The following is a 72,089-nucleotide window of genomic DNA, read 5'->3' as shown; positions in this document are numbered from 1 at the left end:
TCACACCTAATTCACTTAAAACACACACAAACACACACACACAGTGACAGAGGGACAGAGTGACATCAGATGTATGTTTTTTAATTTTCTGTCATCCATATAATGTTGTATAGTCATGAAACTATGCATATTTCCTCAGAATGACTTGTCTTCTATGTGTACATTTTTTTGAAGTGTTTAGAAGCTGCACTTTTTTTTACTGGTTCCTTTTTTACTATTATTTCAAAAAATCACCACGACAAAACCATTCAAGCTATCCAAGATTCATTCACACCTGTTCTGTAAGATTAATTCTTTAAACAGTGGTAAAAGAGGATGTGGTGCTGAACCTTCAAGAGTCACTTAAAACGTGTCTGTCCATAAAGCCTATAAAGAATTATTCTTAATATACAGTTCACAATATTTCAGCTTGTTATTCTAATTAAGTGAGGGTCATTTTATCAGTAAAATACATAAAATTCATATTATTTTTCTTTGAAAGATTTCTATAAATGATTTAAATCATACTTGTTTCTACAATAATTATTTAAAAGTAATCCTATAGCTCCATTTGGTGGCCATTATTGGTACTAAGAATTGCAAGCTTGATTTATAAGTTATGATAGTTTTAATTTTATGCTGGCTCTTGAAAATGATAAAGCTATGAAACTTACTGTGCTTCCTTCAAATGATGACTTCTACGTATATAAAAAATTATGAAGAGTTTGGAATGAAAAAATTTAAAGATATAGTAAAATAACTATTGTATTTTTTTATGTTACTTTAATAAATCGCTATGGCCACACCATTTAAGCTATCCTAAACCCATTCACAATTTAACATCTCAGTATATTGGCTTCATGTTAAAAAAAGTTTGGTGTGAACTACTTGTGTCTTCTTGGAGGAGTATGAAATCATGTACAGGCTGATTTTATCATAAATCCACAATAGAATTTCTGAGTTCTGTATCAATCTGTGTTGTTATTTGTTTATTTTTATTTTTCATAGGAAGATAACTGATCCTTTACTCTCCTTTTTAATAAATGTGCTTATAAACCAAAAACAAGCTATTTATAGCTGTATTTATAAACTGCTTACTACTGACTATTAATATTGGGACAAGGCTTTATAAAGCATGAACTGACTATTTACTTTTTGAGTTTGAAATTATTATTTGCAGCACAAATAAGGTTTTTTAGGATTTTTAAAAATCCCTAAAACTGTCAGAAAAGGATAAAGCCTATTTCTATGTGAGTGGCTACATTTATTTGCTTTCATAACTATAATGCATAAACTATGAAATTATACAAAATGTATAAAAAAGTACAACAGTTATTGTTTTCCAATGTTTTTTATTATTTTTATTTTTTTTGGATTTACATTAAAAAAAATTAGCCTACTGCAATCATTCTAAACAGCTTGAATAAAACCTGTTAATATTTATTATAGACCACTGTAACTGTGTATAATCTAACAAACAAGTTTATTATGAAAATAAAAGTGTGTACACCAGATAAATTGGACGATAAAGGAATTGCTAACAATAGTATAATAGAGCATGTTTTAGGTTTTTAGGCGTTTAGATGCAGAAATGGACAAATCAAATGTAAAATAAAATGTAATTGATTTAATTAAATATAGATTAATTCTTGTTAGAGCAAAATAATAAATAAATACGTACACACATTAAAAAAGCAGCCAAGATGAATGAATTTATTTTTTATATAGATTAAAATTGAAGACAGAAGCAGCTGGTATATGCGGTCACTTAATATTCAAATCCAGTAGATCCACTTCAGATATATTTCTCAACCGTTTATGTTCACGTGGCTGTTTTCGTTTATATTCGCTTAGCTATTTTGTGTTTTGAAATAATCTTGTCCGTGATGTGTTCGTTCTTACGACGAAAGGCAGAAACCTGCAGCTCGAGATATATGTTATTCTGCCAGTCGCTTTCAAATAGTCTTGCACACTTAAACGAGTCACAAACACCTGCATTTAGCTCTTGTAGTGTTACAATGGGTTTATTGTGTGCATTTGTGGTAATATTTTATTTAAAAAAGCTCTTAAACAAGAATAAATTCGTTTGTTTTGAGCTCGACACTGTACGCGCTGATCGGAGGCGTGATTTCAGATAGGCAGCCACAAATATTTCATTTTCACACAAACAGTTCAAAAACATCTGAATTTAGCTCTTGGTGTGTTCTAATTGGTTGATTGTGTGATATCGCTGTAATAATTTATTTTTAAAAGCTTTAAAACAGGAATAAATTCGTTTTCTCTGAGCTCTTTACTCCAGACGCTCGTGATCACAGCGGTGATTCATCTCTCCTATTTCTCACGTATCTCTGGCCAGAAATAATTTATCCATGAGCCCTGAACCGGTAATAATCAGATATGTTGGTTTAGCTTGTCAGTGTGAATTAAATCTAAGTATTTGTTTGTATTTTTAACCGATTTAAAAGTAAAAGTCCGGGAATTGAACCTGTAGGGGCGCAATTTCTCTCAGACAATGGAAGTCTGAAGCACATATACTCAAACAGAGGGACAGAGTGAGATGAGATGTCTGACAGTTTTTTAGTTTTCTGTTATCCATACAGTGTTGTAAAGTCGTGAAACTATGCATATTTCCTCAGAATGACTTTTTCATCTGTATGAAAAAATTCTTTGACGTGTTTGGAAGCTGCAATTTAAAAATACAATAATGATTCCCTTTGTAAGGTCATTTAAAAAAATCACCACGGCAAAACCATTCAAGCTATCCAAAATCCATTCACAATTTAAGTTCCTATCAGAAATACTGATGTGTGTTCAGAGTTTTGTGAAATTCTAAGTATGTTATTTGCCTCAAAATCACCTGAGAAGTATTCCAGTTTGACATGTTGCCACGCCAACAATTTTTTAGATATCAATATCCCCCTTGCAGATTTATATCAGCTGTGTTTTAACATTATTCTGATTAAGTTTGAAGCAAATCGAGTAATAATAAGATGCTGAATTCAAATCATTTTGAAAATGACACACTTCCTTCTGCCAGTTGGTGGCGCTATAACTTTGACTCCTAATAGTCACATATATGCGATCGACATCATACAACGAATAATCTGATGAAGTTTGATTAAAATCAGGAAATGTATGTGGACGGTATTAGACACTTCCTGTTTCTCATTTCTCGCCATAATTTCAACGCCTCGCCACGAGCAAACCGTTCGAGATATCAAAAATCCCCTGGCAATTTTTCATCCCCAATGTCTTGAGATCATGTTGACCAAGTTTGGCGGCAATCGAGAAAAAAACCTATGACAAGTATTTCAAATTCCAGAGCATGCGCTTTTTACATAACTCTAAATAGCTGACTTCCTGTTGGGTGGAGCCTATGACATGCAATACGAAAGTTGTTCGGCACGATGAGATCTATATGTGTACTGAGTTTCATATGAATATGTGCAAGTATGTGTGAGCTATACATCAACATTTATGACTGTGTTCCAGGGGGCGCCATAGAGCCCCTGTGCCACGCCCGGGTCCCAGCCTCTGCAGGCTCCTAAAGGCCACAGATTCCAAAGTGTGCGCAAATTTTCAAGAGTTTTTGAGTATGTTAAGGACCCCAAAAGCCCCCACAACTTTGACGAAAAATTTGAATACTAAACCCTAAATAGCCAACTTCCTGTTGGGCGGAGCCTATGATATGCAATACAAAAGTTGTTTGGATTGATGAGATTTATATGTGTACCGAGTTTCATTCGTCTACGAGCAAGAATGTATGATATATGGCCCTCCATATTCCAGGGGGCGCTGTAGAGCCCCTGTGCCACGCCCGTGTATCAGTCTCTGCCCGGCCCTAATGGCCGCAGGTTCCAATCTGTGTGCCAATTTTCAAGACTTTTTAAGCACGTTAAGGGCCCCAAAAGCCCCCGAGACGTTGGAAAAAAATAATAATAATAATAAATATAGCTGCAAGCAGCGATGGCGGGCTCAAGCCACCAATGCCATCGCCACCCCGGTGGCATCAGGTAAACTGTGCCCAGCGGGCACATGCATTCACAATATCCCTCTGGCAGTGAGGTTTTAAAGGATACGCCAGATAAAGGGTTAATCCGAATCATCTAGACTTTAAAATCACATTCACAGAACAATATATATTTAACTTTAGTAACACTTTACAATAAGATTTCATTTCTAAACATTATGTTAATATGAACAATATTTATATAACATTCATTCATGTCAGTTCATTTTCCAAAATTAAACATTAAAACATTGTTTTATTGTGATTTTTTTTTTCCAAGCACATTTGACCAATTCCAAACCATATCAATCTTAATAACTACCATTATTTTTCATTTAATCATTTATGAGTGCTATACAATAGTCAAGGAAAGCTGGAAGAGAAAAACTCCTTATATTCATGTGTGCAGAATTATTAGGCTGAGAATTATTAGTTTTCTTTTACAGATGAAATGCGCTAAAAAAGAGTTTTAACTCAAACTGTAAAGTCGAAAATTATGAAATACCCATGATAAATATCAAACACAAATGCAATACAGAAATGGATAAGTTAAGACTTGACCATTGTACAAAAAATGCTGACTGGGTCATGAGGTCAGAAAAGAAGAAGAAAAAAACAGGTCAAGAAGAACTGACAAAAAGAATTGCAAAATAATAAGGAATTAATGTGAAGATTAATTTTTAGTCAATTCTGCAAGACAGACTTTCAGGAAAGGAGGTGGAATAAAAATGAGCTCCTAAATCTTAATCCCGGATTCTGGAAGATATATTCCTCAAACCATCGGACAAGAGTAGGTGGTGCTGGTCCTTCACGAGTCACTCTAATCTGTTCATAAAGCCTATATATAAAGTCTTAATATATAGTATTTCACAATACTTCATGGTATTCTAATTCAATCATTTTTTGGAATCTTAGATCTCTCAGAACCTGACACATTGTAATTCTGAGACTCCAGGAAAGTGTCAGTTCTGTAAAATGTTGGCGCTGGAGACTAAATGCTCCCTGATAGTTTCACACCTAATTCATTTAACACACACACACACACACACACATTACCCACAGTGACAGAGGGACAGAGTGACATCAGATGTATGATAGTTTTTTTAATTTTCTATCATCCATATAGTGTTGTATAGTCATGAAACTATGCATATTTCCTCAGAATGCCTTGTCTTCTATGTGTACATTTTTTTGAAGTGTTTATAAGCAGCACTTTAAAAAAATAAAATACATTTACTGGTTACTTTTTTACTGTTATTTAAAAAAAAAATCACCATGACAAAACCAGTCAAGCTATTCAAAATTCATTTGCACCTCTTCTGTAAGATAAATTCTTTAAACAGTGGTAAAAGAGGATGTGGTGCTGATCCTTCAAGAGTCTCTGAAAACGTATCTGTCCATAGAGCCTATAAAGAATTATTCTTAATATACAGTTCACAATACTTCAGCTTTTTTTTCTAATTAAGTGAGGGTCATTTTATCAGTAAAATACATAAAATTCATATTATTTTTCTTTGAAAGATTTCTATAAATGATTTAAATCATACTTGTTTCTACAATAATTATTTAAAAGTAATCTTATAGCTCCCTCTGGTGGCCATTATTGGTACTAAGAATTGCCAGCTTGATTTATAAGTTATGATAGTTTTAATTTTATGCTGGCTCTTGAAAATGATAAAGCTATGAAACTTACTGTGCTTCCTTCAAATGATGACTTCTACGTATATAAAAAATTATGAATAGTTGGAATTAAACATTTTAAAGATATAGTAAAATAACTATTGTATTTTTTTATGTTACTTTAATGAATCGCTATGGCCACACCATTTAAGGTATCCTAAACCCATTCGAATTTTAAAATCTTCAGTATATGGCTTCATGTTAAAACAGTTTGGTGTGAACTACTTGTGTCTTCTTGGAGGAGAATTAATTCATTTACAGGCTGAGTTTATCATAAATCCACAATAACATTTCTGAGTTCTGTATCAATCTGTGTTGTTGTTTGTTTATTTTTATTTTATTTATTTTTCATAGGAAGATAACTGACCCTTTACTGTCCTTTTTAATAAATGTGCTTATAAACCAAGAACAAGCTATTTATAGCTGTATTTATAAACTGCTTACTACTGACTATTAATATTGGGACAAGGCTTTATAAAGCATGAACTGACTATTTACTAATGAGTGCAGTTATTATAAAGTGTTATCAATGCATTTGCTAATGTTAACAAATTAGACATTATTTTACAGTGTTATCAAATCCCTTAAATGATTTTTAAATGTTTTGTAATGATTTTATTGACCTACAAGCATTTGTGAAAGTTCTGCTTGCATTACAGCTTAGTCTTGATCTGTGAGCTGAACAGATTTACTGTTACATCCATGAGATTATGTAAATTCAAATAAATATCATGTCACAGGATGTCAGAGGTCAGTATCAAATTAATTTGAAATTATTATTTGCAGCACAAATAAGGTTTTTTAGGATTTTTAAAAATCCCTAAAACTGTCAAAAAAGGATAAGGCCTAAGATTTCTATGTGAGTGGCTAAATTTATTTGTTTTTATAACTATAATGCATAAACTATAAAATTATACAAAATGTATAAAAAAGTACAACAGTTATTCTTTTCCAATGTTTTTTATTTATTTAAACTTTTTTTTTTTTTTTTGGATTTACATTTAAAAAAATTAGCCTACTGCATTCATTCTAAACAGCTTGAATAAAACCTGTTAATATTAATTATAGACCACTGTAACTGTGTATAATCTAACAGACAAGTTTATTATGAAAATAAAAGTGTACACCAGATAAATTGGACGATAAAGAAATTGCTAACAATAGTATAATAGAGCATGTTTTAGGTTTTTAGGCGTTTAGATGCAAAAATGGACAAATCAAATGTAAAATAAAATGTAATTGATTTAATTAAATATAGATTAAGTCTTATTAGAGCAAAATAATAAATAAATACGTACACATATTAAAAAAGCAGCCAAGATGAATGAGTTTAATTTTTTATATAGATTAAAATTGAAGACAGAAGCAGCTGGTATATGCGGTCACTTAATATTCAAATCCAGTAGATCCACTTCAGATTTATTTCTCAACAGTCTATGTTCACGTGGCTGTTTTCGTTTATATTCGCCAAGCTATTATGTATTTTGAAATAATCTTGTCCTTGATGTGTTCGATCTTACGACGAAAGGCAGAATCCTGCAGCTCGAGAGATATTCTGCCAGTCGCGTTTTCAAGTAGTCTTGCACACTTAAACGGGTCACAAACACCTGCATTTAGCTCTTGTGTTATAATGGGTGTATTGTGTGCATTTATGGCAATATTTTATTTTAAAAAGCTCTTAAACAAGAATAAATTCGTTTGTTTTGAACTTGTGACACTGTACGCGCTGATCGGAGGCAGTGATTTCAGATAGGCAGCCGCGAATATTTCATTTTCACACAAACAGTTCAAAAACATCTGAATTTAGCTCTTTGTGTGTTCTAATTGGTGAATTGTGTGATATCGCTTTAATATTTTATTTGTTAAAGCTATAAAACAAAAATAAACTCGTTTTTCTGAGCTCGTCATTCCACACGCTCCTGCTCAGAGCTGTGATTCATCTCTCGTATTTCTCACGTATCACTGACCACACATCAATTATTAATGAGCCCTGACCTGATAATAATCATATATGTTGGTTTAGCTTGTCAGTGTGAATTAAATCTAAGTATTTATTTGTATTTTAACCGATTTAAAAATGAAACTAAAAGAGAGTCTCCTCCCTTTCAGTCGAATTTCCCTTTAAGGAATTGAACCTGTAGGGGCGCATTTTCTCTCAGACAATGTAAGTCTCAGCACATAATACTCAAACAGAGGGACAGAGTGAGATGAGATGTCTGACAGTTTTTTAATTTTCTGTTATCCATACAGTGTTGTAAAGTCGTGAAACTATCCATATTTACTCAGAATGACTTTTTTTTGTATGAAAAAAGGTTTTGAAGTGTTTGGAATTTAAAAATGCAGGACAATTAATAATTCCATTTTTACTGTCATTTAAAAAAATCACCACGACAAAACTGTTCAAGCTATCCAAAATCCTTTGGCAATTTAAGTTGTTTAAAATGTTTTGGCATCATGTAGACAAAGTTTGGTGTGTATAGTGTTACTCTCCTCTGAGCAGTATGCATTAATTCACAGCTAAATGTAAAAAACAATCCACATTCAAATCAAAATAGCTGACTTCCTGTTGATCGTAGCTGATGACTGTGAATTAGAAAGTTGTCCGTCTTGATAAGAACAATTTTTGTACCGAGTTTGGTGTCTGTAGCTAAAACTAACCCCCCCACTTTTGACAAAAGGTGGCGCTATAGAGTGCCTCTTCCACGCCCTCTTATGAACTTTTGCCAGTGTCTAGTTATCATAAATACTGATATGTGTTCTGAATTTCATGAAATTCTAAGTATGTTATATGCCTTAAAATCACCTGAGAAGTATTCAAGTTTGACATGTTGCCACGGCAACAATATTTTTAGATATCAATATCCCCCTAGCAGATTAATATAGGCTGTGTTTTAACATTATTCTGAGGAAGTTTGAAGCAAATCGAGTAAAAATAAGATGCTGAATACAAAGCATTTTGAAAATGACACACTTCCTGCTGCCAGTTGGTGGCGCTATAACTTTGACTCCTAATAGTCACATATATGCGATCGACATCATACAAAGAATAATCTGATGAAGTTTGATTGAAATCAGGAAATGTATGTGGATGGTATTAGACACTTCCTGTTTCTCATTTCTCGCCATAATTTCAACGCCTCGCCACGAGCAAACCGTTTGAGATATCAAAAATCCCCTGGCAATTTTTCATCCCCAGTGCCTTGAGATCATGTTGACCGAGTTTGGCGGCAATCGAGTAAAAAACCTATGACAAGTATTTCAAATTCCAGAGCATACGCTTTTTACATAACTCTAAATAGCTGACTTCCTGTTGGGCGGAGCCTATAACATGTAATACGCAAGTTGTTCGGCACGATGAGATCTATATGTGTACTGAGTTTCATATTAATACGTGCAAGTATGTGTGAGCTATACATCAACATTTATGACTGTGTTCCAGGGGGCGCTGTAGAGCCCCTGTGCCACGCCTGGGTCCCAGCCTCTGCAGGCTCCTTAAGGCCACAGATTCCAAAGTGTGCGCAAACTTTCAAGAGTTTTTGAGTATGTTAAGGACCCCAAAAGCCCCCACAACTTTGACGACAAATATGAATAATAAACCCCAAATAGCCAACTTCCTGTTGGGCGGAGCCTATGATATGCAATTCGAAAGTTGTTTGTATTGATGAGTTCTATATGTGTACCGAGTTTCGTGCGTCTACGTGCAAGTATGTATGATATATGGCCCTCAGCATTCCAGGGGGCGCTGTAGAGCCCCTGTGCCACGCCCGTGTATCAGTCTCTGCCCGGCCCTAATGGCCGCAGGTTCCAATGTGTGTGCCAATTTTCAAGACTTTTTAAGCATGTTAAGGGCCCCAAAAGCCCCCGAGACGTTGGAAAAAAATAATAATAATAATAATAATAATAATAAATATAGCTGCAAGCAGCGATGTCGGGCTCAAGCCATCAGTGCAACGCCACCCCGGTGGCATCGGGAAAACTGTGCCCAGCGGGCATAAGCATTTACAGTAACCCTCTGACAATCAAGTTTTAAGGAATGCGGCAGTTAAAGGGTTAATCCGACCAATCTAGACTTTGAAATCACATACACAGAACAATTTATATAACTTTAGTAACACATTATTTTTATATTTAAAAAAAATTTATAAGGTGTGCATTATAGCTGACACCTATATGAACACATTACAATTGTTTTGTGACTGCAAGTCTTTCTTCTCAAATGCTATTGAGCTTCAAATTTGCATTTGAGCCCATGTGAAAAAGTAGCAAATTTACATATGACTTACAGTTTGTTGTAATAAATATCAAACATTCAAATTAATTGTGCATTATAGCTGTCACCTAGATGAACAATTACAGTTGTTTTTGTAAGTAATTCTCTTCAAATGCTACTGACGTTAGAAAAGTGTATAACAATATCACATGTAACTTTAGAGACCGTCCCTAAATTTGAGACTCTTGAATGTCCACTGTCAAGACAGCTTTATGCCTTTTTTTTTTTTTTTTTTTTAGTTTTCTTTTCTCTGTGTCGGATTGCTGATGTCCTATACCCAGGCATAGATGTCCATCCATCAATTACGAACATTCAGCCGCAAACATGAGGTGTGAGCGGTCGCGAGCGCGGATGGGAGAATGGCGCATGTTTTTTTTTTTTTTTTTTAAAGCAACTGGGATGGTGCTCCCTCTGGGAGTTGGTGCCCTACGAAGACTGCATACTCTGCATATAGGGAGTGGTGGTACTATCTGGAAGATATATTCCTCAAACCATCGTACAAGAGGAGGTGATGCTAATCCTTCAAGAATCGCTCAAAAGCTATTTAAGTGTACAGTTTCATTTTATTGCATCTTGAAATAAATATTTCTGAATTCTGAATCAAACTGGGTTGGGTTTATTTATTTATTTTATGAGACAACTGAGACTTTAATCTCCTTTGTAATATATGTGCTTTTAATTAAACCAAGAACAATTTATTTATAGATGTATTACTGCTTAATAATGACTATTATTAAGGGAAAAGGCTTTATAATCATGAACTATTTACTAATGCTTAGCTAATGAGTGCAGTTATTATAAAGTGTTACCAATGCATTTACTAATGTTAACAAATTAGACATTATTTTACAGTGTTACCAAATCCTTAAATAATTTATTAGTGTTTTGTAATGATTTTAATGACCTATAAGCATTTGTGAAATAGTTTCGCTTGCATTGCAGCTTTATCTGTCAGTTGAAGAGTTTTACTGTTATATCCATGAGATTAATAAATGTCATGTCACAGAATGTCATAGGTCAGTATCAAATGAGTTTGAAATTATTATTTGCAGCACAAATAAGGATTATTAGGATGTTTTTAAATCCCTAAAACTGTCAGAAAAGGATAAGGCCTAAGAGATTTCTTAACCTGTAATGAAAGGAAAAAAACGCCACCATTAGCAACAACAAAAACAATAACAATTTAAAATACAGATTTTTTTTCCTGATTATTAAAGGGATGATTAGGTCTCTCTCTCTCTCTCTCTCTCTCTCTCTCTCTCTCTCTGCCAGACAGCCCCTCCCTACAGTCCACATACACTGTCATTCACCAAAAATTCACAGTCACCAACCCCCTCACACTCCCCCTCCCTCTCCCCCTCCCTTTCCTCACACAGACAGAGTGGCCAGAGTGAGATCATGTCAGTTGAGAAGTCTGACAGTTTTCACATTTTCTTTTATCCATACAGTGTTGTAAAGTCGTGAAACTATGCATATTTCCTCAGAATGATTGGTCTCTGTATGAACAAATGCTTTGAAGTGTTTGGAAGCTGCAATTTAAACATACAAGACAATTAATGTCACAGTGTCTGGGTTGTTGTTCCCCGGGGTTCCACTAGATGTCCTCCTTCTCACGGTGTCTGTCCCAGATCACTTCCTGTTCCCTTATATGGTCACCTTCCTCCTTGTTACGTGTTTGATTGTTCACCCCACCTGTCTCCTGTTTCCCAATTATCCTTCTGTGTATAAATACCCAGTCTGTCTTAGTCTTTGTTACGGAGTCCTTGTTTGATGTCATTGCGTTTCAGGTCCATCAGTCTTGCTTTGCCTTACCCTATGTGTCTCATTCTCTCGTTCCACCAGACTTCCTCTACCTTCCCGTTCTTCCGAGTTCCCCGTTTCATCCGGTTCCCTTTTTGTTTGATTTGTCTCTCATGACTGTTTATTTTGTATTTACCCCTCTGTTTAAATAAAACCCTTACCTGCATTTGGATCTACCCTCTCTTTGTGTTTTCCCAATACCAATCGTGACAGAAGGACTCCGTCATGCCTAGATCCAGCGGTGTGGGATTTCGAATCGGTTCCCCAGCAACCATGGAGGAACGGAGGGGGAGATTCCGGAACTTAATCACCCTTCATCAAGAGGGAAGTGAGGTGGGTGGCCTGGCGCAATTGTTTTGGACTATGGCAGTCGGGCTAGGTTACAATGATGCAGCACTAAAGGATTTATTTAATAATTGCCTGGATGATCCTTTACCTCAATGGGAGATGAAGGGGTTAGAGATACTGGACTTTTGGGGGTTTACCAATTACCTGCACCATCGTGCCCAGTGGGATGCAACAACCACACCAGAGTGTCCAGACAAGGCTGCCAGCTCAGCCCCACAGCACAAGATGGCCGCCACCCCAACCCCACAGCACAGGATGGCCGCCAACTCAGCGTCACAGCCCAAGATGGCCGCCAGCCCAGCACCACAGCACAAGATGGCCGACTCAACGCCACCGACTCCCCATCGTAGAGGGCGGAGGAGGAGACAGGCAGCTACTGTTCCTCAGGACCCGGAGAACGTTCCCGAGCGGGCCGCTGCCGTCCATGAGGCCATGGCCGAGGCCGTTCCCGATGCGGTGCCCGCTAATGTTCCGGAGGCCGAGGCGGTGCCCGATGCAGTCTCCGAGGCGGTGCCCGATGCAGTTCCCGAGGCGGTGCCCGATGCAGTCTCCGAGGCGGTGCCCGATGCAGTTCCCGAGGCGGTGCCCGATGCAGTTCCCGAGGCGGTGCCCGATGCAGTTCCCGAGGCGGTGCCCGATGCAGTTCCCGAGGCGGTGCCCGATGCTGTCTCCGAGGCGGTGCCCGATGCTGTTCCCGAGGCCGAGGCGGTGCCCGATGCTGTTCCCGAGGCCGAGGTCGTTCCCGAGGCGGTGCCCGATGCAGTTCCCGAGGCGGAGCCCGATGCAGTTCCCGAGGCGGAGCCCGATGCAGTTCCCGAGGCGGAGCCCGATGCAGTTCCCGAGGCGGAGCTCGATGCAGTTCCCGATGCAGTTCCCGAGGCGGTGCCCGATGCTGTTTCCGAGGCGGTGCCCGATGCAGTTCCCGAGGCGGTGCCCGATGCAGTTCCCGAGGCGGTGCCCGATGCAGTTCCCGAGGCAGTTCCCGAGGCGGTGCCCGATGCAGTTCTCGAGGCGGTGCCCGATGCAGTTCCCGATGCGGTTCCCGATGCAGTTCCCGAGGCGGTGCCCGATGCTGTCTCCGAGGCGGTGCCCGATGCTGTTCCCGAGGCCGAGGCGGTGCCCGATGCTGTTCCCGAGGCCGAGGCCGAGGCAGTTCCCGAGGCGGAGCCCGATGCAGTTCCCGAGGCGAAGCCCGATGCAGTTCCCGATGCAGTTCCCGAGGCAGTTCCCGATGCGGTTCCCGAGGCGGTGCCCGATGCAGTTCCCGAGGCGGTGCCCGATGCAGTTCCCGAGGCGGTGCCCGATGCAGTTCCCGAGGCGGTGCCCGATGCAGTTCCCGAGGCGGTGCCCGATGCTGTCTCCGAGGCGGTGCCCGATGCTGTCTCCGAGGCGGTGCCCGATGCGGTTCCCGAGGCGGTGCCCGATGCGGTTCCCGAGGCGGTGCCCGATGCTGTTCCCGAGGCGGTGCCCGATGCTGTTCCCGAGGCGGTGCCCGATGCGGTTCCCGAGGCGGTGCCCGATGCGGTTCCCGAGGCGGTGCCCGAGGCTGTTCCGGAGGCGGTGCCCGATGCTGTTCCCGAGGCGGTGCCCGATGTTGTTCCCGAAGCGGCTCCCGAGGCAGTTCCCGAGGCGGTGCCCGAGGCAGTTCCCGAGGCGGTGCCCGAGGCAGTTCCCGAGGCGGTGCCCGATGCGGTTCCCGAGGCGGTGCCCGAGGCTGTTCCGGAGGCGGTGCCCGATGCTGTTCCCGAGGCGGTGCCCGATGCTGTTCCCGAGGCGGCTCCCGAGGCAGTTCCCGAGGCGGTGCCCGATGCAGTTCCCGAGGCGGTGCCCGATGCAGTTCCCGATGCAGTTCCCGAGGCGGTGCCCGATGCAGTTCCCGAGGCGGTGCCCGATGCAGTTCCCGAGGCGGTGCCCGATGCGGTTCCCGAGGCGGTGCCCGATGCTGTTCCCGAGGCGGTGCCCGATGCTGTTCCCGAGGCGGAGCCCGATGCAGTTCCCGAGGCGGAGCCCGATGCTGTTCCCGAGGCGGTGCCCGAGGTTGTTCCCGAGGCGGCTCCCGAGGCAGTTCCCGAGGCGGGGCCCGATGCAGTTCCCGAGGCGGGGCCCGATGCAGTTCCCGAGGCGGTGCCCGATGCAGTTCCCGATGCAGTTCCCGAGGCGGAGCCCGATGCAGTTCCCGAGGCGGTGCCCGATGCTGTCTCCGAGGCGGTACCCGATGCAGTTCCCGAGGCGGTGCCCGATGCGGTTCCCGATGCGGTTCCCGAGGCGGTGCCCTATGCTGTTCCCGAGGCGGTGCCCGAGGTTGTTCCCGAGGCGGTGCCCGAGGTTGTTCCCGAGGCGGTGCCCGATGTTGTTCCCGAGGCTGTTCCCGATGCGGTTCCCGAGGCGGTGTCCGTTACGGTTCCCGAGGCGGTGTCCGTTACAGTTCCCGAGGCGGTGACCACAAGGCCGTGGTGGTCTTCGGCTCCGCCCTGGGAGACTCTGGCGGTGACCACGAGGACGTGGTGGTCATCCGCTCCGCCCTGGGGGACTCTGGCGGTGACCACGAGGACGTGGTGGTCGTCCGCTCCACCCTGGGGGACTCTGGTGATGACCATGAGGACGTGGTGGTCTTCTGCTCCGCCCTGGTGGACTCCGGCCTCGACCACAGAGACGTGGTGGTCTTCCGCTCCGCCCTGGAGGGCTTTGACTTTGACCACAAGGCCATGGTGGTCTTCCGCTCCGCCCTGGAGGGCTCTGGCCTTGACCACACGGCTGTGGTGGTCATCTGCTCCGTCCTAGTGGACGCCTCAACATGTCCTTCATGGACTTATGTTTTGTGTTTTTTGAGTTCTGTTTCTGTCTGTTCCTTTTAGTTTAGTCTGGCCCTCCGTCCCTCCCCCTGTACCCCCTCCGGTCCTCCTCCCTCCTGGTCTCCCGGTTTTATGTATCATTTCTGGTGTTTGTTCCCCTTGTGTTCCTTTTCTGGCCCTCCGTCCCTCCCCCTGAGCCTCCACCTGTCCGCCTCCCTCCTGGTCTCTGTGTCATGTTTTGTCTTTAAGCGTCTGGTAGCCGCTCCGTAGAGGGGGGGTACTGTCACAGTGTCTGGGTTGTTGTTCCCCGGGGTTCCACTAGATGTCCTCCTTCTCACGGTGTCTGTCCCAGATCACTTCCTGTTCCCTTATATGGTCACCTTCCTCCTTGTTACGTGTTTGATTGTTCACCCCACCTGTCTCCTGTTTCCCAATTATCCTTCTGTGTATAAATACCCAGTCTGTCTTAGTCTTTGTTACGGAGTCCTTGTTTGATGTCATTGCGTTTCAGGTCCATCAGTCTTGCTTTGCCTTACCCTATGTGTCTCATTCTCTCGTTCCACCAGACTTCCTCTACCTTCCCGTTCTTCCGAGTTCCCCGTTTCATCCGGTTCCCTTTTTGTTTGATTTGTCTCTCATGACTGTTTATTTTGTATTTACCCCTCTGTTTAAATAAAACCCTTACCTGCATTTGGATCTACCCTCTCTTTGTGTTTTCCCAATACCAATCGTGACAATTAATGTTTCCCTTTTTACTGTCATTTCAAAAAATCACCACGACAAAACAGTTCAAGCTAACCAAAATCTGTTCGCAATTTAAGTTCCTCAATGTTTTTTCTTCATGTAGAAAAAGTTTGGTGTGTATAGTGTACTTCCCCTGTGAGGAGCATTCATTAATTCACAAAATAATCTTCCAAAAAATCCATATTCAAATCAAAATAGTGGACTTCCTGTTGGTTGTAGCTTATGACTGTGAATTAGAAAGTTGTCCGTCTTGATAAGAACAATTTATGTACCAAGTTTGGTGTCTGTAGCTAAAACTAAATAAAATGCATTATTATTATTACTATTATTAGCTGTACACTTGATAAAAAATGTTCAATATAAACTTATGCAATTGTGTGTGTGTGTGTGTGTGTGTATATATATATATATATATATATATATATATATATATATATATAAAAATTCAAGTGTACAGTTTTCTTTTATTGCATCTTGAAATAAATATTTATGAGTTCTGTGTTTGTTTATTTTATTTATTTTATTTTTTATTTTACATTTTTTTAGGAAGATTACAGCCTTTAATCTCCTCAAAATAAATGTGCATATAAACCATGAACAATTAAATTATAGCTGTATTTATAAAATGCTTACTAAAATATTAATTTTGGGAGAAGGCTATATAAAGCATGAACTGACTATTTACTAATGCTTAGCTAAGAATTGCAGCTATTATGAAGTGTTACCAATGCATTTACTAACGTTAACAATTGAGACATTATTTTAAAGTGTTACCAAATCCTTAAATAATTTAAAAGTGTTTTGTTATGATTTCATTAACCTATAAGCATTTGTGAAATAGTTCTGCTTGCATTACAGCTTAGTCTTCATCTGTGAGCTGAACAGTTTTACTGTTACATCCTTGAGATTATGTAAATTCAAATAAATGTCATGTCACAGGGTGTCAGAGGTCAGTATCAAATGAGTTTGAAATTATTATTTGCAGCACAAATAAGGTTTTTTAGGATTTTTTTTAATCCCTGAAACTGTCAGAAAAGGATAAGGCCTAAGATATTTCTTAAGCTGTAATGAAAACAGCACAATTAGCAACAACAACAAAAAAATAACAATTTAAAAAACAGTTTTTTTTTTCTGGTGATTAAAGAGATGTTTAAGTCTCTCTCTCTCTCTCTCTCTCTCTCTGTCTGTCTGCCACTCAGCTCACACCCCTCCCCCACTCACACTCACACACACACACAGTCAGCACTCATACATTCCTCAAACAGAGTGACAGAGTGAGATCAGATGTCTGACAGTTTTTTAATTTTCTTTTAATCATACAGCGCTGTAAAGTCATGAAACTATGCATATTTCCTCAGAATCACTGGTTTTCTAAATGAAAAATGTTTTTTAAAGGTTTGGAAGCTGCAATTTAAAAATAGAAGACGATTAATGTTTCACTTTTTACTGTCATTTCAAAAAATCACCACGACAAAACCGTTCAAGCTAACCAAAATCTGTTCGCAATTTAAGTTCCTCGATGTTTTTTCTTCATGTAGACAAAGTTTTGTGTGTATAGTGTACTTCCCCTGTGAGGAGTATTCATTAATTTTACAACTGTAAAATCTAAAAAATACACATTCAAATCAAAATAGCCGATTTCCTGTTGATCGTAGCTTATGACTGTGAATTAGAAAGTTGTCCGTCTTGATAAGAACAATTTATGTACCAAGTTTGGTGTCTGTAGCTAAAATAAACCCCCCCACTTTTGACAAAAGGTGGCGCTATAGAGTGCCTCTTCCACGCCCTTTTCAAAGCTTTTGCCATGGTTTAGCTATCTTTAATACTGATATCTGTTTCGAGTTTCATGTAAATCTGAGCTTGTTGTCTGCCTAAAAATCATCAGAACAGAACATTCAAGTTTGACACGTTGCCATGGCAACACTATATTAGATATCAATATCCCCACAACAGATTTTCTTCGGCCGTGTTTTGTCATTATTCTGATGAAGTTTGAAGCAAATCGAGTAAAAATAAGATGCTGAATTCAAAGAGTTTTGAAAATGATTCACTTCCTGCTGCCAGTTGGTGGCGCTATAACTTTGACTCCTAATAGTCACATATATACGATCGGTATCATACAACGAACAAACAAATTAAGTTTGATCAAATTCAGGAAATGTATGTGGATGTTCTTAGACATTTCCTGTTTCTCATTTCTCGCCATAATTTCAACGCCTCGCCACGGGCAAACCGTTCGAGATATCAAAAATCTCTTCGCAATTTAGCATCCCCAATGTCTTGAGATCGTGTTCACCGAGTTTTGTGGTGAACGGGTGGAGTTCCTCAGAGGAGTATATCAAATTCCAGAGCATGTGTTTTTCATAAAACCCTAAATAGCCAACTTCCTGTTGGGCGGAGCTTATGACATGCAGTGTGAAAGTTGTTTGGTTTGATGAGTTATATATATGTACCAAGTTTCATATGTATACGTGCAAGTATGCATGATATATGGCCCTCAGTACTACAGGGGGCGCTGTAGAGCCCCTGTGCCACGCCCGTGTATCAGACTCTGCCCGGCCCTAATGGCCGCAGGTTCCAAGGTGTGTGCCAATTTTCAAGAGTTTTTGAGTATGTTAAGGACCCCAAAAGCCCCCGAAACCTTGGAAAAAAATTAGAAGAATAAAGAAAAAAAAAAAAAATAATAATCCTAAGGAAAACAATAGGGCTCTCGCCCTCCAGGCTTGAGCCCTAATAATAATAAAAAATAATCCTAAGGAAAACAATAGGCCTCTCGCCCTTTGGGCTTGAGCCCTAATAATAATAAATATAGCTGCAAGCAGCGATGGCGGGCTCAAGCCGTCAGTGCAACGCCACCCCGGTGGCATCAGGAAAACTGTGCCTAGCGGGCATAAGCATTTACAGTAACCCTCTGGCAATCAAGTTTTAAGGGATACGGCAGTTAAAGGGTTAATCCGACCCATCTAGACTTTGAAATCACATACACAGAACAATATATATAACTTTAGTAACACTTTATTTTAATATGTATATAAATGTATAAGGTGTGCATTGTAGCTGACACCTAAATTAACACATTAAAATTGTTTTATGACTGCAAGTCTTTCTCCTCAAATGCTATTGAGCTTCAAATTTGCTTTTGAGTCCATGTGAAAAAGTAGCATAATTTACATATGACTTACAGTTTGTTTTAATAAACATCAAACATTTAATTTTATTGTGCATTATAGCTGTCACGTAGATGAACAATTACAGTTGTTTTTATGACTAAGTCATACTCTTCAAATGCTACTGATGTTAGAAAAGTGTATAACAAGATCACATATAACTTTAGAGACGGTCCCTAAATTTGAGACTCTCGAATGTCCAATGTCAAGCCAAATTTATGCCTGTTTTTTTTTTTTTTTTTTTTACTTTCTCTAATTTACTTTTCTCTGTGCCTGATTGCTTATGTCCTTTACCCGGGCTGATGTCCATCCAAAATTCAAAAATTTAGCCGCAAACATGAGGTGCGAGTGATCGCGAGCGCGGATGGGAGAATGGTGAATGTTTTTTTTTTTTTTTAGCAACTGGGATGGTGTCCCCTCTGGAAGTTGGTGCCCTATGAAGACTGCATACTCTGCATATAGGGAGTCGCGGTACTATCTGGAAGATATATTCCTCAAACCGTCGTTCAAGAGGAGGGGATGCTAGTCCTTCAAGAATCACTCAAAATATTCCGTTCATAAAGCCAATATATAAATTCTTAATATATAGTATTCCACAGTACATCATGTTATTCTAATTAAGTCCTTTTTTTTGGAATCTTTTACATCTCTCAGAACCTGACACATTGTAATTCTGAGAGTCCAGGAAAGTTGCAGTTTTGGAAAATGGTGGCACTCTAGACTAAATGCTCCATTATAGTGTCACACCTAATTCTTAACTTTAATTCTTTTGCAATTTAGGTGTTTCTGTTCTTCTCCATCTGTTTTTTTTTCTTTCTGACCCTTCTGACCCAGTAAGCATTTTGCTGTCCAGTGGTCATGTCTTTACTTTGTAATTACTGTAGTGATCTAATTTTGAATATTTCTCATGAGGATCTAATAATTTTTTTTTTTTCAGTCTGAGTGAAATGTCTTTTTTGGCTCATTTTATCAGTAAAGGAAAAGTTCCTTCATAGTTATTTTTTTCTCTTCCAGTCTTCATGGTCAACTACGTGTATATCACACTTGTTGCCTTTTTTTAGTGCAGCTCAACCAATTCACATCCCATTCGTCAATATTTGTGATATCACAAATCCCGGAAAATGCTTGTTGTAGTACAAACAAATTTTTTGTTGTAGTTTTTAAAAAGTGATTTTTGTATAATTGTGCATGTTCAAATTTCATATATATATATATATATATATATATATATATATATATATATATATATATATATATATATATATATATATATATATATATATATATAATTAAACATAACCACGGCACCACCAAGTGGACAAAACCTTTACCATCCCCAACGTGTCTCCTACTATATATGTATATATATAGCTATATAGCTATTTATAGCTGTATTTATAAACTGCTTAGTATTGACTATTAGTGTTAAAACAAGGCTTTATAAAGCATAAACTGACTATTTACTAATGAGTGCAGTTATTATAAAGTGTTACCAATGCATTTACTAATGTTAACAAATTAGACATTATTTTACAGTGTTATCAAATCCTTAAATGATTTATAAGTTTTTTTTTAATAATGATTTTATTGACCTATAAGCATTTGTGAAAGTTCTGCTTGCATTACAGCTTAGTCTTGATCTGTGAGCTGAACAGATTTACTGTTACATCCATGAGATTATGTAAATTCAAACAAATATCATGTCACAGGATGTCATAGGTCAGTATCAAATGAGTTTGAAATTATTATTTGCAGCACAAATAAGGTTTTTTAGGATTTTTAAAAATCCCTAAAACTGTCAGAAAAGGATAAGGCCTAAGATATTTCTATGTAAGTGGCTAAATGTATTTATGTTTTTATAATTATAATACATAAACTATGAAATTATACAAAATGTATAAAAAAGTAAATAAATAAATACGCACAGACATTTAAAAAAAGCAGCCAAGACGAATGAGTTTCCTTTTTTACATATATAGATTAAAATTGAAGACAGAAGCAGGTAAATGCGGTCACTTAATATTCAAACCGAGTAGATCCACTTCAGATTTATTTCTCAAAAGTTTATGTTCACGTGGCTGTTTTCGTTTATATTAGCCAAGCTATTATGTATTTTGAAATAATCTTGTCCGTGATGTGTTCGTTCGTACGACGAAAGGCAGAACCCTGCAGCTCGAGAGATACGTTATTCTGCCAGTCGCGCTTTCAAATAGTCTTGCACACTTAAACGGGTCACAAACACCTGCATTTAGCTTGCTGTGTTATAATGGATGTATTGTGTGCATTTATGGCAATATTTTATTTGAAAAAGCTCTTAAACAAGAACAAATTAGTTTGTTTTGAACTAGTGACACTGTACACGCTGGTCGGAGGCGGTGATTTCAGATAGGCAGCCGCGAATATTTCGTTTTCACACAAACAGTTCAAAAACATCTGAATTTAGCTCTTGGTGTGTTCTAATTGGTGAATTGTGGGATATCGCTGCAATACTTTATTTTTAATAGCTATAAAACAAGAATAAACTCGTTTTTTCTGAGCTCATCATTCCACACGCGCCTGCTCAGAGCAGTGATTCATCTCTCGTGTTTCTCACGTATCACTGACCACACATCAATTATTAATGAGCCCTAACATGGTAATAATCATATATGTTGGTTTAGCTTGTCAGTGTGAATTAAATCCAAGTATTTATTTGTATTTTAACCGATTTAAAAGTGAAAATAAAAGAGAGTCTCCTCCCTTTTTTTTGCGGGATTTGCACCTGTAGGGGCGCTATTTCTCTCAGACAATGGTAGTCTAAGCACACACACTCAAACAGGGGGATAGAGTGAGATCAGATGTCTGACAGTTTTTTAATTTTCTGTTATCCATACAGTGTTGTAAAGTCATGAAACTATGCATATTTCCTCAGAATGACTTTTTTTCTGTATGAAAAAAGGTTTTGAAGTGTTTGGAATTTAAAAATGCAGGAAAATTAATAATTCAATTTTTACTGTCATTTAAAAAAATCACCACCACTAAACCATCCAAGCTATCCAAAACCCATTCACAATTTAAGTTCCTCAATGTTTTTTCAACATGTAGACAAAGTTTGGTGTGTATAGTGTTACTCTCCTCTGAGCAGTATGCATTAATTCACAGCTAAATGTAAAAAAAAATCCACATTCAAATCAAAATAGCCAACTTCCTGTTGGTCGTAGCTGATGACTGTGAATTAGAAAGTTGTCCGTCTTAAAAAGAACAATTTTTGTACTGAGTTTGGTGTTTGTAGCTAAAACTAACCCCCCAACTTTTGACAAAAGGTGGCGCTATAGAGTGCCTCTTCCACACCCTCTTATGAACTTTTGCCAGTGTCTAGCTGTCACTAATACTGATATGTGTTCTGAGTTTGATGAAATTCTAAGCATGTTATATGCCTCAAAATCACCTGAGAAGTATTCCAGTTTGACATGTTGCCACGGCAACAATATTTTTAGATATCAATATCCCCCCAGCAGATTTATATCGGCTGTGTTTTAACATTATTCTGATGAAGTTTGAAGCAAATCGAGTAAAAATAAGATGCTGAATTCCAAGCATTTTGAAAATGACACACTTCCTGCTGCCAGTTGGTGGCGCTATAACTTTGACTCCTAATAGTCACATATATGTGATCGACATCATACAATGAATAATCTGATGAAGTTTGATTGAAATCAGGAAATGTATGTGGATGGTATTAGACACTTCCTGTTTCTCAATTCTCGCCATAATTTCAACGCCTCGCCACGAGCAAACCGTTCGAGATATCAAAAATCCCCTGGCAATTTTTCATCCCCAATGTCTTGAGATCATGTTGACCGAGTTTGGTGGTAAACGAGTAAAAAACCTATGACAAGTATATCAAATTCCAGAGCATGCGCTTTTTACATAACTCTAAATAGCTGACTTCCTGTTGGGCGGAGCCCAATGACATGCAATACGAAAATTGTTTGGCACAATGAGATCTATATGTGTACTGAGTTTCATATGAATATGTGCAAGTATGTGTGAGCTATACATCAACATTTATGACTGTGTTCCAGGGGGCGCTGTAGAGCCCCTGTGCCACGCCCGGGTCCCAGCCTCTGCAGGCTCCTAAAGGGCACAGATTCCAAAGTGTGTGCAAATTTTCAAGAGTTTTTGAGTATGTTAGGGACCCCAAAAGCCCCCACAACTTTGACCAAAAATATGAATAATAAACCCTAAATAGCCAACTTCCTGTTGGGCGGAGCCTATGACATGCAGTACGAAAGTTGTTTGGTTTAATGAGATCTACATGTGTACCGAGTTTCATGTGTCTACGTGCAAGTATGTGTGATATATGGCCCTCAGTATTCCAGGGGGCGCTGTAGAGCCCCTGTGCCACGCCCGTGTATCAGTCTCTGCCCGACCCTAATGGCCGCAGGTTCCAATCTGTGTGCCAATTTTCAAGAGTTTTCGAGCATGTTAAGGACCCCAAAAGCCACCGTAACGCTAGAAAAAAATAATAATAATAATAAATATAGCTGCAAGCAGCGATGGCGGGCTCAAGCCACCAATGCCATCGCCACCCCGGTGGCATCAGGTAAACTGTGCCCAGCGGGCACATGCATTTACAATATCCCTCTGGCAGTGAGGTTTTAAAGAATATGGCAGTTAAAGGGTTAATTCGAATCATCTAGACTTTAAAATCACATTCACAGAACAATATATATATATATATATATATATATATATATATATATATATATATATATATATATAAAACTTTAGTAACACTTTACAATAAGATTCCATTTATAAACATTGTGTTAACATGAACTATATTTATATATCATTCATTCATGTCAGTTAATATTCCAAACTTAAACATTAAAACATTGTTTTATTGTGATTTTTTTTCCAAGCACATTTTACCAATTCCAAACCATATCAATCTTAATAACTACCATTACTTTTTATTTAATCATTTATGAGTGCTATACAATACTCCAGGAAAGCTGGAAGAGAAAAACAGGTCAAGAAGAACTGACAAAAGAATTGCAAAAGAATTAGGAATTAATGTGAAGATTAATTTTTAGTCAATTCTGCAAGACAGACTTTCAGGAAAGAAGGTGGAATAAAAATGAGCTCCTAAATCTTAATCCCGGATTCTGGAAGATATATTCCTCAAACCATCGGACAAGAGGAGGTGGTGCTGGTCCTTCACGAGTCACTCTAATCTGTTCATTAAGCCTATATATAAAGTCTTAATATATAGTATTTCACAATACTTCATGGTATTCTAATTAAATAATTTTTTGGGAATCTTAGATCTCTCAGAACCTGACACATTGTAATTCTGAGACTCCAGGAAAGTGGCAGTTCTGTAAAATGTTGGTGCTGGAGACTAAATGTTTCCTGATAGTTTCACACCTAATTCACTTAACACACACACACACACACACACACACACACACACATTAACCACAGTGACTGAGGGACAGAGTGACATCAGATGTATGATAGTTTTTTAATTTTCTATCATCCATATAATGTTGTATAGTCATGCAACTATGCATATTTCCTCAGAATGACTGGTCTTCTATGTGTAAATTTTTTTGAAGTGTTTAGAAGCTGCACTTTAAAAAAATAAAAGACATTTACTGGTTCCTTTTTTACTGTTATTTCAAAAAATCACCACGACAAAACCATTCAAGCTATCCAAAATTCATTCGCACCTGTTCTGTAAGATAAATTCTTTAAACAGTGGTAAAAGAGGATGTGGTGCTGAACCTTCAAGAGTCACTCAAAACGTATCTGTCCATAAAGCTTATAAAGAATTATTCTTAATATACAGTTCACAATACTTCAGCTTGTTATTCTAATTAAGTGAGGGTCATTTTATCAGTAAAATACATAAAATACATATTATTTTTCTTTGAAAGATTTCTATAAATAATTTAAATCATACTTGTTTTACAATAATTATTTAAAAGTATTCCTATAGCTCCATCTGGTGGCCATTATTGGTAGTAAGAATTGCAAGCTTGATTTATAAGTTATGATAGTTTTAATTTTATGCTGGCTCTTGAAAATGATAAAGCTATGAAGCTTACTGTGCTTCCTTCAAATGATGACTTCTACGTATATAAAAAATTATGAAGAGTTGGAATGAAAAATTTTAAAGATATAGTAAAATAACGATTGTATTTTTTTTTTTGTTACTTTAATAAATCGCTATGGCCACACCATTTAAGGTATCCTAAACCCATTCGCAATTTAACATCTTCAGTATATGGCTTCATGTTAAAAAAGTTTGGTGTGAACTACTTGTGTCTTCTTGGAGGAGTATGAATTCATTTACAGGCTGATTTTATCATAAATCCACAATACAATTTCTGAGTTCTGTATCAATCTGTGTTGTTGTTTGTTTATTTTTATTTTTTTATTTTTCATAGGAAGATAACTGACCCTTTACTCTCCTTTTTAATAAATGTGCTTATAAACCAAGAACAAACTTTTTATAGCTGTATTTATAAACTGCTTACTACTGACTATTAATATTGGGACAAGGCTTTATAAAGCATGAACTGAATATTTACTTTTTGAGTTTGAAATTATTATTTGCAGCACAAATTAGGGTTTTTTAGGATTTTTAAAAATCCCTAAAACTGTCAGAAAAGGATAAGGCCTTTAAGATTTCTATGTGAGTGGCTAAATGTATTTGTTTTTATAACTATAATGCATAAACTATGAAATTATACAAAATGTATAAAAATGTACAACAGTTATTGTTTTCCAATGTTTTTATTTATTTATTTAATTTTTTTAATTTTATTTTATTTACATTTAAAAAAATTGGCCTACTGCAATCATTCTAAACAGCTTGAATAAAACCTGTTAATATTTATTATAGACCACTGTAACTGTGTATAATCTAACAAACAAGTTTATTATGAAAATAAAAGTGTACACCAGATAAATTGGACGATAAAGAAATTGCTAACAATAGTATAATAGAGCATGTTTTAGGTTTTTAGGCGTTTAGATGCAGAAATGGACAAATCAAATGTAAAATAAAATGTAATTGATTTAATTAAATATAGATTAATTGTTGTTAGAGCAAAATAATAAATAAATAAATAAATAAATAAATACGTTCACACATTAAAAAAAAGCAGCCAAGATGAATGAATTTAATTTTTTATATAGATTAAAATTGAAGACAGAAGCAGCTGGTATATGCGGTCACTTAATATTAAAATCCAGTAGATCCACTTCAGATTTATTTCTCAACAGTTTATGTTCACGTGGCTGTTTTCGTTTATATTCGCCAAGCTATTATGTGTTTTGAAATAATCTTGTCCGTGATGTGTTCGTTCGTACGACGAAAGCCAGAATCCTGCAGCTCAAGAGATATATGTTATTCTGCCAGTCACGCTTTCAAATAGTCTTTCACACTTAAACGGGTCACAAACACCTGCATTTAGCTCTTGTTGTGTTACAATGGGTTTATTGTGTGCATTTGTGGTAATATTTTATTTAAAAAAGCTCTTAAACAAGAATAAATTCGTTTGTTTTGAGCTCGACACTGTACGCGCTGATCGGAGGCAGTGATTTCATATAGGCAGCCACAAATATTTCATTTTCACACAAACAGTTCAAAAACATCTGAATTTAGCTCTTGGTGTGTTCTAATTGGTTGATTGTGTGATATCGCTGTAATAATTTATTTTTAAAAGCTTTAAAACAGGATTTTTCTGAGCTCTTTACTCCAGACGCTCGTGATCACAGCGGTGATTCATCTCTCCTATTTCTCACGTATCTCTGGCCAGAAATAATTTATCCATGAGTCCTGAACCGGTAATAATCAGATATGTTGGTTTAGCTTGTCAGTGTGAATTAAATCTAAGTATTTATTTGTATTTTTAACCGATTTAAAAGTGAAAGTAAAAGTCCGGGAATTGAACCTGTAGGGGCGCAATTTCTCTCAGACAATGGAAGTCTGAAGCACATACTCAAACAGAGGGACAGAGTGAGATGAGATGTCTGACAGTTTTTTAATTTTCTGTTATCCATACAGTGTTGTAAAGTCGTGAAACTATCCATATTTACTCAGAATGACTTTTTTTCTGTATGAAAAAAGGTTTTGAAGTGTTTGGAATCTAAAAATGCAGGACAATTAATAATTCCATTTTTACTGTCATTTAAAAAAATCACCACGACAAAACCGTTCAAGCTATCCAAAATCCATTGGCAATTTAAGTTGTTTAAAATGTTTTGGCATCATGTAGACAAAGTTTGGTGTGTATAGTGTTACTCTCCTCTGAGCAGTATGCATTAATTCACAGCTAAATGTAAAAAAAAAATCCACATTCAAATCAAAATAGCTGACTTCCTGTTGATCGTAGCTGATGACTGTGAATTAGAAAGTTGTCCGTCTTGATAAGAACAATTTTTGTACCGAGTTTGGTGTCTGTAGCTAAAACTAACCCCCCCACTTTTGACAAAAGGTGGTGCTATAGAGTGCCTCTTCCACGCCCTTTTAAAAGCTTTTTCCATTGTCTAGCTATCAAGAATACTGATATGTGTTTTGAGTTTCATGTAAATCTGAGGTTGTTATCTGCCTCAAAATCACCATAACAGAATATTCAAGTTTGACACGTTGCCATGGCAACAATATATAAGATATCAATATCCCCACAACAGATTTACATCGGCCATGTTTTGACATTATTCTGATGAAGTTTGAAGCAAATCGAGTAAAAATAAGATGCTGAATTCAAAGCATTTTGAAAATGACTCACTTCCTGCTGCCAGTTGGTGGCGCTATAACGTTGACTCTTAATAGTCACATATATACGATCGGTATCATACATCGAAAAAACCGATGAAGTTTGATCAAACTCAGGCAATGTATGTGGATGTTATTAGGCATTTCCTGTTTCTCACTTTTTGCCCTAATTTCAACGCCTCGCCACGGGCAAACCGTTCGAGATATCAAAAATCCCCTCGCAATTTTTCATCCCCAATGTCTTGAGATCATGTTCACCGAGTTTGGTGGCAAACAAGTAAAAAACCTATGACAAGTATATCAAATTCCAGAGCATGCTTTTTTTAAACAGCCATGAATAGCTGACTTCCTGTTGGGCGGAGCCTTTGACATAGAGCGCGAAAGTTGTTAAGCTCAATGAGATCTACAAGTGTACTGAGTTTCATATAAATATATGCAAGTGTGTGTGAGCTATGGTTCAAGATTTCTGACTGTGTTCCAGGGGGTGCTGTAGAGCCCCTGTGCCACGCCCGGGTCCCAGTCTCTGTGGCGTCCTAATGGCCGCAGATTCCAATGTGTGTGCCAATTTTCAAGAGTTTTTGAGCATGTTAAGGCCCCCAAAAACCCCCGGAAGGTTTAATAAAAAATAAAAAAAATAATAATAATAATAAGAAAAAGAATAATCCTTAGGGGAACAATAGGGCTCTTCGCCCCTTCGGGCTTGAGCCCTAATAATAAAAAATAATCCTAAGGAAAACAATAGGGCTCTCGCCCTCCAGGCTTGAGCCCTAATAAATATAGCTGCAAGCAGCGATGGCGGGCTCAAGCCACCAATGCCATCACCACCCCGGTGGCATCAGGTAAACTGTGCCCAGCGGGCACATGCATTCACAATATCCCTCTGGCAGTGAGGTTTTAAAGGATAGAGGGGAGCGTAGAGGGGAGCGTGCATTTGCAGTGGCTGGGCCACGACTCTGGAATACCCTGCCTTTAGAGATCAGACTGGCCCCTTCCTTGTCTATTTTTAAATCTTTGCTAAAAACTTTTTTATTTTCCTTAGTGTACTGACTACTGTGTTATGCTACATTTTGAAATGGGTGGTTTTAAATTTTTTGTCTGGTCTATTTTTATGTATGTGTAATATTCTTGCTCTTATGTTAAAGCACTTTGGTCAGCCAGGAGGCTGTTGTAAATGCGCTATACAAATAAATTGAACTTGAACTTGAACTTGAACTTGATATGGCAGTTAAAGGGTTAATCCGAATCATCTAGACTTTAAAATCACATTCACAGAACAATATATATATATATATATAACTTTAGTAACACTTTACAATAAGATTTCATTTATAAACATTATGTTAACATGAACAATATTTATATAGCATTCATTCATGTCAGTTAATATTCCAAACTTAAACATTAAAACATTGTTTTATTGTGATTTTTTTCCAAGCACATTTTACCAATTCCAAACCATATCAATCTTAATAACTACCATTATTTTTTATTTAATCATTTATGAGTGCTATACAATAGTCCAGGAAAGCTGGAAGAGAAAAACAGGTCAAGAAGAACTGACAAAAGAATTGCAAAAGAATTAGGAATTAATGTGAAGATTAATTTTTAGTCAATTCTGCAAGACAGACTTTCAGGAAAGGAGGTGGAATAAAAATGAGCTCCTAAATCTTAATCCCGGATTCTGGAAGATATATTCCTCAAACCATCGGACAAGAGAAGGTGGTGCTGGTCCTTCACGAGTCACTCTAATCTGTTCATTAAGCCTATATATAAAGTCTTAATATATAGTATTTCACAATACTTCATGGTATTCTAATTAAATATTTTTTTGGAATCTTAGATCTCTCAGAACCTGACACCGAGTAATTCTGAGACTCCAGGAAAGTGGCAGTTCTGTAAAATGTTGGCGCTGGAGACTAAATGCTCACTGATAGTTTCACACCTAATTCACTTAAAACACACACACACAGTGACAGAGGGACAGAGTGACATCAGATGTATGTTTTTTAATTTTCTGTCATCCATATAATGTTGTATAGTCATGAAACTATGCATATTTCCTCAGAATGACTTGTCTTCTATGTGTACATTTTTTTGAAGTGTTTAGAAGCTACACTTTTTTTTACTGGTTCCTTTTTTACTATTATTTCAAAAAATCACCACGACAAAACCATTCAAGCTATCCAAAATTCATTCACACCTGTTCTGTAAGATTAATTCTTTAAACAGTGGTAAAAGAGGATGTGGTGCTGAACCTTCAAGAGTCACTTAAAACGTATCTGTCCATAAAGCCTATTAAGAATTATTCTTAATATACAGTTCACAATACTTCAGCTTGTTATTCTAATTAAGTGAGGGTCATTTTATCAGTAAAATTCCTAAAATACATATTATTTTATTTGAAAGATTTCTATAAATTATTTAAATCATACTCGTTTCTCCAATAATTATTTAAAAGTAATCCTATAGCTCCCTCTGGTGGCCATTATAGGTACTAAGAATTGCAAGCTTGATTTATAAGTTATGATAGTTTTAATTTTATGCTGGCTCTTGAAAATGATAAAGCTATGAAACGTACTGTGCTTCCTTCAAATGAGGACTTCTACTTATATAAAAAATTATGAAGAGTTAGCATGAAAAATTTTAAAGATATAGTAAAATAACTATTGTATTTTTTATGTTACTTTAATAAATCTCTATGGCAACACCATTTAAGCTATCCTAAACCCATTCACAATTTAACATCTCAGTATATTGGCATCATGTTGAAAAAGGAGTATGGAGTAGTATGAGGAGGAGTATGAATTCATTTACAGGCTGATTTTATCATAAATCCACAATAAAATTTCTGAGTTCTGTATCAATCTGTGTTGTTGTTTGTTTATTTTTATCTTTTATTTTTCATAGGAAGATAACTGACCCTTTACTCTCCTTTTTAATAAATGTGCTTATAAACCAAGGACAAGCTATTTATAGCTGTATTTATAAACTGCTTACTACTGACTATTAATATTGGGACAAGGCTTTATAAAGCATGAACTGACTATTTACTAATGAGTGCAGTTATTATAAAGTGTTATCAATGCATTTGCTAATGTTAACAAATTAGACATTATTTTACAGTGTTATCAAATCCTTAAATGACTCATAAGCATTTGTGAAAGTTCTGCTTGCATTACAGCTTAGTATTGATCTGTGAGCTGAACAGATTTACTGTTACATCCATGAGATTATGTAAATTCAAATAAATATAATGTCACAGGATGTCATAGGTCAGTATCAAATGAGTTTGAAATTATTATTTGCAGCACAAATAAGTTTTTTTTGGGATTTTTAAAAATCCCTAAAACTGTCAGAAAAAGGTTAAGGCCTAAGCTATTTCTATGTGAGTGGCTAAATTTATTTTGGTTTTTATAATTGTAATACACAAACTATGAAATTATACAAAATGTATAAAAAGGTAAATAAATAAATACGCACACATTAAAAAAGCAGCCAAGTCGAATGAGTTTCCTTTTTTATATAGATTAAAATTGAAGACAGAAGCAAGTGGTAAATGTGGTCACTTTAATATTCAAATCCAGTAGATCCAGTTTATGTTCACGTGGCTGTTTTCGTTTATATTCGCCAAGCTATTATGTATTTTGAAATAATCTTGTCCGTGATGTGTTCGTTCGTACGACGAAAGCCAGAATCCTGCAGCTCGAGAGATATATGTTATTCTGCCAGTCGCGCTTTCAAATAGTCTTGCACACTTAAACAGGTCACAAACACCTGCATTTAGCTCTTGTAGTGTTACAATGGGTTTATTGTGTGCATTTGTGGTAATATTTTATTTAAAAAAGCTCTTAAACAAGAATAAATTCGTTTGTTTTGAGCTGGACACTGTACGCGCTGATCGGAGGCGGTGATTTCAGATAGGCAGCCACAAATATTTCATTTTCACACAAACAGTTCAAAAACATCTTAATTTAGCTCTTGGTGTGTTCTAATTGGTTGATTGTGTGATATCGCTGTAATAATTTATTTTTAAAAGCTTTAAAACAGGAATAAATTCGTTTTCTCTGAGCTCTTTACTCCAGACGCTCGTGGTCACAGCGGTGATTCATCTCTCCTATTTCTCACGTATCTCTGGCCAGAAATAATTTATCCATGAGCCCTGAACCGGTAATAATCAGATATGTTGGTTTAGCTTGTCAGTGTGAATTAAATCTAAGTATTTATTTGTATTTTTAACCGATTTAAAAGTGAAAGTAAAAGTCCGGGAATTGAACCTGTAGGGGCGCTATTTCTCTCAGACAATGGAAGTCTGAAGCACATATACTCAAACAGAGGGACAAAGTGAGATGAGATGTCTGACAGTTTTTAAATTTTCTGTTATCCATACAGTGTTGTAAAGTCGTGAAACTATGCATATTTCCTCAGAATGACTTTTTCATCTGTATGAAAAAATTCTTTGACGTGTTTGGAAGCTGCAATTTAAAAATACAATAATGATTCCCTTTGTAAGGTCATTTCAAAAAATCACCACGGCAAAACCATTCAAGCTATCCAAAATCCATTCACAATTTAAGTTCCTATCAGAAATACTGATGTGTGTTCAGAGTTTTGTGAAATTCTAAGTATGTTATTTGCCTCAAAATCACCTGAGAAGTATTCCAGTTTGACATGTTGCCACGGCAACAATTTTTTAGATATCAATATCCCCCTTGCAGATTTATATCGGCTGTGTTTTAACATTATTCTGATGAAGTTTGAAGCAAATCGAGTAATAATAAGATGCTGAATTCAAATCATTTTGAAAATGACACACTTCCTTCTGCCAGTTGGTGGCGCTATAACTTTGACTCCTAATAGTCACATATATGCGATCGACATCATACAACGAATAATCTGATGAAGTTTGATTAAAATCAGGAAATGTATGTGGACGGTATTAGACACTTCCTGTTTCTCATTTCTCGCCATAATTTCAACGCCTCGCCACGAGCAAACCGTTCGAGATATCAAAAATCCCCTGGCAATTTTTCATCCCCAGTGTCTTGAGATCATGTTGACCAAGTTTGGCGGCAATCGAGCAAAAAACCTATGACAAGTATTTCAAATTCCAGAGCATGCGCTTTTTACATAACTCTAAATAGCTGACTTCCTGATGGGCGGAGCCTATGACATGCAATACGAAAGTTGTTCGGCACGATGAGATCTATATGTGTACTGAGTTTCATATGAATATGTGCAAGTATGTGTGAGCTATACATCAACATTTCTGACTGTGTTCCAGGGGGCGCCGTAGAGCCCCTGTGCCACGCCCGGGTCCCAGCCTCTGCAGGCTCCTAAAGGCCACAGATTCCAAAGTGTGCGCAAATTTTCAAGAGTTTTTGAGTATGTTAAGGACCCCAAAAGCCCCCACAACTTTGACGAAAAATTTGAATACTAAACCCTAAATAGCCAACTTCCTGTTGGGCGGAGCCTATGATATGCAATACAAAAGTTGTTTGGATTGATGAGATTTATATGTGTACCGAGTTTCATACGTCTACGAGCAAGAATGTATGATATATGGCCCTCCATATTCCAGGGGGCGCTGTAGAGCCCCTGTGCCACGCCCGTGTATCAGTCTCTGCCCGGCCCTAATGGCCGCAGGTTCCAATCTGTGTGCCAATTTTCAAGACTTTTTAAGCATGTTAAGGGCCCCAAAAGCCCCCGAGACGTTGGAAAAAAATAATAAATATAGCTGCAAGCAGCGATGGCGGGCTCAAGCCACCAATGCCATCGCCACCCCGGTGGCATCAGGTAAACTGTGCCCAGCGGGCACATGCATTCACAATATCCCTCTGGCAGTTAGGTTTTAAATGATATGGCAGTTAAAGGGTTAATCCGAATCATCTAGACTTTAAAATCACATTCACAGAACAATATATATATATATATATATATATATATATATATATATATATAACTTTAGTAACACTTTACAATAAGATTTCATTTATAAACATTATGTTAACATGAACAATATTTATATAGCATTCATTCATGTCAGTTAATATTCCAAATTAAACATTAAAACATTGTTTTATTGTGATTTTTTTCCAAGCACATTTTACCAATTCCAAACCATATCAATCTTAATAGCTACCATTATTTTTTATTTAATCATTTATGAGTGCTATACAATAGTCCAGGAAAGCTGGAAGAGAAAAACAGGTCAAGAAGAACTGACAAAAAGAATTGCAAAATAATTAGGAATTAATGTGAAGATTATTTTTTAGTCAATTCTGCAAGACAGACTTTCAGGAAAGGAGGTGGAATAAAAATGAGCTCCTAAATCTTAATCCCGGATTCTGGAAGATATATTCCTCAAACCATCGGACAAGAGGAGGTGGTGCTGGTCCTTCACGAGTCACTCTAATCTGTTAATTAAGCCTATATATAAAGTCTTAATATATAGTATTTCACAATACTTCATAGTATTCTAATTAAATAATTTTTTGGAATCTTAGATCTCTCAGAACCTGACACATTGTAATTCTGAGACTCCAGGAAAGTGGCAGTTCTGTAAAATGTTGGCGCTGGAGACTAAATGCTCCCTGATAGTTTCACACCTAATTCACTTAACACACACACAAACACACACACACACACACACACACACATTAACCACAGTGACAGAGGGACAGAGTGACATCAGATGTATGATAGTTTTTTAATTTTCTATCATCCATATAATGTTGTATAGTCATGAAACTATGCATATTTCCTCAGAATGACTTGTCTGCTATGTGTACATTTTTTTGAAGTGTTTAGAAGCTGCACTTTAAAAAAATAAAAGACATTTACTGGTTACTTTTTTACTGTTATTTCAAAAAATCACCACGCAAAATCATTCAAGCTATCCAAAATTCATTCACACCTGTTCTGTAAGATAAATTCTTCAAACAGTGGTAAAAGAGGATGTGGTGCTGAACCTTCAAGAGTCACTCAAAACGTATCTGTCCATAAAGCTTATAAAGAATTATTCTTAATATACAGTTCACAATACTTCAGCTTGTTATTCTAATTAAGTGAGGGTCATTTTATCAGTAAAATACATAAAATACATATTATTTTTCTTTGAAAGATTTCTATAAATGATTTAAATCATACTTGTTTTACAATAATTATTTAAAAGTAATCCTATAGCTCCATCTGGTGGTCATTATTGGAACTAAGAATTGCAAGCTTGATTTATAAGTTATGATAGTTTTAATTTTATGCTGGCTCTTGAAAATGATAAAGCTATGAAACTTACTGTGCTTCCTTCAAATGATGACTTCTACGTATATAAAAAATTATGAAGAGTTGGAATGAAAAATTTTAAAGATATACTAAAATAACGATTGTATTTTTTTATGTTACTTTAATAAATCGCTATGGCCACACCATTTAAGGTATCCTAAACCCATTCGCAATTTAACATCTTCAGTATATTAGCTTCATGTTAAAAAAGTTTGCTGTGAACTTGTGTCTTCTTGGAGGAGTATGAATTCATTTACAGGCTGATTTTATCATAAATCCACAATAAAATTTCTGAGTTCTGTATCAATCTGTGTTGTTGTTTGTTTATTTTTATTTTTTTTATTTTTCATAGGAAGATAACTGACCCTTTACTCTCCTTTTTAATAAATGTGCTTATAAACCAAGAACAAGTTTTTTATAGCTGTATTTATAAACTGCTTACTACTGACTATTAATATTGGGACAAGGCTTTATAAAGCATGAACTTAATATTTACTTTTTGAGTTTGAAATTATGATTTGCAGCACAAATAAGGTTTTTTAGGATTTTTAAAAATCCCTAAAACTGTCAGAAAAGGATAAGGCCTATAAGATTTCTATGTGAGTGGCTAAATTTATTTGTTTTTATAACTATAATGCATAAACTATGAAATTATACAAAATGTATAAAAATGTACAACAGTTATTGTTTTCCAATGTTTTTTATTTATTTATTTATTTTTTTTTTTTTTATTTACATTTCAAAAAATTAGCCTACTGCAATCATTCTAAACAGCTTGAATAAAACCTGTCAATATTTATTATAGACCACTGTAACTGTGTATAATCTAACAAACAAGTTTATTATGAAAATAAAAGTGTGTACACCAGATAAATTGGACGATAAAGAAATTGCTAACAATAGTATAATAGAGCATGTTTTAGGTTTTTAGGCGTTTAGATGCAGAAATGGACAAATAAAATGTAAAATAAAATGTAATTGATTTAATTAAATATAGATTCATTCTTGTTAGAGCAAAATAATAAATAAATAAATACGTACACACATTAAAAAAGCAGCCAAGATGAATGAATTTCATTTTTTATATAGATTAAAATTGAAGACAGAAGCAGCTGGTATATGCGGTCACTTAATATTAAAATCCAGTAGATCCACTTCAGATATATTTCTCAACAGTTTATGTTCACGTGGCTGTTTTCGTTTATATTAGCCAAGCTATTGTGTATTTTGAAATAATCTTGTCCGTGATGTGTTCGCTCGTACGACGAAAGCCAGAATCCTGCAGCTCGAGAGATATATGTTATTGTGCCAGTCGCGCTTTCAAATAGTCTTTCACACTTAAACGGGTCACAAACACCTGCATTTAGCTCTTGTAGTGTTACAATGGGTTTATTGTGTGCATTTGTGGTAATATTTTATTTAAAAAAGCTCTTAAACAAGAATAAATTCGTTTGTTTTGAGCTCGACACTGTACGCGCTGATCGGAGGCGTGATTTCAAATAGGCAGCCGCAAATATTTCATTTTCACACAAACAGTTCAAAAACATCTGAATTTAGCTCTTGGTGTGTTCTAATTGGTTGATTGTGTGATATCGCTGTAATAATTTATTTTTAAAAGCTTTAAAACAGGAATAAATTCGTTTTTTCTGAGCTCTTTACTCCAGACGCTCGTGATCACAGCGGTGATTCATCTATCCTATTTCTCACGTATCTCTGGCCAGAAATAATTTATCCATGATCCCTGAGCCGGTAATAATCAGATATGTTGGTTTAGCTTGTCAGTGTGAATTAAATCTAAGTATTTATTTGTATTTTTAACCGATTTAAAAATGAAAGTAAAAGTCCGGTAATTGCACCTGTAGGGGCGCAATTTCTCTCAGACAATGGAAGTCTAAGCACATATACTCAAACAGAGGGACAGAGTGAGATGAGATGTCTGACAGTTTTTTAATTTTCTGTTATCCATACAGTGTTGTAAAGTTGTGAAACTATCCATATTTACTCAGAATGACTTTTTTTCTGTATGAAAAAAGGTTTTGAAGTGTTTGGAATTTAAAAATGCAGGACAATTAATAATTCCATTTTTACAGTCATTTAAAAAAATCACCACGACAAAACCGTTCAAGCTATCCAAAATCCATTGGCAATTTAAGTTCTTTAAAATGTTTTGGCATCATGTAGACAAAGTTTGGTGTGTATAGTGTTACTCTCCTCTGAGCAGTATGCATTAATTCACAGCTAAATGTAAAAAAAAATCCACATTCAAATCAAAATAGCTGACTTCCTGTTGATCGTAGCTGATGACTGTGAATTAGAAAGTTGTCCGTCTTGATAAGAACAATTTTTGTACCGAGTTTGGTGTCTGTAGCTGAAACTAACCCCCCCACTTTTGACAAAAGGTGGCGCTATAGAGTGCCTCTTCCACGCCCTCTTATGAACTTTTGCCAGTGTCTAGTTATCATAAATACTGATATGTGTTCTGAGTTTGATGAAATTCTAAGCATGTTATATGCCTCAAAATCACCTGAGAAGTATTCCAGTTTAACATGTTGCCACGGCAACAATATTTTTAGATATCAATATCCCCCCAGCAGATTTATATCGGCTGTGTTTTAACATTATTCTGATGAAGTTTGAAGCAAATCGAGTAAAAATAAGATGCTGAATTCAAAGCATTTTGAAAATGACACACTTCCTTCTGCCAGTTGGTGGCGCTATAACTTTGACTCCTAATAGTCACATATATGCGATCGACATTATACAACGAATAATCTGATTAAGTTTGATTATAATCAGGAAATGTATGTGGATGGTATTAGACACTTCCTGTCTCTTAATTCTCGCCATAATTTCAACGCCTCGCCACGAGCAAACCGTTCGAGATATCAAAAATCCCCTGGCAATTTTTCATCCCCAATGTCTTGAGATCATGTTGACCGAGTTTGGTGGCAATCGAGTAAAAAACCTATGACAAGTATATCAAATTCCAGAGCATGCGCTTTTTACATAACTCTAAATAGCTGACTTCCTGTTGGGCGGAGCCTATGACATGCAATACGCAAGTTTTTTGGCACGATGAGATCTATATGTGTACTGAGTTTCATATTAATACGTGCAAGTATGTGTGAGCTATACATCAACATTTATGACTGTGTTCCAGGGGGCGCCATAGAGCCCCTGTGCCACGCCCGGGTCCCAGCCTCTGCAGGCTCCTTCAGGCCACAGATTCCAAAGTGTGCGCAAATTTTCAAGAGTTTTTGAGTATGTTAAGGACCCCAAAAGCCCCCACAACTTTGACGACAAATATGAATAATAAACCCCAAATAGCCAACTTCCTGTTGGGCGGATTCTATGATATGCAATACGAAAGTTGTTTGTATTGATGAGTTCTATATGTGTACCGAGTTTCGTATGTCTATGTGCAAGTATGTATGATATATGGCCCTCCATATTCCAGGGGGCGCTGTAGAGCCCCTGTGCCACGCCCGTGTATCAGTCTCTGCCTGGCCCTAATGGCCGCAGGTTCCAATGTGTGTGCCAATTTTCAAGACTTTTTAAGCATGTTAAGGGCCCCAAAAGCCCCCGAAACCTTGAAGAAAAATAATAATAATAAATAATAATAATAAATATAGCTGCAAGCAGCGATGGCGGGCTCAAGCCACCAATGCCATCGCCACCCCGGTGGCATCAGGTAAACTGTGCCCAGCGGGCACATGCATTCACAATATCCCTCTGGCAGTGAGGTTTTAAAGGATACGCCAGATAAAGGGTTAATCCGAATCATCTAGACTTTAAAATCACATTCACAGAACAATGTACATTTAACTTTAGTAACACTTTACAATAAGATTTCATTTATAAACATTATGTTAATATGAATAATATTTATCTAACATTCATTCATGTCAGTTTATATTCCAAAATTAAACATTAAAACATTGTTTTATTGTGATTTTTTTTCCAAGCACATTTGACCAATTCCAAACCATATCAATCTTAATAACTACCATTATTTTTCATTTAATCATTTATGAGTGCTATACAATAGTCCAGGAAAGCTGGAAGAGAAAAACTCCTTATATTCATGTGTGCAGAATTATTAGGCATGTTTTCTTTTACAGATGAAATGCGCTAAAAAAGAGTTTTAACTCAAACTGTAAAGTCGAAAATTATGAAATACCCATGATAAATATCAAACACACATGCAATACAGAAATGGATAAGTTAAGACTTGACCATTGTACAAAAAATGCTGACTGGGTCATGAGGTCAGAAAAGAAGAAGAAAAAAACAGGTCAAGAAGAACTGACAAAAAGAATTGCAAAATAATTAGGAATTAATGTGAAGATTCATTTTTAGTCAATTCTGCAAGACTTTCAGGAAAGGAGGTGGAATAAAAATGAGCTCCTAAATCTTAATCCCGGATTCTGGAAGATATATTCCTCAAACCATCGGACAAGAGGAGGTGCTGCTGGTCCTTCACGAGTCACTCTAATCTGTTCATAAAGCCTATATATAAAGTCTTAATATATAGTATTTCACAATACTTCATGGTATTCTAATTCAATCATTTTTTGGAATCTTAGATCTCTCAGAACCTGACACATTGTAATTCTGAGACTCCAGGAAAGTGGCAGTTCTGTAAAATGTTGGCGCTGGAGACTAAATGCTCCCTGATAGTTTCACACCTAATTCATTTAACACACACACACACACACACACATTACCCACAGTGACAGAGGGACAGAGTGACATCAGATGTATGATAGTTTTTTAATTGTCTATCATCCATATAGTGTTGTATAGTCATGAAACTATGCATATTTCCTCAGAATGACTTGTCTTCTATGTGTACATTTTTTTGAAGCATTTATAAGCTGCACTTTAAAAAAATAAAATACATTTACTGGTTACTTTTTTACTGTTATTTAAAAAAAAAATCACCACGACAAACCATTCAAGCTATCCAAAATTCATTCGCACCTCTTCTGTAAGATAAATTCTTTAAACAGTGGTAAAAGAGGATGTGGTGCTGATCCTTCAAGAGTCTCTGAAAACGTATCTGTCCATAAAGCCTATAAAGAATTATTCTTAATATACGGTTCACAATACTTCAGCTTGTTTTTCTAATTAAGTGAGGGTCATTTTATCAGTAAAATACATAAAATTCATATTATTTTTCTTTGAAAGATTTCTATAAATGATTTAAATCATACTTGTTTCTACAATAATTATTTAAAAGTAATCCTATAGCTCCATCTGGTGGCCATTATTGGTACTAAGAATTGCCAGCTTGATTTATAAGTTATGATAGTTTTAATTTTATGCTGGCTCTTGAAAATGATAAAGCTATGAAACTTACTGTGCTTCCTTCAAATGATGACTTCTACGTATATAAAAAATTATGAATAGTTGGAATTAAACATTTTAAAGATATAGTAAAATAACTATTGTATTTTTTTTATGTTACTTTAATAAATCGCTATGGCCACACCATTTAAGGTATCCTAAACCCATTTGAAATTTAACATCTTCAGTATATGGCTTCATGTTAAAACAGTTTGGTGTGAACTACTTGTGTCTTCTTGGAGGAGAATTAATTCATTTACAGGCTGAGTTTATCATAAATCAACAATAACATTTCTGAGTTCTGTATCAATCTGTGTTGTTGTTTGTTTATTTTTATTTTATTTATTTTTCATAGGAAGATAACTGACCCTTTACTCTCCTTTTTAATAAATGTGCTTATAAACCAAGAACAAGCTATTTATAGCTGTATTTATAAACTGCTTACTACTGACTATTAATATTGGGACAAGGCTTTATAAAGAATGAACTGACTATTTACTAATGAGTGCAGTTATTATAAAGTGTTATCAATGCATTTGCTAATGTTAACAAATTAGACATTATTTTACAGTGTTATCAAATCCCTTAAATGATTTGTAAATGTTTTGTAATGATTTTATTGACCTACAAGCATTTGTGAAAGTTCTGCTTGCATTACAGCTTAGTCTTGATCTGTGAGCTGAACAGATTTACTGTTACATCCATGAGATTATGTAAATTCAAATAAATATCATGTCACAGGATGTCAGAGGTCAGTATCAAATTAATTTGAAATTATTATTTGCAGCAAAAATAAGGTCAGAAAACTGTCAGAAAAGGATAAGGCCTAAGATTTCTATGTGAGTGGCTAAATTTATTTGTTTTTATAATTATTATAATGCATAAACTATGAAATTATACAAAATGTATAAAAAAGTACAACAGTTATTGTTTTCCAATGTTTTTTATTTATTTATTTATTTTTATTTTTTTGGATTGACATTTCAAAAAATTAGCCTACTACATTCATTCTAAACAGCTTGAATAAAACCTGTTAATATTTATTATAGACCACTGTAACTGTATAATCTAACAAACAAGTTTATTATGAAAATAAAAGCGTGTACACCAGATAAATTGGATGATAAAGAAATTGCTAACAATAGTATAATAGAGCATGTTTTAGGTTTTTAGGCGTTTAGATGCAGAAATGGACAAATCAATTGTAAAATAAAATGTAATTGATTTAATTAAATATAGATTAAGTCTTGTTAGAGCAAAATAATAAATAAATACGTACACACATTAAACAAGCAGCCAAGATGAATGAGTTAAATTTTTTATATAGATTAAAATTGAAGACAGAAGCAGCTGCGGTCACTTAATATTAAAATCCAGTAGATCCACTTCAGATTTATTTCTCAAAAGTTTATGTTCACGTGGCTGTTTTCGTTTATATTAGCCAAGCTATTATGTATTTTGAAATAATCTTGTCTTTGATGTGTTCGTTCTTACGACGAAAGGCAGAATCCTGCAGCTCGAGAGAGATATGTTACTCTGCCAGTCGCGCTTTCAAATAGTCTTGCACACTTAAACGGGTCACAAACACCTATATTTAGCTCGTGTTATGTTATAATGGATGTCTTGTGTGCATTTATGGCAATAATTTATTTTAAAAAGCTCTTAAACAAGAATAAATTCGTTAGTTTTGAACTTGTGACACTGTGCGCGCTGATCGGAGCGGTGATTTCAGATAGGCAGCTGCAAATATTTCATTTTCACACAAACAGTTCAAAAACATCTGAATTTAGCTCTTGGTGTGTTCTAATTGGTGAATTGTGTGATATCGCTTTAATATTTTATTTGTTAAAGCTATAAAACAAAAATAAACTCGTTTTTCTGAGCTCGTCATTCCATACGCTCATGCTCAGAGCGTGATTCATCTCTCGTGTTTCTCACGTATCACTGACCACACATCAATTATTAATGAGCCCTGACCCGGTAATAATCATATATGTTGGTTTAGCTTGTCAGTGTGAATTAAATCCAAGTATTATTTTGTATTTTAACCGATTTAAAAATGAAACTAAAAGAGAGTCTCCTCCCTTTCAGTCGAATTTCCCTTTAAGGAATTGAACCTGTAGGGGCGCATTTTCTCTCAGACAATGTAAGTCTCAGCACATAATACTCAAACAGAGGGACAGAGTGAGATGAGATGTCTGACAGTTTTTTAATTTTCTGTTATCCATACAGTGTTGTAAAGTCGTGAAACTATCCATATTTACTCAGAATGACTTTTTTTTTGTATGAAAAAAGGTTTTGAAGTGTTTGGAATTTAAAAATGCAGGACAATTAATAATTCCATTTTTACTGTCATTTAAAAAAATCACCACGACAAAACCGTTCAAGCTATCCAAAATCCTTTGGCAATTTAAGTTGTTTAAAATGTTTTGGCATCATGTAGACAAAGTTTGGTGTGTATAGTGTTACTCTCCTCTGAGCAGTATGCATTAATTCACAGCTAAATGTAAAAAAAAATCCACATTCAAATCAAAATAGCTGACTTCCTGTTGATCGTAGCTGATGACTGTGAATTAGAAAGTTGTCCGTCTTGATAAGAACAATTTTTGTACCGAGTTTGGTGTCTGTAGCTAAAACTAACCCCCCCACTTTTGACAAAAGGTGGCGCTATAGAGTGCCTCTTCCACGCCCTCTTATGAACTTTTGCCAGTGTCTAGTTATCATAAATACTGATATGTGTTCTGAATTTCATGAAATTCTAAGCATGTTATATGCCTTAAAATCACCTGAGAAGTATTCAAGTTTGACATGTTGCCACGGCAACAATATTTTTAGATATCAATATCCCCCTAGCAGATTAATATAGGCTGTGTTTTAACATTATTCTGATGAAGTTTGAAGCAAATCGAGTAAAAATAAGATGCTGAATACAAAGCATTTTGAAAATGACACACTTCCTGCTGCCAGTTGGTGGCGCTATAACTTTGACTCCTAATAGTCACATATATGCGATCGACATCATACAAAGAATAATCTGATGAAGTTTGATTAAAATCAGGAAATGTATGTGGATGGTATTAGACACTTCCTGTTTCTCATTTCTCGCCATAATTTCAACGCCTCGCCACGAGCAAACCGTTTGAGATATCAAAAATCCCCTGGCAATTTTTCATCCCCAGTGTCTTGAGATCATGTTGACCGAGTTTGGCGGCAATCGAGTAAAAAACCTATGACAAGTATTTCAAATTCCAGAGCATGCGCTTTTTACATAACTCTAAATAGCTGACTTCCTGTTGGGCGGAGCCTATGACATGCAATACGCAAGTTGTTCGGCACGATGAGATCTATATGTGTACTGAGTTTCATATTAATACGTGTAAGTATGTGTGAGCTATACATCAACATTTATGACTGTGTTCCAGGGGGCGCTGTAGAGCCCCTGTGCCACGCCCGTGTCCCAGCCTCTGCAGGCTCCTTAAGGCCACAGATTCCAAAGTGTGCGCAAACTTTCAAGAGTTTTTGAGTATGTTAAGGACCCCAAAAGCCCCCACAAATTTGACGACAAATATGAATAATAAACCCCAAATAGACAACTTCCTGTTGGGCGGAGCCTATGATATGCAATACGAAAGTTGTTTGTATTGATGAGTTCTATATGTGTACCGAGTTTCGTACGTCTACGTGCAAGTATGTATGATATATGGCCCTCCATATTCCAGGGGGCGCTGTAGAGCCCCTGTGCCACGCCCGTGTATCAGTCTCTGCCCGGCCCTAATGGCCGCAGGTTCCAATGTGTGTGCCAATTTTCAAGACTTTTTAAGCATGTTAAGGGCCCCAAAACCCCCCGAAACCTTGAAGAAAAATAATAATAATAAATAATAATAATAATAATAATAACAAATAATCCTAAGGAAAACAATAGGGCTCTCGCCCTCCAGGCTTGAGCCCTAATAATAATAACAAATAATCCTAAGGAAAACAATAGGGCTCTCGCCCTCCAGGCTTGAGCCCTAATAATAATAATAATAATAATAAATATAGCTGCAAGCAGCGATGGCGGGCTCAAGCCACCAATGCCATCACCACCCCGGTGGCATCAGGTAAACTGTGCCCAGCGGGCACATGCATTCACAATATCCCTCTGGCAGTGAGGTTTTAAAGGATAGAGGGGAGCGTAGAGGGGAGCGTGCATTTGCTGTGGCTGGGCCACGACTCTGGAATACCCTGCCTTTAGAGATCAGACTGGCCCCTTCCTTGTCTATTTTTAAATCTTTGCTAAAAACTTTTTTATTTTCCTTAGTGTACTGACTACTGTGTTATGCTACATTTTGAAATGGGTGGTTTTAAATTTTTTGTCTGGTCTATTTTTATGTATGTGTAATATTCTTGCTCTTATGTTAAAGCACTTTGGTCAGCCAGGAGGCTGTTGTAAATGCGCTATACAAATAAATTGAACTTGAACTTGAACTTGATATGGCAGTTAAAGGGTTAATCCGAATCATCTAGACTTTAAAATCACATTCACAGAACAATATATATATATATATATATATAACTTTAGTAACACTTTACAATAAGATTTCATTTATAAACATTATGTTAACATGAACAATATTTATATAGCATTCATTCATGTCAGTTAATATTCCAAACTTAAACATTAAAACATTGTTTTATTGTGATTTTTTTCCAAGCACATTTTACCAATTCCAAACCATATCAATCTTAATAACTACCATTATTTTTTATTTAATCATTTATGAGTGCTATACAATAGTCCAGGAAAGCTGGAAGAGAAAAACAGGTCAAGAAGAACTGACAAAAGAATTGCAAAAGAATTAGGAATTAATGTGAAGATTAATTTTTAGTCAATTCTGCAAGACAGACTTTCAGGAAAGGAGGTGGAATAAAAATGAGCTCCTAAATCTTAATCCCGGATTCTGGAAGATATATTCCTCAAACCATCAAACAAGAGGAGGTGGTGCTGGTCCTTCACGAGTCACTCTAATCTGTTCATTAAGCCTATATATAAAGTCTTAATATATAGTATTTCACAATACTTCATGGTATTCTAATTAAATATTTTTTTGGAATCTTAGATCTCTCAGAACCTGACACCGAGTAATTCTGGAGACTCCAGGAAAGTGGCAGTTCTGTAAAATGTTGGCGCTGGAGACTAAATGCTCACTGATAGTTTCACACCTAATTCACTTAAAACACACGCAAACACACACACACAGTGACAGAGGGACAGAGTGACATCAGATGTATGTTTTTTAATTTTCTGTCATCCATATAATGTTGTATAGTCATGAAACTATGCATATTTCCTCAGAATGACTTGTCTTCTATGTGTACATTTTTTTGAAGTGTTTAGAAGCTGCACTTTTTTTTACTGGTTCCTTTTTTACTATTATTTCAAAAAATCACCACGACAAAACCATTCAAGCTATCCAAAATTCATTCACACCTGTTCTGTAAGATTAATTCTTTAAACAGTGGTAAAAGAGGATGTGGTGCTGATCCTTCAAGAGTCACTCCAAACTTATCTGTCCATAAAGCCTATAAAGAATTATTCTTAATATACAGTTCACAATACTTCAGCTTGTTATTCTAATTAAGTGAGGGTCATTTTATCAGTAAAATTCCTAAAATACATATTATTTTATTTGAAAGATTTCTATAAATTATTTAAATCATACTCGTTTCTCCAATAATTATTTAAAAGTAATCCTATAGCTCCCTCTGGTGGCCATTATAGGTACTAAGAATTGCAAGCTTGATTTATAAGTTATGATAGTTTTAATTTTATGCTGGCTCTTGAAAATGATAAAGCTATGAAACTTACTGTGCTTCCTTCAAATGAGGACTTCTACTTATATAAAAAATTATGAAGAGTTAGAATGAAAAATTTTAAAGATATAGTAAAATAACTATTGTATTTTTTATGTTACTTTAATAAATCTCTATGGCAACACCATTTAAGCTATCCTAAACCCATTCACAATTTAACATCTCAGTATATTGGCATCATGTTGAAAAAGGAGTATGGAGTAGTATGAGGAGGAGTATGAATTCATTTACAGGCTGATTTTATCATAAATCCACAATAAAATTTCTGAGTTCTGTATCAATCTGTGTTGTTGTTGTTTGTTTATTTTTATCTTTTATTTTTCATAGGAAGATAACTGACCCTTTACTCTCCTTTTTAATAAATGTGCCTATAAACCAAGGACAAGCTATTTATAGCTGTATTTATAAACTGCTTACTACTGACTATTAATATTGGGACAAGGCTTTATAAAGCATGAACTGACTATTTACTAATGAGTGCAGTTATTATAAAGTGTTATCAATGAATTTGCTAATGTTAACAAATTAGACATTATTTTACAGTGTTATCAAATCCTTAAATGACTCATAAGCATTTGTGAAAGTTCTGCTTGCATTACAGCTTAGTATTGATCTGTGAGCTGAACAGATTTACTGTTACATCTATGAGATTATGTAAATTCAAATAAATATAATGTCACAGGATGTCATAGGTCAGTATCAAATGAGTTTGAAATTATTATTTGCAGCACAAATAAGTTTTTTTTTAGGATTTTTAAAAATCCCTAAAACTGTCAGAAAAAGGTTAAGGCCTAAGCTATTTCTATGTGAGTGGCTAAATTTATTTTTGTTTTTATAATTGTAATACACAAACTATGAAATTATACAAAATGTATAAAAAGGTAAATAAATAAATACGCACACATTAAAAAAGAAGCCAAGTCGAATGAGCTTCCTTTTTTATATAGATTAAAATTGAAGACAGAAGCAAGTGGTAAATGTGGTCACTTTAATATTCAAATCCAGTAGATCCAGTTTATGTTCACGTGGCTGTTTTCGTTTATATTCGCCAAGCTATTATGTATTTTGAAATAATCTTGTCCGTGATGTGTTCGTTCGTACGACGAAAGGCAGAATCCTGCAGCTCGAGAGATATGTTATTCTGCCAGTCGCGCTTTCAAATAGTCTTGCACACTTAAACGGGTCACAAACACCTGCATTTAGCTCTTGTAGTGTTACAATAGGTTTATTGTGTGCATTTGTGGTAATATTTTATTTAAAAAAGCTCTTAAACAAGAATAAATTCGTTTGTTTTGAACTTGTGACACTGTACGCGCTGATCGGAGGCGTGATTTCAGATAGGCAGCCACAAATATTTCATTTTCACACAAACAGTTCAAAAACATCTGAATTTAGCTCTTGGTGTGTTCTAATTGGTTGATTGTGTGATATCGCTGTAATAATTTATTTTTAAAAGCTTTAAAACAGGAATAAATTCGTTTTCTCTGAGCTCTTTACTCCAGACGCTCGTGGTCACAGCAGTGATTCATCTCTCCTATTTCTCACGTATCTCTGGCCAGAAATAATTTATCCATGAGCCCTGAACCGGTAATAATCAGATATGTTGGTTTAGCTTGTCAGTGTGAATTAAATCTAAGTATTTATTTGTATTTTTAACCGATTTAAAAGTGAAAGTAAAAGTTCGGGAATTGAACCTGTAGGGGCGCTATTTCTCTCAGACAATGGAAGTCTAAGCACACACACTCAAACAGAGGGACAGAGTGAGATGAGATGTCTGACAGTTTTTTTAATTTTCTGTTATCCATACAGTGTTGTAAAGTCGTGAAACTATGCATATTTCCTCAGAATGACTTTTTCATCTGTATGAAAAAATTCTTTGACGTGTTTGGAAGCTGCAATTTAAAAATACAATAATGATTCCCTTTGTAAGGTCATTTAAAAAAATCACCACGGCAAAACCATTCAAGCTATCCAAAATCCATTCACAATTTAAGTTCCTATCAGAAATACTGATGTGTGTTCAGAGTTTTGTGAAATTCTAAGTATGTTATTTGCCTCAAAATCACCTGAGAAGTATTCCAGTTTGACATGTTGCCACGCCAACAATTTTTTAGATATCAATATCCCCCTTGCAGATTTATATCGGCTGTGTTTTAACATTATTCTGATGAAGTTTGAAGCAAATCGAGTAATAATAAGATGCTGAATTCAAATCATTTTGAAAATGACACACTTCCTTCTGCCAGTTGGTGGCGCTATAACTTTGACTCCTAATAGTCACATATATGCGATCGACATCATACAACGAATAATCTGATGAAGTTTGATTAAAATCAGGAAATGTATGTGGACGGTATTAGACACTTCCTGTTTCTCATTTCTCGCCATAATTTCAACGCCTCGCCACGAGCAAACCGTTCGAGATATCAAAAATCCCCTGGCAATTTTTCATCCCCAGTGTCTTGAGATCATGTTGACCGAGTTTGGCGGCAATCGAGAAAAAAACCTATGACAAGTATTTCAAATTCCAGAGCATGCGCTTTTTACATAACTCTAAATAGCTGACTTCCTGTTGGGTGGAGCCTATGAAATGCAATACGAAAGTTGTTTGGCACGATGAGATCTATATGTGTACTGAGTTTCATATGAATATGTGCAAGCATGTGTGAGCTATACATCAACATTTCTGACTGTGTTCCAGGGGGCGCCGTAGAGCCCCTGTGCCACGCCCGGGTCCCAGCCTCTGCAGGCTCCTAAAGGCCACAGATTCCAAAGTGTGCGCAAATTTTCAAGAGTTTTTGAGTATGTTAAGGACCCCAAAAGCCCCCACAACTTTGACGAAAAATTTGAATACTAAACCCTAAATAGCCAACTTCCTGTTGGGCGGAGCCTATGATATGCAATACAAAAGTTGTTTGGATTGATGAGATTTATATGTGTACCGAGTTTCATTCGTCTACGAGCAAGAATGTATGATATATGGCCCTCCATATTCCAGGGGGCGCTGTAGAGCCCCTGTGCCACGCCCGTGTATCAGTCTCTGCCCGGCCCTAATGGCCGCAGGTTCCAATCTGTGTGCCAATTTTCAAGACTTTTTAAGCACGTTAAGGGCCCCAAAAGCCCCCGAGACGTTGGAAAAAAATAATAATAATAATAAATATAGCTGCAAGCAGCGATGGCGGGCTCAAGCCACCAATGCCATCGACACCCCGGTGGCATCAGGTAAAGTGTGCCCAGCGGGCACATGCATTCATAATATCCCTCTGGCAGTGAGGTTTTAAAGGATATGGCAGTTAAAGGGTTAATCCGAATCATCTAGACTTTAAAATCACATTCACAGAACAATATACATATATATTCCCCAAACATATATATATATTTAGTAACACTTTACAATAAGATTTCATTTATAAACATTATGTTAACATGAACAATATTTATATAGCATTCATTCATGTCAGTTAATATTCCAAACTTAAACATTAAAACATTGTTTTATTGTGATTTTTTTCCAAGAACATTTTACCAATTCCAAACCATATCAATCTTAATAACTACCATTATTTTTATTTAATCATTTATAAGTGCTATACAATAGTCCAGGAAAGCTGGAAGAGAAAAACACTTTATATTCATGTGTGTAGAATTATTAGGCATGTTTTCTTTTGCAGATGGAATGCGCTAAAAAAGAGTTTTAACTCAAACTGTAAAGTCGAAAATTATGAAATACCCATGAGAAATATCAAACACAAATGCAATACAGAAATGGATAAGTTAAGACTTGACCATTATACAAAAAATGCTGACTGGGTCATGAGGTCAGAAAAGAAGAAGAAAAAAACAGGTCAAGAAGAACTGACAAAAAGAATTGCAAAATAATTAGGAATTAATGTGAAGATTAATTTTTAGTCAATTCTGCAAGACAGACTTTCAGGAAAGGAGGTGGAATAAAAATGAGCTCCTAAATCTTAATCCCGGATTCTGGAAGATATATTCCTCAAACCATCGGACAAGAGTAGGTGGTGCTGGTCCTTCACGAGTCACTCTAATCTGTTCATGAAGCCTATATATAAAGCCTTAATATATAGTATTTCACAATACTTCATGGTATTCTAATTAAATCATTTTTTGGAATCTTAGATTTCTCAGAACCTGACACATTGTAATTCTGAGACTCCAGGAAAGTGGCAGTTCTGTAAAATGTTGGCACTGGAGACTAAATGCTCCCTGATAGTTTCACACCTAATTCACTTAACACACACACACACACACACACACACACACACACACACACACACATTACCCACAGTGACAGTGGGACTGAGTGACATCAGATTTATGATAGTTTTTTAATTTTCTATCATCCATATAGTGTTGTATAGTCATGAAACTATGCATATTTCCTCAGAATGACTTGTCTTCTATGTGTACATTTTTTTGAAGTGTTCAGAAGCTGCACTTTAAAAAAATAAAAGACATTTACTGGTTACTTTTTTACTGTTATTTCAAAAAATCACCACGACAAAACCATTCAAGCTATCCAAAATTCATTCGCATCTGTTCTGTAAGATAAATTCTTTAAACAGTGGTAAAAGAGGATGTGGTGCTGATCCTTCAAGAGTCACTCAAAACGTATCTGTCCATAAAGCCTATAAAGAATTATTCTTAATATACAGTTCACAATACTTCAGCTTGTTATTCTAATTAAGTGAGGGTCATTTTATCAGTAAAATACATAAAATTCATATTATTTTTCTTTGAAAGATTTCTATAAATGATTTAAATCATACTTGTTTCTACAATAATTATTTAAAAGTGATCCTATAGCTCCATCAGGTGGCCATTATTGGTACTAAGAATTGCAAGCTTCATTTATAAGTTATGATAGTTTTAATTTTTTGCTGGCTCTTGAAAATGATAAAGCTTTGAAACTTACTGTGGTTCCTTCAAATGATGACTTCTACGTATATAAAAAATTATGAAGAGTTTGGAATTAAAAAATTTAAAGATATAGTAAAATAACTATTGTATTTTTTTATGTTACTTTAATAAATCGCTATGGCCACACTATTTAAGGTATCCTAAACCCATTCGCAATTTAACATCTTCAGTATATTGGATTCATGTTAAAAAAAAAGTTTGGTGTGAACTACTTGTGTCTTCTTGGAGGAGTATGAATTCATTTACAGGCTGATTTTATCATAAATCCACAATAGAATTTCTGTATCAATCTGTAGAGTTCTGTATCAATCTGTGTTGTTGTTTGTTTATTTTTATTTTTTTATTTTTCATAGGAAGATAACTGATCCTTTACTCTCCTTTTTAATAAATGTGCTTATAAACCAAAAACAAGCTATTTATAGCTGTATTTATAAACTGCTTACTACTGACTATTAATATTGGGACAAGGCTTTATAAAGCATGAACTGACTATTTACTTTTTGAGTTTGAAATTATTATTTGCAGCACAAATAAGGTTTTTTACGATTTTTTAAAATTCCTAAAACTGTAAGAAAAGGATAAGGCCTAAGATTTCTATGTGAGTGGCTAAATTTATTTGTTTTTATAACTATAATGCATAAACTATGAAATTATACAAAATATATAAAAAAGTACAACAGTTATTGTTTTCCAATGTTTTTTAGCCTACTGCAATCATTCTAAACAGCTTGAATAAAACCTGTTAATATTTATTATAGACCACTGTAACTGTGTATAATCTAACAAACAAGTTTATTATGAAAATAAAAGTGTGTACACCAGATAAATTGGACGATAAAGAAATTGCTAACAATAGTATAATAGAGCATGTTTTATGTTTTTAGGCGTTTAGATGCAGAAATGGACAAATCAAATGTAAAATAAAATATAATTGATTTAATTAAATATAGATTAATTCTTGTTAGAGCAAAATAATAAATAAATAAATACGTACACACATTAAAAACGCAGCCAAGATGAATGAATTACATTTTTTATATAGATTAAAATTGAAGACAGAAGCAGCTGGTATACGCGGTCACTTAATATTCAAATCCAGTAGATCCACTTCAGATATATTTCTCAACGGTTTACGTTCACGTGGCTGTTTTCGTTTATATTCGACAAGCTATTTTGAAATAATCTTGTCCGTGATGTGTTCGTTTGTACGACGAAAGCCAGAATCCTGCAGCTCGAGAGATATATGTTATTCTGCCAGTCGCGCTTTCAAATAGTCTTGCACACTTAAACGGGTCACAAACACCTGCATTTAGCTCTTGTAGTGTTACAATGGGTTTATTGTGTGCATTTGTGGTAATATTTTATTTAAAAAAGCTCTTAAACAAGAATAAATTCGTTTGTTTTGAGCTCGACACTGTACGCGCTGATCGGAGGCGTGATTTCATATAGGCAGCCTCAAATATTTCATTTTCACACAAACAGTTCAAAAACATCTTAATTTAGCTCTTGGTGTGTTCTAATTGGTGAATTGTGTGATATCGCTGCAATACTTTATTTTTAATAGCTATAAAACAAGAATAAACTCGTTTTTTCTGGGCTCATCATTCCAGATGCTCATGCTCAGAGCGGTGATTCATCTCTCGTGTTTCTCACGTATCACTGACCACACATCCATTATTAATGAGCCCTGACCTGATAATAATCATATATGTTGGTTTAGCTTGTCAGTGTGAATTAAATCCAAGTATTTATTTGTATTTTAACCGATTTAAAAGAGAAACTAAATCTCCGGTAATTGCACCTGTAGGGGCGCAATTTCTCTCAGACAATGGAAGTCTGAAGCACATATACTCAAACAGAGGGACAGAGTGATATGAGATGTCTGACAGTTTTTTAATTTTCTATTATCCATACAGTGTTGTAAAGTCGTGAAACTATCCATATTTACTCAGAATGACTTTTTGTCTGTATGAAAAAAGGTTTTGAAGTGTTTGGAATTTAAAAATGCAGGAAAATTAATAATTCCAGTTTTACTGTCATTAAAAAAAATCACCACGACAAAACCATTCAAGCTATCCAAAATCCATTGGCAATTTAAGTTGTTTAAAATGTTTTGGCATCATGTAGACAAAGTTTGGTGTGTATAGTGTTACTCTCCTCTGAGCAGTATGCATTAATTCACAACTAAATGTAAAAAAAAATCCACATTCAAATCAAAATAGCTGACTTCCTGTTGATCGTAGCTGATGACTGTGAATTAGAAAGTTGTCCGTCTTGATAAGAACAATTTTTTTACCGAGTTTGGTGTCTGTAGCTAAAACTAACCCCCCCACTTTTGACAAAAGGTGGCGCTATAGAGTGCCTTTTCCACGCCCTCTTATGAACTTTTGCCAGTGTCTAGTTATCATAAATACTGATATGTGTTCTGAGTTTGATGAAATTCTAAGCATGTTATATGCCTCAAAATCACCTGAGAAGTATTCCAGTTTGACATGTTGCCACGGCAACAATATTTTTAGCTATCCAATTTCCCCCAGCAGATTCATATCGGCTGTGTTTTAACATTATTCTGATGAAGTTTGAAGCAAATCGAGTAAAAATAAGATGCTGAATTCAAAGCATTTTGAAAATGACACACTTCCTGCTGCCAGTTGGTGGCGCTATAACTTTGACTCCTAATAGTCACATATATGTGATCGACATCATACAATGAATAATCTGATGAAGTTTGATTGAAATCAGGAAATGTATGTGGATGGTATTAGACACTTCCTGTTTCTCAATTCTCGCCATAATTTCAACGCCTCGCCACGAGCAAACCGTTCGAGATATCAAAAATCCCCTGGCAATTTTTCATCCCCAATGTCTTGAGATCATGTTGACCGAGTTTGGTGGTAAACGAGTAAAAAACCTATGACAAGTATATCAAATTCCAGAGCATGCGCTTTTTACATAACTCTAAATAGCTGACTTCCTGTTGGGCGGAGCCCAATGACATGCAATACGAAAATTGTTCGGCACAATGAGATCTATATGTGTACTGAGTTTCATATGAATATGTGCAAGTATGTGTGAGCTATACATCAACATTTATGACTGTGTTCCAGGGGGCGCCATAGAGCCCCTGTGCCACGCCCGGGTCCCAGCCTCTGCAGGCTCCTAAAGGGCACAGATTCCAAAGTGTGCGCAAATTTTCAAGAGTTTTTGAGTATGTTAGGGACCCCAAAAGCCCCCACAACTTTGACCAAAAATATGAATAATAAACCCTAAATAGCCAACTTCCTGTTGGGCGGAGCCTATGACATGCAGTACGAAAGTTGTTTGGTTTAATGAGATCTACATGTGTACCGAGTTTCATGTGTCTACGTGCAAGTATGTATGATATATGGCCCTCAGTATTCCAGGGGGCGCTGTAGAGCCCCTGTGCCACGCCCGTGTATCAGTCTCTGCCCGACCCTAATGGCCGCAGGTTCCAATCTGTGTGCCAATTTTCAAGAGTTTTCGAGCATGTTAAGGACCCCAAAAGCCCCCGTAACGTTAGAAAAAAATAATAATAATAATAATAATAATAATAATAATAAAAAATAATCCTAAGGAAAACAATAGGGCTCTCGCCCTCCAGGCTTGAGCCCTAATAAATATAGCTGCAAGCAGCGATGGCGGGCTCAAGCCACCAATGCCATCGCCACCCTGGTGGCATCAGGTAAACTGTGCCCAGCGGGCACATGCATTCACAATATCCCTCTGGCAGTGAGGTTTTAAATGATATGGCAGTTAAAGGGTTAATCCGAATCATCTAGACTTTAAAATCACATTCACAGAACAATATATATATATATATATATATATATATATATATATATAACTTTAGTAACACTTTACAATAAGATTTCATTTATAAACATTATGTTAACATGAACAATATTTATATAGCATTCATTCATGTCAGTTAATATTCCAAATTAAACATTAAAACATTGTTTTATTGTGATTTTTTTCCAAGCACATTTTACCAATTCCAAACCATATCAATCTTAATAACTACCATTATTTTTTATTTAATCATTTATGAGTGCTATACAATAGTCCAGGAAAGCTGGAAGAGAAAAACAGGTCAAGAAGAACTGACAAAAAGAATTGCAAAATAATTAGGAATTAATGTGAAGATTAATTTTTAGTCAATTCTGCAAGACAGACTTTCAGGAAAGGAGGTGGAATAAAAATGAGCTCCTAAATCTTAATCCCGGATTCTGGAAGATATATTCCTCAAACCATCGGACAAGAGTAGGTGGTGCTGGTCCTTCACGAGTCACTCTAATCTGTTAATTAAGCCTATATATAAAGTCTTAATATATAGTATTTCACAATACTTCATAGTATTCTAATTAAATAATTTTTTGGAATCTTAGATCTCTCAGAACCTGGCACATTGTAATTCTGAGACTCCAGGAAAGTGGCAGTTCTGTAAAATGTTGGCGCTGGAGACTAAATGCTCCCTGATAGTTTCACACCTAATTCACTTAACACACACACAAACACACACACACACACACACACATTAACCACAGTGACAGAGGGACAGAGTGACATCAGATGTATGATAGTTTTTTAATTTTCTATCATCCATATAATGTTGTATAGTCATGGAACTATGCATATTTCCTCAGAATGACTTGTCTGCTATGTGTACATTTTTTTGAAGTGTTTAGAAGCTGCACTTTAAAAAAATAAAAGACATTTACTGGTTACTTTTTTACTGTTATTTCAAAAAATCACCACACAAAATCATTCAAGCTATCCAAAATTCATTCACACCTATTCTGTAAGATAAATTCTTTAAACAGTGGTAAAAGAGGATGTGGTGCTGAACCTTCAAGAGTCACTCAAAACGTATCTGTCCATAAAGCTTATAAAGAATTATTCTTAATATACAGTTCACAATACTTCAGCTTGTTATTCTAATTAAGTGAGGGTCATTTTATCAGTAAAATACATAAAATACATATTATTTTTCTTTGAAAGATTTCTATAAATGATTTAAATCATACTTGTTTTACAATAATTATTTAAAAGTAATCCTATAGCTCCATCTGGTGGTCATTATTGGAACTAAGAATTGCAAGCTTGATTTATAAGTTATGATAGTTTTAATTTTATGCTGGCTCTTGAAAATGATAAAGCTATGAAACTTACTGTGCTTCCTTCAAATGATGACTTCTACGTATATAAAAAATTATGAAGAGTTGGAATGAAAAATTTTAAAGATATAGTAAAATAACGATTGTATTTTTTTATGTTACTTTAATAAATCGATATGGCCACACCATTTAAGCTATCCTAAACCCATTCGCAATTTAACATCTTCAGTATATTAGCTTCATGTTAAAAAAGTTTGCTGTGAACTTGTGTCTTCTTGGAGGAGTATGAATTCATTTACAGGCTGATTTTATCATAAATCCACAATACAATTTCTGAGTTCTGTATCAATCTGTGTTGTTGTTTTTTTTTTTTTTTTTTTTTTTTTTTTTTTTCATAGGAAGATAACTGACCCTTTACTCTCCTTTTTAATAAATGTGCTTATAACCCAAGAACAAGCTTTTTATAGCTGTATTTATAAACTGCTTACTACTGACTATTAATATTGGGACAAGGCTTTATAAAGCATGAACTGAATATTTACTGTTTGAGTTTGAAATTATTATTTGCAGCACAAATAAGGTTTTTTAGGATTTTTAAAAATCCCTAAAACTGTCAGAAAAGGATAAGGCCTATAAGATTTTATGTGAGTGGCTAAATTTATTTGTTTTTATAACTATAATGCATAAACTATGAAATTGTACAAAATGTATAAAAATGTACAACAGTTATTCTTTTCCAATGTTTTTTATTTATTTATTTATTTAATTTTTTTTATTTTATTTACATTTCAAAACATTTGCCTACTGCAATCATTCTAAACAGCTTGAATAAAACCTGTCAATATTTATTATAGACCACTGTAACTGTGTATAATCTAACAAACAAGTTTATTATGAAAATAAAAGTGTACACCAGATAAATTGGACGATAAAGAAATTGCTAACAATAGTATAATAGAGCATGTTTTAAGTTTTTAGGCGTTTAGATGCAGAAATGGACAAATCAAATGTAAAATAAAATGTAATTGATTTAATTAAATATAGATTAATTCTTGTTAGAGCAAAATAATAAATAAATAAATAAATAAATAAATAAATAAATAAATAAATAAATAAATAAATAAATAAATACGTACACACATTAAAAAAAGCAGCCAAGATGAATGAGTTTCATTTTTTATATGGATCAAAATTGAAGACAGAAGCAGCTGGTATATGCGGTCACTTAATATTAAAATCCAGTAGATCCATTTCAGATTTATTTCTCAACAGTTTATGTTCACGTGGCTGTTTTCGTTTATAGTCGCCAAGCTATTATGTATTTTGAAATAATCTTGTCCGTGATGTGTTCGTTCGTACGACGAAAGGCAGAATCCTGCAGCTCGAGAGAGATATGTTATTCTGCCAGTCGCGCTTTCAAATAGTCTTGCACACTTAAATGGGTCACAAACACCTGCATTTAGCTCTTGTAGTGTTACAATGGGTTTATTGTGTGCATTTGTGGTAATATTTTATTTAAAAAAGCTCTTAAACAAGAATAAATTCGTTTGTTTTGAGCTCGACACTGTACGCGCTGATCGGAGGCGGTGGTTTCAGATAGGCAGCCGCAAATAATTCATTTTCACACAAACAGTTCAAAAACATCTGAATTTAGCTCTTGGTGTGTTCTAATTGGTTCATTGTGTGATATCGCTTTAATAATTTATTTTTAAAAGCTTTAAAACAGGAATAAATTCGTTTTTTCTGAGCTCTTTACTCCAGACGCTCGTGATCACAGCGGTGATTCATCTCTCCTATTTCTCACGTATCTCTGGCCAGAAATAATTTATCCATGAGCCCTGAACCGGTAATAATCAGATATGTTGGTTTAGCTTGTCAGTGTGAATTAAATCTAAGTATTTATTTGTATTTTTAACCGATTTAAAAGTGAAAGTAAAAGTCCGGGAATTGAACCTGTAGGGGCGCTATTTCTCTCAGACAATGGAAGTCTGAAGCACATATACTCAAACAGAGGGACAGAGTGAGATGAGATGTCTGACAGTTTTTTAATTTTCTGTTATCCATACAGTGTTGTAAAGTCGTGAAACTATCCATATTTACTCAGAATGACTTTTTTTCTGTACGAAAAAAGGTTTTGAAGTGTTTGGAATTTAAAAATGCAGGAAAATTAATAATTCCATTTTTACTGTCATTTAAAAAAATCACCACGACAAACCCGTTTAAGCTATCCAAAATCCATTGGCAATTTAAGTTGTTTAAAATGTTTTGGCATCATGTAGACAAAGTTTGGTGTGTATAGTGTTACTCTCCTCTGAGCAGTATGCATTAATTCACAGCTAAATGTAAAAAAAAATCCACATTCAAATCAAAATAGCTGACTTCCTGTTGATCGTAGCTGATGACTGTGAATTAGAAAGTTGTCCGTCTTGATAAGAAAAATTTTTGTACCGAGTTTGGTGTCTGTAGCTAAAACTAACCCCACCACTTTTGACAAAAGGTGGCGCTATAGAGTGCCTCTTCCACGCCCTCTTATGAACTTTTGCCAGTGTCTAGTTATCATAAATACTGATATGTGTTCTGAGTTTGATGAAATTCTAAGCATGTTATATGCCTTAAAATCACCTGAGAAGTATTCCAGTTTAACATGTTGCCACGGCAACAATATTTTTAGATATCAATATCCCCCCAGCAGATTTATATCGGCTGTGTTTTAACATTATTCTGATGAAGTTTGAAGCAAATCGAGTAAAAATAAGATGCTGAATTCAAATCATTTTGAAAATGACACACTTCCTGCTGCCAGTTGGTGGCGCTATAACTTTGACTCCTAATAGTCACATATATGTGATCGACATCATACAACGAATAATCTGATGCAGTTTGATTAAAATCAGGAAATGTATGTGGATGGTATTAGACACTTCCTGTTTCTCATTTCTCGCCATAATTTCAACACCTCGCCACGAGCAAACCGTTCGAGATATCAAAAATCCCCTGGCAATTTTTCATCCTCAATGTCTTGAGATCATGTTGACCGAATTTGGTGGCAATCGGCAAAAAAACCTATGACAAGTATTTCAAATTCCAGAGCATGCGCTTTTTACATAACTCTAAATAGCTGACTTCCTGTTGGGCGAAGCCGAATGACATGCAGTACGAAAGTTGTTCAGCACGATGAGATCTATATGTGTACTGAGTTTCATATTAATACGAGCAAGTATGTGTGAGCTATACATCAACATTTATGACTGTGTTCCAGGGGGCGCCATAGAGCCCCTGTGCCACGCCCGGGTCCCAGCCTCTGCAGGCTCCTAAAGGCCACAGATTCCAAAGTGTGCGCAAATTTTCAAGAGTTTTTGAGTATGTTAAGAACCCCAAAAGCCCCCACAACTTTGACGAAAAATATGAATACTAAACCCTAAATATCCAACTTCCTGTTGGGCGGAGCCTATGACATGCAGTACAAAAGTTGTTTGGTTTGATGAGATCTACATGTGTACCGAGTTTCGTGTGTCTACGTGCAAGTATGTATGATATATGGCCCTCAGTATTCCAGGGGGCGCTGTAGAGCCCCTGTGCCACGCCCGTGTATCAGTCTCTGCCCGGCCCTAATGGCCGCAGGTTCCAATGTGTGTGCCAATTTTCAAGACTTTTTAAGCATGTTAAGGGCCCCAAAAGCCCCCGAAACCTTGAAGAAAAATAATAATAATAAATAATAATAATAAATATAGCTGCAAGCAGCGATGGCGGGCTCAAGCCACCAACGCCATCACCACCCCGGTGGCATCAGGTAAACTGTGCCCAGCGGGCACATGCATTCACAATATCCCTCTGGCAGTGAGGTTTTAAAGGATAGAGGGGAGCGTAGAGGGGAGCGTGCATTTGCAGTGGCTGGGCCACGACTCTGGAATACCCTGCCTTTAGAGATCAGACTGGCCCCTTCCTTGTCTATTTTTAAATCTTTGCTAAAAACTTTTTTATTTTCCTTAGTGTACTGACTACTGTGTTATGCTACATTTTGAAATGGGTGGTTTTAAATTTTTTGTCTGGTCTATTTTTATGTATGTGTAATATTCTTGCTCTTATGTTAAAGCACTTTGGTCAGCCAGGAGGCTGTTGTAAATGCGCTATACAAATAAATTGAACTTGAACTTGATATGGCAGTTAAAGGGTTAATCCGAATCATCTAGACTTTAAAATCACATTCACAGAACAATATATATATATATATATATATATATATATATAACTTTAGTAACACTTTACAATAAGATTTCATTTATAAACATTATGTTAACATGAACAATATTTATATAGCATTCATTCATGTCAGTTAATATTCCAAACTTAAACATTAAAACATTGTTTTATTGTGATTTTTTTCCAAGCACATTTTACCAATTCCAAACCATATCAATCTTAATAACTACCATTATTTTTTATTTAATCATTTATGAGTGCTATACAATAGTCCAGGAAAGCTGGAAGAGAAAAACAGGTCAAGAAGAACTGACAAAAGAATTGCAAAAGAATTAGGAATTAATGTGAAGATTAATTTTTAGTCAATTCTGCAAGACAGACTTTCAGGAAAGGAGGTGGAATAAAAATGAGCTCCTAAATCTTAATCCTGGATTCTGGAAGATATATTCCTCAAACCATCAAACAAGAGGAGGTGGTGCTGGTCCTTCACGAGTCACTCTAATCTGTTCATTAAGCCTATATATAAAGTCTTAATATATAGTATTTCACAATACTTCATGGTATTCTAATTAAATATTTTTTTGGAATCTTAGATCTCTCAGAACCTGACACATTGTAATTCTGAGACTCCAGGAAAGTGGCAGTTCTGTAAAATGTTGGCGCTGGAGACTAAATGCTCACTGATAGTTTCACACCTAATTCACTTAAAACACACACAAACACACACACACAGTGACAGAGGGACAGAGTGACATCAGATGTATGTTTTTTAATTTTCTGTCATCCATATAATGTTGTATAGTCATGAAACTATGCATATTTCCTCAGAATGACTTGTCTTCTATGTGTACATTTTTTTGAAGTGTTTAGAAGCTGCACTTTTTTTTACTGGTTCCTTTTTTACTATTATTTCAAAAAATCACCACGAAAAAACCATTCAAGCTATCCAAAATTCATTCACACCTGTTCTGTAAGATTAATTCTTTAAACAGTGGTAAAAGAGGATGTGGTGCTGATCCTTCAAGAGTCACTTAAAACGTATCTGTCCATAAAGCCTATTAAGAATTATTCTTAATATACAGTTCACAATACTTCAGCTTGTTATTCTAATTAAGTGAGGGTCATTTTATCAGTAAAATTCCTAAAATACATATTATTTTATTTGAAAGATTTCTATAAATTATTTAAATCATACTCGTTTCTCCAATAATTATTTAAAAGTAATCCTATAGCTCCCTCTGGTGGCCATTATAGGTACTAAGAATTGCAAGCTTGATTTATAAGTTATGATAGTTTTAATTTTATGCTGGCTCTTGAAAATGATAAAGCTATGAAACTTACTGTGCTTCCTTCAAATGAGGACTTCTACTTATATAAAAAATTATGAAGAGTTAGCATGAAAAATTTTAAAGATATAGTAAAATAACTATTGTATTTTTTATGTTACTTTAATAAATCTCTATGGCAACACCATTTAACCTATCCTAAACCCATTCACAATTTAACATCTCAGTATATAGGCATAATGTTGAAAAAGGAGTATGGAGTAGTATGAGTAGGAGTATGAATTCATTTGCAGGCTTTATCATAAATCCACAATAAAATTTCTGAGTTCTGTATCAATCTGTGTTGTTGTTTGTTTATTTTTATCTTTTATTTTTCATAGGAAGATAACTTACTCTCATTTTTAATAAATGTGCTTATAAACCAAGGACAAGCTATTTATAGCTGTATTTATAAACTGCTTACTACTGACTATTAATATTGGGACAAGGCTTTATAAAGCATGAACTGACTATTTAATAATGAGTGCAGTTATTATAAAGTGTTATCAATGAATTTGCTAATGTTAACACATTAGACATTATTTTACAGTGTTATCAAATCCTTAAATGACTCATAAGCATTTGTGAAAGTTCTGCTTGCATTACAGCTTAGTATTGATCTGTGAGCTGAACAGATTTACTGTTACATCCATGAGATTATGTAAATTAAAATAAATATAATGTCACAGGATGTCATAGGTCAGTATCAAATGAGTTTGAAATTATTATTTGCAGCACAAATAAGGTTTTTTAAGGATTTTTAAAAATCCCTAAAACTGTCAGAAAAAGGTTAAGGCCTAAGCTATTTCTATGTGAGTGGCTAATTTTATTTTTGTTTTTATAATTGTAATACACAAACTATGAAATTATACAAAATGTATAAAAAGATAAATAAATAAATACGCACACATTAAAAAAGCAGCCAAGTCGAATGAGTTTCCTTTTTTATATAGATTAAAATTGAAGACAGAAGCAAGTGGTAAATGTGGTCACTTTAATATTCAAATCCAGTAGATCCAGTTTATGTTCACGTGGCTGTTTTCGTTTATAGTCGCCAAGCTATTATGTATTTTGAAATAATCTTGTCCGTTATGTGTTCGTTCGTACGACGAAAGGCAGAATCCTGCAGCTCCAGAGATATGTTATTCTGCCAGTCGCGCTTTCAAATAGTCTTGCACACTTAAACAGGTCACAAACACCTGCATTTAGCTCTTGTTGTGTTACAATGGGTTTATTGTGTGCATTTGTGGTAATATTTTATTTAAAAAAGCTCTTAAACAAGAATAAATTCGTTTGTTTTGAGCTGGACACTGTACGCGCTGATCGGAGGCGTGATTTCAGATAGGCAGCCACAAATATTTCATTTTCACACAAACAGTTCAAAAACATCTTAATTTAGCTCTTGGTGTGTTCTAATTGGTTGATTGTGTGATATCGCTGTAATAATTTATTTTTAAAAGCTTTAAAACATGAATAAATTCGTTTTCTCTGAGCTCTTTACTCCAGACGCTCGTGATCACAGCGGTGATTCATCTCTCCTATTTCTCACGTATCTCTGGCCAGAAATAATTTATCCATGAGCCCTGAACCGGTAATAATCAGATATGTTGGTTTAGCTTGTCAGTGTGAATTAAATCTAAGTATTTGTTTGTATTTTTAACCGATTTAAAAGTGAAAGTAAAAGTCCGGGAATTGAACCTGTAGGGGCGCTATTTCTCTCAGACAATGGAAGTCTGAAGCACATATACTCAAACAGAGGGACAGAGTGAGATGAGATGTCTGACAGTTTTTTAATTTTCTGTTATCCATACAGTGTTGTAAAGTCGTGAAACTATGCATATTTCCTCAGAATGACTTTTTCATCTGTATGAAAAAATTATTTGACGTGTTTGGAAGCTGCAATTTAAAAATACAATAATGATTCCCTTTGTAAGGTCATTTAAAAAAATCACCACGGCAAAACCATTCAAGCTATCCAAAATCCATTCACAATTTAAGTTCCTATCAGAAATACTGATGTGTGTCCAGAGTTTTGTGAAATTCTAAGTATGTTATTTGCCTCAAAATCACCTGAGAAGTATTCCAGTTTGACATGTTGCCACGCCAACAATTTTTTAGATATCAATATCCCCCTTGCAGATTTATATCGGCTGTGTTTTAACATTATTCTGATGAAGTTTGAAGCAAATCGAGTAATAATAAGATGCTGAATTCAAATCATTTTGAAAATGACACACTTCCTTCTGCCAGTTGGTGGCGCTATAACTTTGACTCCTAATAGTCACATATATGCGATCGACATCATACAACGAATAATCTGATGAAGTTTGATTAAAATCAGGAAATGTATGTGGACGGTATTAGACACTTCCTGTTTCTCATTTCTCGCCATAATTTCAACGCCTCGCCACGAGCAAACCGTTCGAGATATCAAAAATCCCCTGGCAATTTTTCATCCCCAGTGTCTTGAGATCATGTTGACCAAGTTTGGCGGCAATCGAGTAAAAAACCTATGACAAGTATTTCAAATTCCAGAGCATGCGCTTTTTACATAACTCTAAATAGCTGACTTCCTGTTGGGCGGAGCCTATGACATGCAATACGCAAGTTGTTCGGCACGATGAGATCTATATGTGTACTGAGTTTCATATTAATACGTGCAAGTATGTGTGAGCTATACATCAACATTTATGACTGTGTTCCAGGGGGCGCTGTAGAGCCCCTGTGCCACGCCCGTGTCCCAGCCTCTACAGGCTCCTAAAGGCCACAGATTCCAAATTGTGCGCAAACTTTCAAGAGTTTTTGAGTATGTTAAGGACTCCAAAAGCCCCCACAACTTTGACGACAAATATGAATAATAAACCCCAAATAGCCAACTTCCTGTTGGGCGGAGCCTATGATATGCAATATGAAAGTTGTTTGTATTGATGAGTTCTATATGTGTACCGAGTTTCGTACGTCTACGTGCAAGTATGTATGATATATGGCCCTCCATATTCCAGGGGGCGCTGTAGAGCCCCTGTGCCACGCCCGTGTATCAGTCTCTGCCCGGCCCTAATGGCCGCAGGTTCCAATGTGTGTGCCAATTTTCAAGACTTTTTAAGCATGTTAAGGGCCCCAAAAGCCCCCGAAACCTTGAAGAAAAATAATAATAATAAATAATAATAATAATAATAATAATAATAATAATAATAACAAATAATCCTAAGGAAAACAATAGGGCTCTCGCCCTCCAGGCTTGAGCCCTAATAATAAATATAGCTGCAAGCAGCGATGGCGGGCTCAAGCCACCAATGCCATCGCCACCCCGGTGGCATCAGGTAAACTGTGCCCAGCGGGCACATGCATTCACAATATCCCTCTGGCAGTTAGGTTTTAAATGATATGGCAGTTAAAGGGTTAATCCGAATCATCTAGACTTTAAAATCACATTCACAGAACAATATATATATATATATATATATATATATATATATATATATATATAACTTTAGTAACACTTTACAATAAGATTTCATTTATAAACATTATGTTAACATGAACAATATTTATATAGCATTCATTCATGTCAGTTAATATTCCAAATTAAACATTAAAACATTGTTTTATTGTGATTTTTTTCCAAGCACATTTTACCAATTCCAAACCATATCAATCTTAATAGCTACCATTATTTTTTATTTAATCATTTATGAGTGCTATACAATAGTCCAGGAAAGCTGGAAGAGAAAAACAGGTCAAGAAGAACTGACAAAAAGAATTGCAAAATAATTAGGAATTAATGTGAAGATTATTTTTTAGTCAATTCTGCAAGACAGACTTTCAGGAAAGGAGGTGGAATAAAAATGAGCTCCTAAATCTTAATCCCGGATTCTGGAAGATATATTCCTCAAACCATCGGACAAGAGGAGGTGGTGCTGGTCCTTCACGAGTCACTCTAATCTGTTAATTAAGCCTATATATAAAGTCTTAATATATAGTATTTCACAATACTTCATAGTATTCTAATTAAATAATTTTTTGGAATCTTAGATCTCTCAGAACCTGACACATTGTAATTCTGAGACTCCAGGAAAGTGGCAGTTCTGTAAAATGTTGGCGCTGGAGACTAAATGCTCCCTGATAGTTTCACACCTAATTCACTTAACACACACACAAACACACACACACACACACACACACACATTAACCACAGTGACAGAGGGACAGAGTGACATCAGATGTATGATAGTTTTTTAATTTTCTATCATCCATATAATGTTGTATAGTCATGAAACTATGCATATTTCCTCAGAATGACTTGTCTGCTATGTGTACATTTTTTTGAAGTGTTTAGAAGCTGCACTTTAAAAAAATAAAAGACATTTACTGGTTACTTTTTTACTGTTATTTCAAAAAATCACCACGCAAAATCATTCAAGCTATCCAAAATTCATTCACACCTGTTCTGTAAGATAAATTCTTCAAACAGTGGTAAAAGAGGATGTGGTGCTGAACCTTCAAGAGTCACTCAAAACGTATCTGTCCATAAAGCTTATAAAGAATTATTCTTAATATACAGTTCACAATACTTCAGCTTGTTATTCTAATTAAGTGAGGGTCATTTTATCAGTAAAATACATAAAATACATATTATTTTTCTTTGAAAGATTTCTATAAATGATTTAAATCATACTTGTTTTACAATAATTATTTAAAAGTAATCCTATAGCTCCATCTGGTGGTCATTATTGGAACTAAGAATTGCAAGCTTGATTTATAAGTTATGATAGTTTTAATTTTATGCTGGCTCTTGAAAATGATAAAGCTATGAAACTTACTGTGCTTCCTTCAAATGATGACTTCTACGTATATAAAAAATTATGAAGAGTTGGAATGAAAAATTTTAAAGATATACTAAAATAACGATTGTATTTTTTTATGTTACTTTAATAAATCGCTATGGCCACACCATTTAAGGTATCCTAAACCCATTCGCAATTTAACATCTTCAGTATATTAGCTTCATGTTAAAAAAGTTTGCTGTGAACTTGTGTCTTCTTGGAGGAGTATGAATTCATTTACAGGCTGATTTTATCATAAATCCACAATAAAATTTCTGAGTTCTGTATCAATCTGTGTTGTTGTTTGTTTATTTTTATTTTTTTTATTTTTCATAGGAAGATAACTGACCCTTTACTCTCCTTTTTAATAAATGTGCTTATAAACCAAGAACAAGTTTTTTATAGCTGTATTTATAAACTGCTTACTACTGACTATTAATATTGGGACAAGGCTTTATAAAGCATGAACTTAATATTTACTTTTTGAGTTTGAAATTATGATTTGCAGCACAAATAAGGTTTTTTAGGATTTTTAAAAATCCCTAAAACTGTCAGAAAAGGATAAGGCCTATAAGATTTCTATGTGAGTGGCTAAATTTATTTGTTTTTATAACTATAATGCATAAACTATGAAATTATACAAAATGTATAAAAATGTACAACAGTTATTGTTTTCCAATGTTTTTTATTTATTTATTTATTTATTTTTTTTTTATTTACATTTCAAAAAATTAGCCTACTGCAATCATTCTAAACAGCTTGAATAAAACCTGTCAATATTTATTATAGACCACTGTAACTGTGTATAATCTAACAAACAAGTTTATTATGAAAATAAAAGTGTGTACACCAGATAAATTGGACGATAAAGAAATTGCTAACAATAGTATAATAGAGCATGTTTTAGGTTTTTAGGCGTTTAGATGCAGAAATGGACAAATAAAATGTAAAATAAAATGTAATTGATTTAATTAAATATAGATTCATTCTTGTTAGAGCAAAATAATAAATAAATAAATACGTACACACATTAAAAAAGCAGCCAAGATGAATGAATTTCATTTTTTATATAGATTAAAATTGAAGACAGAAGCAGCTGGTATATGCGGTCACTTAATATTAAAATCCAGTAGATCCACTTCAGATATATTTCTCAACAGTTTATGTTCACGTGGCTGTTTTCGTTTATATTAGCCAAGCTATTGTGTATTTTGAAATAATCTTGTCCGTGATGTGTTCGCTCGTACGACGAAAGCCAGAATCCTGCAGCTCGAGAGATATATGTTATTGTGCCAGTCGCGCTTTCAAATAGTCTTTCACACTTAAACGGGTCACAAACACCTGCATTTAGCTCTTGTAGTGTTACAATGGGTTTATTGTGTGCATTTGTGGTAATATTTTATTTAAAAAAGCTCTTAAACAAGAATAAATTCGTTTGTTTTGAGCTCGACACTGTACGCGCTGATCGGAGGCGTGATTTCAAATAGGCAGCCGCAAATATTTCATTTTCACACAAACAGTTCAAAAACATCTGAATTTAGCTCTTGGTGTGTTCTAATTGGTTGATTGTGTGATATCGCTGTAATAATTTATTTTTAAAAGCTTTAAAACAGGAATAAATTCGTTTTTTCTGAGCTCTTTACTCCAGACGCTCGTGATCACAGCGGTGATTCATCTATCCTATTTCTCACGTATCTCTGGCCAGAAATAATTTATCCATGATCCCTGAGCCGGTAATAATCAGATATGTTGGTTTAGCTTGTCAGTGTGAATTAAATCTAAGTATTTATTTGTATTTTTAACCGATTTAAAAATGAAAGTAAAAGTCCGGTAATTGCACCTGTAGGGGCGCAATTTCTCTCAGACAATGGAAGTCTAAGCACATATACTCAAACAGAGGGACAGAGTGAGATGAGATGTCTGACAGTTTTTTAATTTTCTGTTATCCATACAGTGTTGTAAAGTTGTGAAACTATCCATATTTACTCAGAATGACTTTTTTTCTGTATGAAAAAAGGTTTTGAAGTGTTTGGAATTTAAAAATGCAGGACAATTAATAATTCCATTTTTACAGTCATTTAAAAAAATCACCACGACAAAACCGTTCAAGCTATCCAAAATCCATTGGCAATTTAAGTTCTTTAAAATGTTTTGGCATCATGTAGACAAAGTTTGGTGTGTATAGTGTTACTCTCCTCTGAGCAGTATGCATTAATTCACAGCTAAATGTAAAAAAAAATCCACATTCAAATCAAAATAGCTGACTTCCTGTTGATCGTAGCTGATGACTGTGAATTAGAAAGTTGTCCGTCTTGATAAGAACAATTTTTGTACCGAGTTTGGTGTCTGTAGCTGAAACTAACCCCCCCACTTTTGACAAAAGGTGGCGCTATAGAGTGCCTCTTCCACGCCCTCTTATGAACTTTTGCCAGTGTCTAGTTATCATAAATACTGATATGTGTTCTGAGTTTGATGAAATTCTAAGCATGTTATATGCCTCAAAATCACCTGAGAAGTATTCCAGTTTAACATGTTGCCACGGCAACAATATTTTTAGATATCAATATCCCCCCAGCAGATTTATATCGGCTGTGTTTTAACATTATTCTGATGAAGTTTGAAGCAAATCGAGTAAAAATAAGATGCTGAATTCAAAGCATTTTGAAAATGACACACTTCCTTCTGCCAGTTGGTGGCGCTATAACTTTGACTCCTAATAGTCACATATATGCGATCGACATTATACAACGAATAATCTGATTAAGTTTGATTATAATCAGGAAATGTATGTGGATGGTATTAGACACTTCCTGTCTCTTAATTCTCGCCATAATTTCAACGCCTCGCCACGAGCAAACCGTTCGAGATATCAAAAATCCCCTGGCAATTTTTCATCCCCAATGTCTTGAGATCATGTTGACCGAGTTTGGTGGCAATCGAGTAAAAAACCTATGACAAGTATATCAAATTCCAGAGCATGCGCTTTTTACATAACTCTAAATAGCTGACTTCCTGTTGGGCGGAGCCTATGACATGCAATACGCAAGTTTTTTGGCACGATGAGATCTATATGTGTACTGAGTTTCATATTAATACGTGCAAGTATGTGTGAGCTATACATCAACATTTATGACTGTGTTCCAGGGGGCGCCATAGAGCCCCTGTGCCACGCCCGGGTCCCAGCCTCTGCAGGCTCCTTCAGGCCACAGATTCCAAAGTGTGCGCAAATTTTCAAGAGTTTTTGAGTATGTTAAGGACCCCAAAAGCCCCCACAACTTTGACGACAAATATGAATAATAAACCCCAAATAGCCAACTTCCTGTTGGGCGGATTCTATGATATGCAATACGAAAGTTGTTTGTATTGATGAGTTCTATATGTGTACCGAGTTTCGTATGTCTATGTGCAAGTATGTATGATATATGGCCCTCCATATTCCAGGGGGCGCTGTAGAGCCCCTGTGCCACGCCCGTGTATCAGTCTCTGCCTGGCCCTAATGGCCGCAGGTTCCAATGTGTGTGCCAATTTTCAAGACTTTTTAAGCATGTTAAGGGCCCCAAAAGCCCCCGAAACCTTGAAGAAAAATAATAATAATAAATAATAATAATAAATATAGCTGCAAGCAGCGATGGCGGGCTCAAGCCACCAATGCCATCGCCACCCCGGTGGCATCAGGTAAACTGTGCCCAGCGGGCACATGCATTCACAATATCCCTCTGGCAGTGAGGTTTTAAAGGATACGCCAGATAAAGGGTTAATCCGAATCATCTAGACTTTAAAATCACATTCACAGAACAATGTACATTTAACTTTAGTAACACTTTACAATAAGATTTCATTTATAAACATTATGTTAATATGAATAATATTTATCTAACATTCATTCATGTCAGTTTATATTCCAAAATTAAACATTAAAACATTGTTTTATTGTGATTTTTTTTCCAAGCACATTTGACCAATTCCAAACCATATCAATCTTAATAACTACCATTATTTTTCATTTAATCATTTATGAGTGCTATACAATAGTCCAGGAAAGCTGGAAGAGAAAAACTCCTTATATTCATGTGTGCAGAATTATTAGGCATGTTTTCTTTTACAGATGAAATGCGCTAAAAAAGAGTTTTAACTCAAACTGTAAAGTCGAAAATTATGAAATACCCATGATAAATATCAAACACACATGCAATACAGAAATGGATAAGTTAAGACTTGACCATTGTACAAAAAATGCTGACTGGGTCATGAGGTCAGAAAAGAAGAAGAAAAAAACAGGTCAAGAAGAACTGACAAAAAGAATTGCAAAATAATTAGGAATTAATGTGAAGATTCATTTTTAGTCAATTCTGCAAGACTTTCAGGAAAGGAGGTGGAATAAAAATGAGCTCCTAAATCTTAATCCCGGATTCTGGAAGATATATTCCTCAAACCATCGGACAAGAGGAGGTGCTGCTGGTCCTTCACGAGTCACTCTAATCTGTTCATAAAGCCTATATATAAAGTCTTAATATATAGTATTTCACAATACTTCATGGTATTCTAATTCAATCATTTTTTGGAATCTTAGATCTCTCAGAACCTGACACATTGTAATTCTGAGACTCCAGGAAAGTGGCAGTTCTGTAAAATGTTGGCGCTGGAGACTAAATGCTCCCTGATAGTTTCACACCTAATTCATTTAACACACACACACACACACACACATTACCCACAGTGACAGAGGGACAGAGTGACATCAGATGTATGATAGTTTTTTAATTGTCTATCATCCATATAGTGTTGTATAGTCATGAAACTATGCATATTTCCTCAGAATGACTTGTCTTCTATGTGTACATTTTTTTGAAGCATTTATAAGCTGCACTTTAAAAAAATAAAATACATTTACTGGTTACTTTTTTACTGTTATTTAAAAAAAAAATCACCACGACAAACCATTCAAGCTATCCAAAATTCATTCGCACCTCTTCTGTAAGATAAATTCTTTAAACAGTGGTAAAAGAGGATGTGGTGCTGATCCTTCAAGAGTCTCTGAAAACGTATCTGTCCATAAAGCCTATAAAGAATTATTCTTAATATACGGTTCACAATACTTCAGCTTGTTTTTCTAATTAAGTGAGGGTCATTTTATCAGTAAAATACATAAAATTCATATTATTTTTCTTTGAAAGATTTCTATAAATGATTTAAATCATACTTGTTTCTACAATAATTATTTAAAAGTAATCCTATAGCTCCATCTGGTGGCCATTATTGGTACTAAGAATTGCCAGCTTGATTTATAAGTTATGATAGTTTTAATTTTATGCTGGCTCTTGAAAATGATAAAGCTATGAAACTTACTGTGCTTCCTTCAAATGATGACTTCTACGTATATAAAAAATTATGAATAGTTGGAATTAAACATTTTAAAGATATAGTAAAATAACTATTGTATTTTTTTTATGTTACTTTAATAAATCGCTATGGCCACACCATTTAAGGTATCCTAAACCCATTTGAAATTTAACATCTTCAGTATATGGCTTCATGTTAAAACAGTTTGGTGTGAACTACTTGTGTCTTCTTGGAGGAGAATTAATTCATTTACAGGCTGAGTTTATCATAAATCAAC

The 72,089-nt window shown here is 35.6% G+C and overlaps 1 long non-coding RNA gene across 1 annotated transcript; it reads left to right on the top strand.

Annotated features, from left to right (window-relative positions):
* Nucleotides 1–38,738: 38,738 nt before the first annotated feature.
* LOC127974789 (uncharacterized) lies at nt 38,739–71,155 on the top strand. The gene is made up of 3 exons (XR_008157358.1): nt 38,739–39,137; nt 55,100–55,197; nt 70,845–71,155. It is a non-coding gene; the product is annotated as an uncharacterized LOC127974789 (long non-coding RNA).
* The last annotated feature ends 934 nt before the right edge of the window (nt 71,156–72,089 follow it).

Source organism: Carassius gibelio, chromosome B16 (assembly GCF_023724105.1).
Source record: "Carassius gibelio isolate Cgi1373 ecotype wild population from Czech Republic chromosome B16, carGib1.2-hapl.c, whole genome shotgun sequence".
Classification (NCBI taxonomy): Eukaryota; Metazoa; Chordata; class Actinopteri; order Cypriniformes; family Cyprinidae; genus Carassius; species Carassius gibelio.
Note: the sequence above shows the minus strand (reverse complement) of the source record. Positions and strands in the feature narration are given on the sequence as shown.